The sequence below is a fragment of the Larus michahellis genome, chromosome 1, assembly GCF_964199755.1.
Source record: "Larus michahellis chromosome 1, bLarMic1.1, whole genome shotgun sequence".
NCBI classification, from domain to species: domain Eukaryota; kingdom Metazoa; phylum Chordata; class Aves; order Charadriiformes; family Laridae; genus Larus; species Larus michahellis.
In genome coordinates, this window is record NC_133896.1 from 130,084,502 (window position 1) to 130,156,590 (window position 72,089).

A 72,089-nucleotide genomic window follows, 5' to 3' on the forward strand; every position below is an offset into this window, starting at 1 on the left:
GTTTAAACTCAGTGTAGTTATGATAAGTGTTAATTGTGTACACTCATCTGTGGTGACATTGCAATAATTATGCAGTTTCATGTTGCAAAATTTTGCTAGCATTGTAGTGTTGCTTAGGGTTTAAAAAAAGCCAACAAACTGTCCTGTCAAAAGTCCACATAGCCACAGGTATATTAGGGGAAAAAGTTTGCTATTACATTGTATTTGTTAGGGGAAATTTTGGAAAATACCATGCTCTTTCCAGCGTAGTGTTGCATCACTGCATCTATGTTCAGATTTTTTGATGCACCTCAGGGGTAAATGTATAGGCAAATTGTTTTCTGGCCTTCTGGTAAGGAGATGGAACTCTCCCTTTACTAATGCTGTTAAAATGACTGTATGAGGTTGACTATACTTTGAGATGATCTTCACTTTTGACGTGATTTAAGTTGTATGCAAAACAACTGCAAATTGCTTTGACTTGTCAGTCTTAACTGTATGTTCACACTCAATTGTTTTGTTAAGTATTTTCTTGCTAAAGATTATATTTCACATAAATTTTACTCTGAATACAACATAATAAATACATAAAAATATTGAGAAATGTATATTTTTATGTTACAGATCTTTCACTTACACAATAAACAACCAACACCATGGGCATGTGCTGGTAGTTGCAAAAGCAGTGTCTGTTGAACTTGAGCTGTCTGCGAGGGAACTGATTTTAAATCCTGTTCCTGGCTACCTAGCAGGGACAGAATTTAGAACAACTGTCAGAGTATACAATCTCAGAAACTATCCTGCTGAGTTTACTTGGAAACCTATTATTACAGGTAGAAGAACTGCATTTTCTATACAGCCCGCCAAAGGTACATGCACACAAATTGTACTTGTATTGTGTATCTTAAATGTCAATAATGTTAAATAAGATAAACATTCAGTTGATGCTATAAACAGTATTTTTTAGATTTGAGTCAATATCAGCATATCCCAAAAGCAGTATGAGATCAGAGCGTTAATGACAGCACTCCCTGTGTAAGCCCTACCCTGAGAGTATACAGGGTCTAGTTTGTTGTTTCTATGTCTAGCCAGCAGTGCTTACGTAACCATTTTTCTCAGCATAGATTGCTGATATTTCAAAAGTGAGGAAGCTCTTTAATGGCAGTTAGCAATGTCAGCTCATCAGGATAGGAAATTTTCCAAAAGCCCTGTATGAATGAAGCTGCTAAGAAGTTGATGTAGACAGTCTGAATGACGCAAATGGCATTCAATCTGGGATTAGTTTCCACTTGCATTATGGATCAGTATTTGTTACAAGTATGTGAGACATTAGTTTTTACCTTCTTTACTTTGAAAGACAGTGTTCTGCAGGAGTATATTGGAGCTTCATTATTAAAGAACTAACTGCTAAGTGAATTGGCATTACACAGTTCAAACAAGATTTGGCTGGATCAGGAGCTTGGTATGCTCTGGTCCTTGAGAAGAGACATTTCTGCTGATACGGGTACAGACTCAAATGCAAGCAAGAAAATGTACATAATCTTTCCCAAAGTTGTTATTCTACAAGAAGAATAGTTTGTTCTTTTATTTTTTAAATGTTGATTATTTAAGTAATTTATGGCTAAAAAATACCAGTGAACTTTGAATGTGTTTTACTGTGGGGCACTACTAAACAGATTATGCAATTGTCATGAGAATTCAGAAACTAATTTTATTTAATTCGGCATACTGTGGAACACATTTGAAATGTAAGCTTAGTCTTTAGTAATTTCACTTTAATGTGCTTTATATCTAATAATACAATGTAATTTGATAATTGTACATGTGTATGCTATAACATGTATATTATGCACGTTTATTTAGGCTTTGTGGAAGCCTATAGAGATCTGGAGTGTGAAGTTGTTTGGCATCCGGGTTTTAACTCTCCAGAAGTGGGAGAATTCAATTTGTGTGTGCGTAAAGGAAACACAATTAAGTTGAAATGTTTTGCAAAGGTAACACTCATACAGCTGATTTAGAGAAATAAAATGCATGGTTTTTTTTAAACAAGAAATTTCTTAAATATATTTCTATTATCATGTATTCAGAAAGCTATTTTAATTTCATTTGGCTTCTATTTGACATGTTTAATAAAAGAATATTGCCCCAAAGACATGAGGAGAAGGTGAGACAAAGACAATTTGCTTTTTTCTTGCTTTCAGTTATGGCATTACAACTTGGTGTTCCTTATCTATTAAGTGGTAATTGTTCTTGGCTTGCTTAGTTTAGCCAAAGGTCAAGAGTTGGTATGATAGTTCTTTAGATGTATATTAAAGGGTAAAAATCAAGGCGTGTGTGTGAAGATGTGTTTCAGAGCTTCAGGGTAACAACAGGCTGTAATGTAACTTTGTATTGTTATTTGAACATGGTATTTGGTAATTTGAAAAGCAGTGTTCTGGGTAGTTGTCTGAACAGTGAAATTCAGCTTAGGTTAATCCTAACATTTGTTATCCTATGTTACATACCAGGGAGTGTGAATGAGACAGGGTTGTTTTTTTTTGTTTGGTTTGTTTGTTTTTTTTAAACTGTATTCTACTGGCTGCATGCTCTAGAACTTTCGTTTTGGGAACAAAGAAAACTTTTCCCTTCCTTTTGATGTGCCTGTTTTCTTTTTTATTTTTTTTTTTACCCAGTAGCATTTTTTCTTTTACTCAATTTCTTTTGAAGCATTGGAAATTGCCCTATGTAAACCAAGAGGTGTGTAAATTAGAATATTGGCTTTTTTTACTGCTGCTGTAGTATCTTGTCCTGATCACACATTTAGGATTAAAAAAATGGAGCTTGTGCTGTTAATTTTATTTTAATTAAAATATTTTTTTGTCTTGAAACTTGCACAGAAATATCTCTGGGGTTGTTCTGTTCACTTTGAATCTAGATAAGTTCAATACGTTGAGTAAATCTTGTCTCACCTTTTAAACTGTTTGTCTAGTTGAATACTTCTAATTTATGCATTTCCACAAATATATTAGCTCATTATGTAATGAAAAGAAAAATAGGCTCAATTATTTATTTGTACTTCGCAATATGTTATTTAGTTTGGTTTTTTCCTCTTCTTTTTCATAGCTTGGCATTACTAAAGTTCAGTTTATGGAACAAAGGATACCCTTCAATCATAGTCCAATGGGTTTATCTACTTGTAAGACAGCAATTCTTCAAAATATAGGATACAATCATGCGTACTTCCAAGTAAGCTAAAATTATTTTTAGCATATTCAGTTTCTTGAGGTGGGGAGGAAGAAGGGAGTTCATTTTATCAGATCACGTTACAGTTTTGTGTTCTCAGTTATTAGATACACACCTACTTAAGTTTTTGTCTCTTCTGAAGAAACAAGATTTATGTGAATAGGAATTCTGTCTCTCTGTCAAATTTGGATTGATGGACAGGTGGACTGACAGACAAGGAAGTTGGTAATAGTCTAAGAGATTCTGGAAGTCTTATGAGAACCAGTGGTGAGCGTAGAGTCCCATACTGGTATACCTTATTAAAAAGCAGTTAAAGCTTGGATATTTTTATGTTTTGAGAGACAGAGCAAACTGACTGGTCATCCTGTTCATACTGGCTGCCCAGTCATTGTATGCATAGACCCAGACCAGTCACAGCAAAAGTGATTACTTTGCTAGACTAACATCTGAGAGGAAGATAGGCTGTATTATGAATTGTATAAGAGATGAGATGGATGCCGGAGTGGGTAAAGACATAATACATGAATTAGTAGGAAAACTAACCTCATTAGTTCTCCTGATCACAGAATGATTTGCTGTATTTATTTAGTGAAGCAAAATAATTTTCATTAAAATCCTCAGAATATTTGTTATTACATTATTATGGTACTAAGAAACTTGATTGATTTATTTCGATTTGTACCATATTTCTCTGTTTATCAACTGAGCATTGTAATAATAAGTAATATTACTGCATTCTTGGAGGATGGGCCTGAAAGAATAAAATCAGCATAGTCAATAAGATAAACAAACATACCCAGCCTTTTAAGCCGCCACAATTACTCTTAAGCCAAGAGATAACTAGTTGGTCTTGGTCATTATCACTTGTGTAGCTATACTTTAAAAAGTTATCTGTATGGAGTGTGTTAGAAGAGAACCAATTCTATTTTGTGCTTACTAATTGTGGGTAAACCAAATATTTAGTCCTAGTATTATTACTGAACTTTTCAGTATTAGGATCCCGTGTCCTGTCTCCTTACTGTGAATGTCAAAAAAGAAGTGATAAATTTATCTGTCACTAAGAAAATGCTTTGTAGAATATTCTAGAAACTTGCTAAATAGCAAGTCTTATTTTTTTTAACTTCATGAAGACAACCTGAAAACCAGAATACGAAATTTCCAACTGGTGTGCAAAAATTATTTCATAGCAGAAACTGACATTTGTCATGCTTAGGAATGTGTTAGTTTATTTTGTTTACCTGTATTTTTGCCCCAAACTTCTAAGTCCAAGTTAGCATTATATGTTACGAAGGTTCTCCTTGTAAGAATAGAAAATCTTCATGATAGATACATTGGTATATTATAAAAAAAAAACAAACCCAAAAAAACCCCCCAAAAAACAAAACCACACCAAAAATCCCCCCCAAAAAACCCCAAACAAACAAAACCACACCAAAACAAAAAAACCACCACCTTTTATAGTATTATTAATGTTTCATGTTTGTGTTTGCAGGTTCTTGATTCAAACCCACTGCCTGGAATGATGATCACCCCTTCTGAAGGGGTGGTACCTGTGGGAGGCCATGCTGATCTCAAAATCTGTTTTACTCCGACTGCAAAAATGAGTTTTGACACAAGAGTGGAGGTATGCAAAACTGGAAGAATTTTGTCTTCTGGGTGTTATGTTGTGTGTTTACATGTGGACATACGTGTACGTTTGAGTATCTTTTTGGATTTGGTCTCCAGTGTTCTAATGTTTTTCGAGGGGGGAAAAAAAAAGGGTTTTTTCTTACAGCAGTTGATGGCTGCTATAACCTATTCTGTTATTTTGGTCTCAGTCCTGCTCTTGAGGAATCAAAAAGGGCTCTCACTTTGAGCTGATGCAAGTCATACCATTGGCAAGCTGTTGAAACTAACATGTAATTGTCTTCAGAAGATCACGTAGACCTATCTGCAGTTTTTATGATCTATGGAGTAGCAAGACTGGAATACTGCAGTGTCTTTAATTTCTTGACTTCTTTTTGTGGTCATCTCAGAGGTGGATATACTAGTAGATTTGATTTGATAATAGGAGTGCAATAAACACCCAATCCTATTTTTGTTTTATGCATGCCTCCTTCCTGAACTTGTCCATGGTCAGATAAGTGGGAATGGGAAAAAGGACGCCATCGTGGCACTGATCTTTTCTACCTTCTCACTCTAATCCTGGATTCTTTATCTTCTGTGTCTGCCTACATTACCCTTGCTAAACCTAGTATCCTTTTTTTTTTTTAACTTTCCCCCACTTCTAAAACAGATTTAGCATTGCTCAGAACAATAGTTATCTACATTGTACCAGCACCTCTGTCACACAACTTGTATTGTGCTATACTTTGCAATCCTCACAGCTGCTGAATAGATTTAACCCATACACTCAGCATTCTCCTGTTGGAGAAAACTGTTCATTCAGTGATACAGCCTCCTGCAACATTATTTTTGTCTGCAGGACAGGTCTTTCTTAAAACTTTGTTGGTTTGTTTTTGTTTTTTTTTTTCTTAATTGACATTGATGACTATCCCAGATACGATATGCCACAGAGGCATTATTGGTTCTTCTTTGAAGCCTCATCTCACTGGATTCTCTCTCTATATATGTTCTAGAAAATGCCTTCATTTTCTTTACCTCTTTGTATTTCCATAACAAAAATACATTATATTATAAGGACAGAGCTATTTTCATATCTTCATTATAAATTATGTTGAATGTCTGTCTCTGCTCTGTATCTGTGGGGTAGGTTGTTTGTGTTGTTTGGTTTTTTTTTTAACTTTTTTTCATGTACTTATGCCAGATTTGGTGAGATAGTTATGTTAAAATGACCTTGTCAGCAATCACACTGTCATTCATTCACTTAGGTAGCAGTGCGAAATTCAGGAGTACTAGTGCTTAGGATTGGTGGATTTGTAGAGATCCCTGAAATAAACATTGATGTGGTAAGTATCAAAAAATTGCAGCAACAGGTAAGATTGAGAGTGTTTTGTTGTATCTAGATGTCATCCCTACTTCATATTTTTCGTTTTTTCCTATACTAACTTCCTGAGAAAATTATCAAAGAGAAGAACTTAGGAAGAGAAATTAAAATCTAAATGTACATGTAACAGTTGCACTAAATGATCGCTGACAGCGTTAGCTTTTGAACTTGAAAATCTGAAAAAATAACATAAAAAGGGAACAGGATTACTTTAAGGTAGTTATAGGGGAAAAAATGCAATAAGGGAAAAGGAGTCCACTGATCTATTTACTGAATGGTGAAAACTTGCCTGATGGTGTAATTGGGCTTATATATTGAATTCTAAACTGTTGTGTTTTATGTCCTGGAAAGATTTTAAAGATAAGGGTTATGCAAGACAATTGATTAACCAAGACTGTTATTGTGTTATAAATTGTGAATCTTTGAACAATTTTATTTTTCACATTCAGTCTAATTATAAACTTGACTTCACCATGCTTTAACCCAATTTTGTTTCCTTTAAACTTACAGGAACTATTTGACTTCATTGGTGTTTATGTTGGTTCTACAAAATCAATTCCCTTTTTGCTACAGAACAAAGGACAAGCGTGTACCAGAGTGGAGTTTGATTTTTCTACGTATAAGGATTTTAAACTGAATGCTAATGACCATTCAGGTATTTACTTTTGCTATGTCAGATTTTTCATTAAAGAATGGATAATGCTAAGAGAAAATCTGTCACACTGTTTCTGGTATACAAATTTTCTGATTTAAGAAAATCTAAAGCAATTATTTTAAAACTGATGCTTAATATAAATTAAGAGGACACGTTTTGGTTTGCCTGTAAGATGTTGGGTTGTCTATAAATTTTTTTTCCTTTTTTTCCCTATAGTTGCTAAGGTATGTTTAAAAAAAAAAAAAAAAGGTTTGAATACCCTCTCACCAGTCAAAAGAAAGCCAAACAACTATACTAATTGCCCATTAATGGACTTTTAACTGTTGTTTTGACAATGTTTACCTTTCAGTTAATTCATCGTCAGTATAGGGGTCTGGGCTTCTCTTTTTCCTAATGGTACAGAGTGTCTGCAGGTTAATCACAGGACGTCTGTTCTGCATGATGCCCAGCTCAGAATGGCATTGGGGCAATATGTGGATTTAGACTGCTTCTCTTTGTTTCTTGATAGAACTAGTACAGATCCTTATTCTTCACTCGTTGTTGCTCATTCCTTTTCTACTTCAGTTCTGGCATCTCCTTTGCTGTTCCAATATCTAATAAAGATGTTGATGTCATGAGAGAGTTTTGCAGCTATGCTTATATGGCTGCTTGTCCCTGCGAGCTCTAGAAATCATGACTCTCTTTTGCAAGACAGTATTATTATATTTAGTTGTATCTTTATGTAGAACTATATGTGGATGACGAGAAAAAAACATTCTGACAAGAACAGAGGGATTTTCTTACCATGTGGTGGACCTCAAAGGGAAGGTGAGGGCTCCTAGTCAGTCATCTGAACTTGGAAGACAACTGTAAGACTGTCTACAACAGGCAACTAGCCAGCATGGGAATTGACTCATTGCATGTGATTTCTAGATCACAGTGTGTGCTTGACACAAATGTGACATCTAGTCAGGTCCAGTGCTGTTCAAATGATGAATACTGGATGAATACTGATCCTGGTGTTCTAGGATTAATACTTATCTCAGAGGAATGTTACCTTGTTTATTGGAACCCCATGCTTCTGCCAGTGCCTTTAAGTTGGGCATGAAATCTGAAAAATGACACAAGCCTTACTGGTAAACTTCTGTAGTGTAGGTGATGCCTAAAAATAATTTAGAAAAACAGTTTCACCCAACTATTTTTTCTTCCTGTGGTGTAAGTTTTCATTATTTAGTTAACTATTTTTTTTTGCCTAACACTTTTATGCAAAGGTAAATAACAGTAAGTTTTGTCTTTTTTTTTTTTTTCTGAAATATTGTGTTCTCCCAAATCAATAACTTCAATGAAAGTTGCTGGTGATTAATGCTTCTTAAAATTACCTCCAGAATCCTTCTGAGAAATTCAGTAATAATTTGTAACTTTGTGATAAATGTTTACCATACAGATATATGGATACCTTATGTTGGAAATCACTTTGAAGTACTGCAACTATTACAAAGTTGATATTTACTGTAATAACATCTGTAATTTGATTCTGAATTTTGTTTGACAGTGATTGACTGCTGTTCTTCAAAGCCTTATTTGTATTCGGTTAACTTAAAGGGAAGGTCAGCTTTGCAATGCTTCTTGTCCTTCACGCCAAAAGAGGTAGGTTTATGGGGCAGTGGTGATTATGCTAAATTAAAATCATGTTCTGTGATATTTCTGTGGTGAGAGAATATAGATGTTTAGATGCACATTTTAGTGTGTGCAATAGTTTTGTAATACTAGTCAAAGTCTTAAGAAAACAAATTGTGAAATAAGCTTTATATAACTTTTGCTGTTTTTCTTAAATGTTTGCGTATACAAAGAAAATGCACTTTTTCAATGAGTTAAAAATGGAAAAGGTATAAACTTAAATTGAAATGTCTTACCATGCATTCATTAAATCATTCAGCAAACTGGCAACCATTTTCTTTTTGCAGCTATTCATACTTTAACTCTCATATGACCGAGGGACAACAGAAGTAGTGGAGTTTCATGTGTCATAAAGATTGGCAAAGTTGCTTTCTGACTGAGCTATTCAAGGGAAATAAATTGAAGATGTGAGACTTTATGGGTTAGTTCTACATCAGGAAAATAACATTTTATTGGCAGTAGCTGTGAATAGAGAGTGCTATAGCAAATTAAATCCAAACCTATTAAACGATGCTTTAACAATGCAGAGTTTGGGGTTTCCACATATTTGGAGGACAATGAACTGAAATAAAACTTAGTCTTTGATATTATGAGTGAGCTTCAGAACAAGCAGCTGCGGGCCACTTCTACAGCACATAAACCTGTTGCATTAGCTGCATTTTTACCTTAAAAAAGTAAAGAAAATCAGAGACAATGCATCTTGGAAGAGTCAATGATGTTCTTTTTTCACTTCCCCTCCCTCTCCTTCCCAGCACTTCAGTTTTTGAATAAAAGGGAAAATCCTGTGTTCAAAGCATCATTCAAAAATTAGTTGCATATCACAGGTTGTGTCTGGTAACACTCTGGTTTTCTTCCTCTTTTTACTTTTAGCGTAGATTCTGCGTACTCATGGAAGCCATTGTGAAATAACTGTGTGTGAATTTATAGCACGTTCACTGCTCAGAGATTATTTTTCCTGACAGAACGCGAGCCAACAGATTAATAAAAAATGAGCTATTTCAAACCAAACTAATTTCCTCCTATGGCATAGCAGGCCTTGAGGTTAGAGTAGAAGCAGTAGATGTCATATATTTAAGTGTCTTGACACCGCCTGATGCAGCATTCCCATAGGCAAGGTAGTCAGATTTAGATTAGATATAGTGTTAGGAAAGTATGTAATTGCACGATGGTACATATGGAGTATCACCAGTGACCTATTGTTAAACTGGAGAGAAATTCAGTAAGGAGAAATTCTGACATTTTCATGTAGGCAGGAAGGGTCAATAATAGAAATGTGAGACTAAATAACGCTGTTGGAGTAACCTACGTGTATGGTACTGTACATCACAAGCTGAGTAAGAATTAAAAGTAAAGGCAGACACCATACTCATTTATATAAATAGGAATAACGTTAGTAAAGCAAGTAAAATAATTATTCTTGTCAGTGCTGATAACACTTCAGCTGGAACACTTTTCCCATTTGGGATGCCATGCTTAAAGAAAGAAGTGGGGACATTTCTCTTGGAAAGAAAGTCCAAAAGAAAGCAATGGAAATGATAGGTCTAGAAAGCACAAACTATAGGGTTTTCTGATGTCATCCTTTTTTAATTTTTCAAAGTCTGGGTCTAAGTGTTTTTCCAGTCTTAAGAATAATTTTTGGCAAACAGAACAACTTCTTTCAGAAGTAAGGGAATAAAGAACTTCAAAAAGGAAATTTTCCTGGGGCACCTTATACCTCATAACCAATTAATAAGTGCTGCTTTATTGAAATATCTTGAATTCATTTTCCCCTTCTGTCTATGTGCTCACAGTCTTTCTGTCTCCCTTTGCCCTCGATGGTGGGTAAGCTCATGGTACAGCCAGTGCTTCCCTTCTGCTCCAAGTGTATTACTGACTGCCTCTCAGGAGGCACCTTGCTTATCGCTAGGCAAGGCATGCCCAAATCCAACTTACAACCCAATGGTGGTCAAGTTAACGTCACTGAGAGCTGGCAGCAATAGCGCTGGCTAATGTTAAAAGAAGATAACTTTGAAAACTAAATGTGTTGCCCAGTATGGCATGACTAAAGGAAGCATCTGGAAGTATACGTACCCCCCAGGATGCTGTAGCTTTTCTTTAATATAACTCCTACAAAGTAGAATGCTAATAAAAAGTATAGTTCTGTTAATAAAGTGGTCCAAGTACCTGCATCTCTTATTGTGAACAGAAACTTTCGGTAGTTACCGATTCTTAGAACATCACTCATTGGATCCGAGTTCTTTATCATTCTACTTCATCTGCATTTCCCCCCTTTCTCACCAGACTTCTTCATTGCTTTCCTGACTTTCCAGTCTTGGAAAAACTCTCATCTTCTCTCTTTATTGGGCTTCTGCTGTTCAGGTTTCATGGTTGCAAGTGCTATCTCCTGCCTCTGCACTTGAACAGCTGTTTCTATGATCTCATCACTGTTATCTGGACAACTGCTCTTACACAGCTTACCTCCCAGCTGCTACAAACCCTCTGCATCCCATGAAGTCACATTCTTTTCTGTCCGCCTTCTGGTTCTACTAAAACTTCCTGCTGTTGTAGTCATTACTGACAATACTACCCTATAAACCAACAAAACACCACTATATTTATGTTATTGCTAAGACAGTAAATACTACAACTAAAAAATTAAAACAAACTAATTCAGAAGTGTTGATTTAAAAAAAAATCACAAAAGCGTGAAATTATTTTAATACGCTTTAAAATTTTATTAAAACTATTTGAATTATTAATGTAAGGTTTCAAGTAATTTAGTCATGACTGCAGTCTTGAATTCTCCTGCTAAAAATCAACTTGGCAATAGCTGTCCTTCTGCCTCAAAAAGCTTCAAATCAGCAAATGAATTGAATACGTAGGAACTCTGAATAGCTCCTACAATTCTCACTAAAACTTAGTATGTACAAATACATGTAACATCAAAAGATGCTTTGAGAGATGAAGTATATTGGCATGCTTATAAAATAATATCTAAAAAATTTTGAGATAATTCTTCCAATATTCTAAGTGATAAAATGAAGTTGATGCATTATAGATAAGGCCAGGATGCCTTCCTGTTATTCCAGCGTCTCAGAAGGTGTTAGAGGTGACGCGGTGTCTGCCTTGCTGGAGAGAGTTTAACCTTGGTGTTTGTTGGCTGTGAAAGTCAGAGCTGTAAGTGAAAGCAGATACAATAACATCTATAAATAAGTAAGCTGGCAAATACTTCTTAATATCATTTGTATACAGGCTGTATGCTGCTTTCTATTCTGTTTTGATATAATTTTATTTGAGAGACGCTTGAATTACATTTTAGGGTTTTTTTCAGTGTAGCGTAAGGAGGTTTAGCCAGCTGAAGGTCTGTTGGGCTAGGCAGGGTTCTAATTTTAGACCTGAATAGAAAAAAATGTTTCTTGTAATTAAACAAAAAATCCAACCAAGCAAAAAACCCCATAACTACCTGGCCAAATATCAGATGTAGCTCCCTTATCCCTATCCAGAGACAGAGCTAAGAATCAGTACTACTAATATTATTTACTTATTGATTGCTAGCAGTGATTGTTTTTTAACTGAGACTTAAATCATGCTGTCCAAGAAGCACAGAAGCATGGCTTTTCTGTCCATGGCTCTCTGTCTGCAAGCTACCTGTCCAGGTAACAGGTGCTCCTCAGAGCACCTCATTCCTTTGGTTTCGTGCCAGGGAAACGGCAGTGTGTGGTCACTTTAAATATTTGCTCATCTTTGTTCCTCAGCTGTCACTGTGGTTCTCTGAGCAGGATGATCTACCTGCTGGCAGCAGTGTCATACATGATCTGGTAAGGAAGGCAGGCAAAGCAAGGTGCAGGAGCGTACTGCTACAAAATGACTTTTCATTTTATTTTAGTTTATTTTTTATTTTTTTACCCTGCTGGAAAAGAACAGATTCCAGCATCTTGGAAAAAAGACAAAATACACAGCTGTGTAATAATGAAGCCTACTAGGGCCTTTGATTGAGATAAATAGAGCAAGTCACACCTGTCAGAGCTTATTGCTTAAGCTTTTTGTAGAGAAGTGACAGGTGGTTTGGGTGGGGTTTTTTTGACGTTTTTAATGATATAATATTTTTTTTTTTTTAAATGAAAGAACAGAATTCATTGCATTAGAAGTTAATTCTATGGAAAATGTGCAGCTGTGGAATTACAGGGTATTGGGGATGCATCATCTCTGACTGTATACACGGGAAAGATTTAGTTTTATTTCAGTGTTTTGAATGATGGCTTTGAACACTAGCTACATTATTCATTGTGGAAAGCTGCTTATCTGTGATATAAAGCATGTGAATTTAGGCTGCATGAAAGATTTCAGTATGTTTTAAGGAAAAGCTCATGTTAAACCTGAGGGGAAGTTGAGAATGTGTGTTGTATACAGTTGCAGGAAATAAACCCTTGGTTTTGCAGTTAGGTTTAAATTTGAATGAAACTGATTTTGGGTTTTTTTGATGTACATTACATTTTCTCTCCTTGTATCACTGCTGAGTCTGCATGTTGTTAGTGCTATAAATAAAGAAACTTTAAAATCAGCCATTACACAAAAATTCAATGACTCTTAACTCTTCAAGATATTTGAACAGTCTGCATATTATTATATGATAAACACAAGAGTATTATCCTTTACAAATTTTTTTAACTTAATTTTAAGTCACAAATTAGCTTACTGATTTACTTGCAATTCCCTGTGAAGTTGTTCTGGGAAAGTAAGTACTGTAATTTTAGGGACATGTCACATATGCTTTGTGCTAAATAAACTCTAGAATTCCTGGATTTAACAGCAAAATTTTTACTCAACCTTGAGAATATGTGCTGTATTACAACAATAATTAGAAAAATATATTTTATAAAGCATAAAATATATTAATACATTGGGGTGCTTAGTAAAGATAAAAATTAAGTAACTGCAATCAAAGTGTTTTTTGAAAATAACATAATTTTTTTTTTCCTGCTCTGATTCCCCCCATCAACCTGACAACTGTGTTTGAGTTTGTTTATTTTTTATGCATTAATTTTATATAAAAGACTGTTTTAATTGTCATGGGTGCTGGGGGTTGTTGCTTCCCCTTTTAGTTCTTTCAGTATACTGAGTATTTAGGCCTGAGGCAGGGAGTGATGCTGCTATGTTTGCTCTCCGATGTTGGGCTTAGACCTACCATGCACTTTTTGTATCAAACCTGTTTTGTAGATTCAAATGAGTTTCAATAGCAGAGCTTTTGTGATCAGACAGATTTCTTAAAATCAACAGCTTTTATATATTTAGCAATTCTAGCAAAAAAAGAGAAAGTGTTTTAAAATGCCCTCTACATAAAAGTTTGCAGGAGTATCAGTTTTATTTAAACACATTGTTATATTCCAGTGGTAGCCTACACAAGAATGTCTTTTTCTGGCATGTTTTGGGCGTGTTTCCTGTGAACACATAACAAAAAGGTCCTTTATCTCGTGTGACGAGCCTTTTTAAGGCTTCTTTTGAAGTATTTTAATTGCTAAGACTACCACTTTGTAGGTTATGCCTCCTTTCCAATTAACGTGCATAATTAGTGTAAATCAGGACAGGAAAAATATTTCTTATAATGACATAAACAATCTTGAATGTTTGTGAAAGAACTCTCTCTAGGCTGCTTGCTTCCTGCCCCTCCCTGTATTCTCTGGCTTATGAAATTAAATGCAGCTTCAGAAAAATATCTCGATAGATAAATAACTGCAATGTAGTCATAGATTATATAAAAAGCAACTGCAAGCCCAGTAATAGTACAAGTATTTTTTTAATATTGTAATTAATTTTTTTGAGTATATAATGTTACAAGAGACAATTTTCCATTATAGAGTTTTAGAAATTAAAAACAAATCATTTTTTTCTTAAAATAGATATAAAAAGAAAAATAATGATTCTACTTGCAAAGTGAAGTCCTAAAAGATGAAATTGGTTTAATTCTGTTTCAATAATGTGTGTTATGTGTGTATGAATTATAAAATGTTTTCTAGATATGTAGAATTTTAAAAGAATTTTTCATTTGAAGTACAGGTTAATTAATGTGCAGTTAATGAGGCAAAGATACATATGAATGAAACAAAAGGTCTATGATTTCTTTTTATATAAATACATTTCTGAGTTATGCTGGCTCTGAATTTGTTCCATTGTACTTAAAAGCAAATGCAGGCTTTCAGTGAACATCATGTCCTACATGTAGTTAATTGAGTACTTTGCACATATTTGGTTTTGTTTGACAGTTCTTAACAAATAAAACCCTTCTTGCATAGTAAGACTAAATCAAATTTTCCTGATGGTGGGGATGAAAAACAAATTTTGAATAGCTGCTTTTGGAGAGGGATAAAGGGATTCCACCTTTTGTTGTCTGACCTAAACATACTAAACATAACAGCATTGATGAAGGACAATTGCAGTGCTAGACTGTACTCTTTTGCATAGCCGATATAATGACACTAAAAAATTAGTGTCATTATATTGTTATGTATGTTGTACATGCTAGGGATGGAAAGGATTTTCTAGCTCACTTTTTTACTGCAATTGTTGGCAATAGTGTTTCAAATGTTAGAATTGCCCATGCAGGGAAGTACCTGCTGGCTATAGGGAGCTGCCAAGGCTGGGAGGAATCTCAGAACCTGAGATGTGCAGCGAGATGTGTAGTCATCTTCTCTCTGTTCTTCTTACAATGACCTACAATACTTGCGAGATAAATTGGTTATTTATGCGTCATTTTGCATATTACACTTCTGAAGATGTATGCTGGCTACACATACCCAATATAGCAAACTTCTCATACAGCTGGAGGATTATGTCTGTGTTGTGACTCTTGTGCGAGGTGCTTGATCTAGAGAGTCCTGTAAACTTGATTTTTATTTATTTTTTTTTTTTCCCCCTTTCTCTCTGGTATTGGTTCACTTTACAATTCGCCCTTACATATGTATTTTAACGGCTGTCAAGGTTACCAGATAACTCTCTATTCAGCTTTATTCTTTCAAGCTTCTCATATGTTTATGGAAAAAGTTTTAAAAGCTTTTTGTGGTAGATTTCACAGTCTTGAAATGCAATGCTCATTAGTTTCAACTGTAAGAAATGACAGTCAGTTGTTTCTTTAAAACTGTAAGGAGCCACTGTTATTAGTGACATGAAATCATGTGTTTCACACGTACTTTGAAGTGAAAAGAACTTCTTACACTATGACAAAAAGATGCCTTTCAGTCTAATTATGTGGTTTTATGCCACAAGAGTGTACTTTGAAGATGTAACTTGATGAAGTATTTTGTGGGTAATTTGAGGTACTAAAACCAGAAGGTTTTGTAAATCAAATCAGAAGACTTTTACTCAGTTTTTGTTTATGACACACCTCAAGCATTAATTACTAAAATATGTTAAATGGCATTCACCATGTTAATTTTCAAAAGCACAATTCTATGTCATCAAATCATTATCAGATTTGAAGTTTCAATATAAGTCAAGGGACAGTGGTGATCTTGCTAGAAAAACTTCCCCTCATCCTGTGCTTTCCTCTTGCTAAGCAAAAACACTCAAAATGTTCCACAGAGTTCAGTACATGTCTTGCTCACCAGAGGCTCATAATTGTGTGTTACAAACCCTGCTGGAAGCCCAAACGCTGTAAGGGCTGCTTACTTGCTTCTCATTATCTAAGCTTGGTGTTGCTTCTGTTACAGATGGAGATGTGTCTAATCTCCTTTCTGAGGATTAAATTTTTTTTTTCTTACCTGTCATTTATACCTTCTACTCACTACCACGTATATTGAAGTGAAGCATGATGCACTATTTTCTGCAGTTTTTGAAAGCTTTTAAATGATTCATAACTTCTTTTATATATCTGGTTTTACTGCAAATTTTAAGCAGTGCACAGATTTTATAGGCTAGAGTCCTTTCTGGAGATTTCATTGTTGTTCAAGGTGAAAGCAGAGTTATAAAATTTGAAGGACTCCAGTAGTGGTTTCAGTGTAGAAGTTTTGTTTTTTCTTCTGTCGGTCACTTTCGTTATGATTATCCATATCTTTTTGTCTGGAGAACGTACTGCTTAATGTGTTGACCCATGGAAAGACAGGGCGAAAGGCAAGAGATACCTCCTTGAAAATTCACTGCAAAATAAATTTGGCCTCTCAATCCTCCAAAAAGATGACTTTGTATAAAACATGCTATCTTTAAATTCTAAGCCAGGTTTACTTGGCGATGTGGTTGTAGAGAGAAAACTGGTGTCAAAATCACTGGAATTCAGACTCCTAGAATTCAGTGGGGTTCAATGACAAAGGTTTTAAGGGTTGTCTTTTTTTTTTTTTTTTTTTCCTTCTGAGAATTCTCAGGTTAACTCATGTTCTGCCTTGATCTTGGAGCCCATTTTGATTATGCTGGGTATACCATAATAGCTGACCTTTTCTCTTCAACGTTTGAGAAATTGAGAATTGAGGTAGCTTTGTTTCATCCTGTTTCCTCATGCTTATGCATTTGGGCCAACATTCCAATCTCTTTCCGCTCAGGAGAGCAGTTGGAAAGGACGACAACACAGTGATTTACCAGAAGCCTTATCTGTAGCTGTGCTGATAACCCTGATACTTTGGGGCATACAGTTTTTTCCTTGGTGGGGGAAAAAATGTCTGGTCATTGCTTACTTAAAGGATGGATACTACATGCTAATAAACAGCCATCCTATTAATATCACGATGAGGTCCTAAGTTAATTTCAGTAATTCTTCTGAAATAGTAATATCACTCAGATGGTTCAAGAAGTACCGACAATTTCTTTGGGAAAGCGATCCACAATTTTTTTTTTTTTTTTTTGTCCTTTAGGTGGCAGCATATGATTTCACTCTTCCAGTTAATACTCCTCGAGCTGACTTCCCATTGACACAGCCAAGCCCCGTACCTGCAACTTCTGTTGGATCTGTAAAGCGCATTGTTACTCCTCGGCTGCAGGCAGTGACTGTGGCTGTTCCATTCTGTAGAGTTAAAGCAGTTGGTAGGTAAACTAGGAACATAAGCAGGTGGTGGATACCGGTATCTAGTGATGTTTTTGCTTGTATTCTAATGGCAGAGAATTACTACTTAAATGAAATTTGTTTGAGAATTGTATAATTCATAAATGTCTTGGAAACTTGCAAAATTTTTATTTGTATTTTTAAATATGTGCTAAACTTTCTATACGTAATAATGATGTGCTGGGGATTTTATTTTTGTTTTATATAGCCATTTGCCTTATATAAAAATTAGTTTGACAAAACTCATTTTTGTTGCGACTCATTCATTACTATTTCTAGACCTTGTCATGCAGACCCCACTATTTACAGCAGTTCATCTGAAAACTCTAGAGAAGTAGTATGTCATTCATACTCTTTTTTTTTTTTTTTTTTTTTTTTTTTTTTTTTTTTTTCCCCGTGATCTTGCCCTGTCAAAACTAGGAGCTCTAGCTATATTTAAAATTCCTTTAAAATGCTTCTGACTGGTCCTGGATCCCATCTGAGAGAAATGGTGGTAATTTAGTCCATTTGCTTCTGTTTGCTTTTATATGCAGAACTGCATTTTTCTGGCCTGTCAGAGTTTGTTAATGGCCAAAGTTACAGCCCGTTTGCCTGAAGCAAGAAATTGTTATCTTAAATGATTCCTCTCTGCTTTTCTTAAGAATAATTTGTGGTTCTCTTTAGCCTTCTGTCTGATCCATATAGTTATATAGACCTACACATTGTGAATATTTGAAGCCACTAGCTTTTCTTATCTGTTTTTAATATGTAGTCCCTTTTAATTTGAGATGAGATTTAAGTCCCGAGTATCTTCCTGGAATGGTGTTTGTATAATGTTTAAATATCTTGGGAGCACTGAAGGAGGCTTGGCCAATTAAATGCATAATGTGTGGTAAAAGCAACTCCAATTTATTAGGTTTTATCTATGGTGTTTGTTGTTGTTTTTTTTTTTGTTGTTGTTTTTTTTTCTTTTTCTGTAAGGCTTTAACTTAAGTCTTACTTTTGCGATCTTTTAATATATAAAAGGAATCTGAGAGGCCTTCTTTAGATCCTGTGATGGAAGTAAATTCAAATTAAACATTTCTAAATATATTTGGTTTAAAAGCATGTAGAATAAAGATAAATGTACGTATGTATAGGAGATTATTAGAAAGCACGTCTCTAAGTAAAAAATCATGAATCAAAGTGACAAATTTATAGTACAGAAGTGATTTATGTACTCTGAAGAAAAAATAAATTGCTTATTTCCTTTTCCCCCTTTTTTTTTTTTTGAATAATGAATCGATAAAATCAGTAAGTCTCGCTAATAAATGACAGTCTTATCTAAATTTTATCACATTTTTCTACTTTTACCACATAGAATTTCTTCAAAGTACCAGGATAGGCCAACAACATTTAATCATACTATTAAATTGAATATATAGTACTTTCAATTCTAAGAAATAGAAGCCACACTTTATTTATTAAACTATTTAAATTTGGGTATTGGAATTACATTCTTACTGGGAATTTTGATGGGCTGGAAGGAGGGAGAGAAGTCTAAATAAATGTCTTGACCACTTAGTATTTCACATAATCATACAGATGCAGGCAACGAACCAAATTATTGTTAAAAAAGAACTTGATAATTTTATTACATTCTGACAACTTAAAAAATCATGTCTGTTATTGATTCATCATTTCCGATTATCAATTTAAAATCTAAAAGGGGGTAAGAAGCATTTTGCAAGTTCTAAGTTTTGATTTGACAAATAGGCCTAATTCTCACTACTGTGTGCTTTATGGCACGTTTATTTTCCACTTTTATAATTTTATTTTTTTCCCCTGTGACAGTTTTTATAGCTTACTGGGATTCACACTGGACAGGACAGTGCAGTTGGCACTTAATAGCTTATATGTGATTGTATTTAGGATTGATCACCCTAAGAAAAGAATCATAATAATCTCAGAGTAGTCATCCCAGTCCTTTAACTTCAGCGTAGTCAATATGTTTTCAATCCATTGTGAATCTTTTTTTTGGTATTTTGTAAAAAACAAAGTTTGTAGACTGTTTCAGCACCTGTGGAGGAAAGCACGTCTCTTACTTAAATACTTGTAAGACTTTTCCTTTGGAGTCTTCTTGTCCATATGTAAGAAAGCATTGAAAGAAGGGAAAAAAACCCACCCCAAAACAAAAGAGAAAAGTCAACTGGAAAAAACACAAAGCCCTACCTCAGCCATACACCAAGGAAGAGGACATATTATCAATGTAATGACCTCATGTGAGCTGATGAGCTGACTCCTTTTATTTATTTATTTATTTATTTATTTTAAATAATCAGTCTCACAATTTTTTTTGTAGGGTAGGTAATTTCCTTTCCTTCCTAGTCTTTCAGTTGTGCTGTGTTTTCCTTGTAGAGGCAGCTTCTATGAGAGGTGAGGACTCCATGGGTTCATAGTTGCATACTGGTGGAAGCATTCCAGCAGATTAAGTTCCTACTTCGAAACAATATTAATTTATAGAGTTTATAGGCCTGTGGTTTAGAGAAATATGGATAGTATTGTTGTTTACACAATGTGAGATATGTGATTAGGAAATCCTTTGGGTGTTTGGGGGGAGAAAAGAATTGATCAGCACGCTTCCTCACTGAGTGTGAAACAAACTTGCAAATTTTAATAAAAGAATACTGTATGCTTGCTAGGTTAATTGACACTGTTTAATCAAGAAGCACAATGAGACTGTGGGAACATATACCTTTGTTTTTCTAAATCTTCAGTTTGAACTTTGTGATGGTTTCATTGTTCCAGCTATATGAAATTAGGAGAAGTGCTGTGGTTTGTTTTTTGTTTTGTTGGTTTTTTTGGTTTTTTTTTAGATAAAATCTTTCAAGTCTTTTTTGATGATTACAGTCACAAATGTAAATGCATTCATCTGCTAAACAAAGATCATGTGGCTCTTGGTTTATAGCATCCTTATATGAAGGAGAGATGCTATAAGTCTGGTAGCTACAAAATTTAAATAATTTTAATGTGACTAAAGGGTCATAATAAGACAAAGTTAAGTCACAGTAATTATGCATATAGTATGGGAACAACAGAAAGAAAATACAGCTTTAAAACAAGGGGAGAAACATTTCTGCTAAATGTGCAGAAATGATTTTTTTTTTTTAAAGGGACATTGAGGAAATATTTGTGGAAATGATGCTGCATAAACATCTTAAATTATTTTTTCCAACAGTACTTAAATCACCACTGGAGTTCTCCTCAATGGAACTTAAATTTGCACGACATTCAAGTGGCATACATTTCAATATTGCTGATGAAAGACTGAATTCTCAGGTACGTGATCACAAGTGTTGTTATTCTTGGCTGTCTCTTTTAATTACTTAAAAATGACTGGGAAAAAGATACAGATTTGGAACTCAGAATTCAGTCATCTTCCAAATATATGGTTTAAATATTTAAAAGGTTCCCACTGTCATTTTGTTCAGTTTTTGATTTTTATGTTTGTCTTTTGATCACTAGAAATTTTTCCAAAACTCAAAATTGGGCTTGTCCTGAGTTTCTGATACATGAGAAAGCATGGGCACTGTGAGAAACTGACCATGAATTGTGTAAGAAATAGCTTACTTCCAAAGATTTTCTGCCTCTGCAGAAACTAGTCAGTGACAGTGCAGGAATGGAGCTGATGTGCCATGGTGGTCCATGCAGTTCAGTTGCTGTCCCAGTGTGTTGTATGGTGCCAACTGATCTGTGCCAACTGGCACTCTTCCAAAAAATTCCTGGTCATGAGCTAGGGCTTAATGGGAAAGAAGCACTAAATAGGATATTTGGTCATAGCTATTCTGTTTTGGAGCATAGAGAATTTGACTGGACGAATGCAAAACAGACCATAACAAAATTTATTGTTTCTAATTCCCAAAGGCTTGGTTTGGAAATTATAAAAAATTGGTTTTGGCGATGATGAAAGCACTTGAAACTTGTGCAAGTATTTTCAGAAAACAATGATAATACAAAGTCAAGGACTTTTCTTAGCTATGGATGTGTTAGAAGTTGAAAGAGTAACTCTGAGATAAAGGAATGGGTTTATTTATTTTTTTGTTTGCTTCTACTGTCATCTTATTGAATTGAAAGAATGGGTTTTGAAAACCTATTCTGAACGTCTTGCTTTTTCAACATATCCACTTGTAAGTCCAGGTGTCACAAGCCATGTGTGCAGTGCTTGCTGTGCTTAATTTGCATTAGGAAACAATCCTTGTTTCTGTTTGGCTAAGCACACCCACCACGATGTTTTGTTCTATTTACCTTGCGTAAATGAGATTTTTCCATTCTGGAAAAAAGTATTGCTCTTTATGAATGTGGTGAGTGACTGGAAACCATCGAGTCTGTGCTGATAGGCATATTTATCTTCTCATCTTGCAGATATAATAAACCGGGTTCTTCGTTGCTTTCTAGTGCTTTCTTGCTTTCACTCTGATCTGATTGTGAAAAGAATGCTTAGGATAGAGCAATGTGAAAAGTATCATGGTGTTTACTGCTTTCCCTCTTTCATCATATCCTCCTTTCTCTGTAAATATTTATAGAAGCTTGACCTGAAGAATACCTCAAGGCAACAGTTGACATGGAAGTTGAATTGTGATGATGCGGACAAAAGTACGGAAGGTGGTATTTTTAAATGTAGTCCACAGGCTGGACTTCTTGATCCAGGACAAAAAGTCAGTATTGATGTATTCTTCTGCCCTTGTAAGTAACTTTCTGAATTATTCTTCTACAGATTAACAAATATGCCATTTTCATAGATTTGTTTAAATGACTTTTTATGGTGATTCATAACTAGTGCTTGTTTTGATTAACTTCCAGTTAACATGACTAAATAATGACCTAAAATGCTAAAAGACAGGTTTGTTGTTCTGAGAAAATAAGACAGCTGCATCAGCTGGAATCACTTGATAGCATTATTTGAAAAAGTCTGGTTTCCACATATCATCATCATGAGCATTTAGATTGACTGACTTAGACACTAAAACTTTCCAAGTGTACTTGGAATGTGTGTGAATGTTTTTTTCTAAGTAGTCATAATTTAGATAAGTATTATCAAGGGGAAGAAAAGTTGTTTTGTAAGTTGGATCTGATGCTGAGTCAGCAATTGAGCATCCCTGTCCTAGAGAAAGATGTTGCTGCTATTCTTTATGATAGGATTGAAATCTATAACCTCAATTAAGCACTGGGAGCAATTTAATATAATTATAAATAAATAAATGAATAAAAGATATGAGTCTTGCGATGATTCTGTGTGATAAATTGAGAAGACTGTATTTAATGTTGCTCTGCAAACAGGTTGTGAGTATGTAAGAGCAGTATGTAACTACACATTTTTCTTGAAGTTGCTTGCTGTACTTCAAAACAATTTTTCCATTATGTTTTATGCCCTGTTGGTAGCTTTTGTCTTCAACTTATGGCTGAAGAAAAATCATATCAACTTGCGATTTTGCTTCATGAAGTGGAAAAGTAATAAATATATAATTATTTTTGCAGAATTATTTGAAAGTTGTTTGTTTTAAATCCTGTAATTTTTGTTTTGAGTAGCAAATTCTAACTTTTTGGAAGTAATATTTCTTTGTGCATATAATACCTGGAAAGTTTCCGACCCAACTATCTATAGGTGTAGTTTTTACACTTCCAAGCTGTCCATTTAGAAATATGTATTTAAATTACTCTTAAACTATATATTATTACAAATTAAACCGATCGAAGAAGGTTAAATCCCATTTACTATTGGAAGACAGCAAAAATATTCAGAGCATGTTTCTGGCTTTGATGCATCACTTTTTCCCTACAGTCCTCCAAAGTAAATTGCAAAAAACCTGTTTTTTGTCTCTGAACCACATGTTTATGGGACAGCCATAAAAATGTGATCAATGCAATAACATTTTTTTACTAGGTATGTTCTATTTTGTACTTTGTGTAATCGTAGAACCATAGAATAGTTTGGGTTGGAAGGGACCTTTAAAGGTCATCTAGTTCAATCCGCCTGCAGTGAGTAGGCACACCTTCAACTAGATCAGGTTGCTCAGAACCACGTCCAACCTAGCCTTGAATGTTTTCCAGGCATGGGGCATCTACCACCTCTCTGGGCAACCTATTCCAGTGTCGCACCACCCTCATTGTAAAAATACTTCTTCCTTATATCCAGTCTGAATCTTAACTCTTTTAGTTTCAAGCCATTACCCCTTGTCCTATTGCAACAGGCCCTGCTAAAAAGTTTGTCCCCATCTTTCTTATAAGCCCCCTTTAAGTATTGAAAGGCTTCAACGAGGTCTCCCTGGAGCCTTCTCTTCTCCAGGATGAACAACCCCAACTCTCTCAGCCTGTCTTCATAGGAGAGGTCCTGCAGCCCTCGGATCATTTTTGTGTCCCTCCTCTGGACCCGATCCAACAGGTCTATGTCTTTCCCATGTTCCTTGATTTTGGAACACAATGATGTGGTCTCATTATCATCTCATCTGTGCAGATCCTCAATCGGTTTTTAGTGATAAATTACATAGGGTTATCAAAATAAAATAGAGAGATGAAAATTTTTGTTAAAGAATTTGCTTTGGGAGCAATATGAAATAAAAGATCCAAGCATACCAGGTAAATTGAATGAAAATATTGTCACAGGGTGTGAGAAAATGTTAGAATTTAAAAATCGGAAGGGGTTAAACAATGGGAGCAGGATGACAAAAAGACTGGACAAAATGCATAGAGATATTGTAGGAGAAAAATCTGGAAGTTATCTCTGTTCGGATGTTCAGTTTTACAAAATTTTAGAAATATGGACTTGGAAGCTAAGTTTACTTACGAAGGATGTAAGGGGATCTACTCAAAGCACGTCTGGAGAGTGTGTCTAGACAGAAGAAAGGCCTTGGGTAAGCTTCTGAATTTTGAGAAACTGTTGAGATGCAACTCAGAGGAAAATTAGGTTAAAGAAGTCAAGGAACAGAAATATCTTATGACCCCAGGTCTTTGGAGTAAGAATGTAGAGGAAAGAGGAAGCGAAAAACAAACACTCATAACCTTTTGTTGTTCCTTGAGAAGCAATTAAAAAATACACATATAGTTTACTGTAACTATTTCTTTTAAACATTTTTTCTCCTCTCATAAATTTCTACTTTGTTTTCAATAGGATATCATATTTTTTCCTGCAGTATTTCAGATAATAAAGCCTACAAAATAGTGTTGTAACTTTGAGAAGGTATTCTAATAGATATTTTTGTAGGGTGTGCCTACGATTAGAATAAGATAATCGCTTGTGAAGAACACACGTAAACATTTTTGTCTGCTTTGAATGTGAGAAACGTATTCTTCTAATAGAAGATATAATAGCTGCATTTTGCATTAATTACATTAAGGTATATAGCTTGGAAAATAAAATTGCTCAGGGCAATATTGGACTTGGTAGATAAAAAGAATAAATCTGTATTTACAGTTGTCTGGTGACTCTTAGGGCCCAGATAAGCACAGAGTCTCATTTTCTCCTTCTTCTAAGTACCATTCTGTCATTTAAGACAGAGGAAATTTTAAAAAAAGATTCTAATACTGTTTTATGCAGCAGATGGAGAGGGATCATGTGATGATGAATAGGTGAAATGATCATCCCTATGACGGTTGTTCTATTAGGTGTTAACATCATGAGAATGTATTAAAATTGCTTGGGTATTGTAGAGTTAAGCAGAGAACAGCATGCAAATAAAAGCCAGTATTTTGAATTACAGAATGGATTGTATGTGCAAATGCAGATGTGTATATACATAAATATGACTGACAAATAATTTTAATTTGAAATTATTAGTATTTTTGCTGTGTTCCCATATCTTTTATTTACAGAAAATCGTAAATACTGTAAAAATCAATTGCCTTTAATTTGATGTTCTAAGTATTTTCCCATGATTTATAGCCTACTTGTGCTACACATTCACTGAATATAATTACTCTTTCTTGTAAGAGAATGTTAGATACATCAAAACCCACACAGGAGACCTGGTTCATGGATATGGTGTGCTAATCACCTTCATAGGTTTCTACTGTAGAGTTGTAGTATGTGGGGGTGAACAAAACTTAAAATGAACTTTGAGTGTGCATTAGAGTAATTTGTTTAAATATGCCCCAATATTTATAACAATGAGAGTGCAAAATGCTATTGTAAACTAAAGTGATAAATTTAATCCAAGAGTTTATATAATGTATGGTAATATGATGCTACCTGTTAAAGTATACTAAACTTAATAGAGATTCTTAAGAACTGGAAGTGTATTAATACGGTCCTCTTCCGCTGTACTATAGTATAATGCATTAACAGTATATGAAAAATTTCACTACATCTTATTGTGATATGAAAAAACGTATCTGCAGCATAGTAACTTACAATAAATCTGTGCATTGGAATCCCATGTGGAAAAATACTCACAAATGCATTTGTGAGTTACCAGGAGTTCAGTGCCCCTGGAAGATGTGATGATTGTGTAATGGGCACAGATGACCGTTATGACCTCCGTCTTCCATGGCCTTTTTTCTGCAACAGTAAAATATTAAATAACTACGCCCTTTAACAGTTTCTATGGAGAAATTATGTTTACTTTTGATTTTTTTTTCTTTGGTTTTTTTTTTGTAGGGCTTACCTTTAAGTTTTAACTACCTGTGACTTTCTACTTTGAAGTCTGTATTTCAGTGTATGCAAATTCTTCTTTGGCACTCATTTATGCTGAAGGTGTATGTATGCATTAAGGCATGAATTGTCAGAAAGTCCAAGACAGCTAAACTAAAAATGTTTATTTGGGAGAAAAGTGTGGGAACTGAGTACCAATCTAATACAAATTTAAGAGGTCGAGAAGAGCAGATGGTGATTTTACTTTCTTTCCACCTGCTCTCAAAAGATCAAAAACCATACTATTATACAGTTAAGATTTTGGGGGTGGGGCAGAGAGAAGGAAAAATTAGATTTGTGCTCCTAGAGAGGAACAAGGAATATGGACATCCTTAAAGAGGTGGCCATTTAAACTGGCTTTTGCTGCTAGTTTAAAGTGCAACTGAAGCAGGTAGAGTGGAAGGTGAGAGGGGACTTGAATATTTCTCCTCCAGAAGTGTGTGAGCAGTGTCGGGAGGAGAACTTGCATATATACAAAACTGACTTTCAGCAGAAATGTAAACTGTTTATGTTTCTATTAACAAGGAATCTGCATGAAGTACAGTTCCAGGATAGCATGCTAGAGAGTTGGGCAATCTGAACTGGATGGTCTTTCTAGTGCACATTTGACAGAAAATAAAGCAGATAATGAATAAGGAGATTGTAGCGAGGTGGATGTCGGTCTCTTCTCCCACGTAACAAGTGATAGGTCAAGAGGAAATAGCCTCAGGCTGTGCCAGGAGAGGTTTAGATTGGATATTAGGAAAAATTTCTTCACCGAGATGGTTGTCAAGCATTGGAACAGGCTGCCCGGGGAGGTGGTTGAGTCACCATCCCTGGAGGTGTTTAAAAGGCATGTAGGTGTGGCACTTAGGGACATGGTTTAGTAGTGGACTTGGCAAGGCTAGGTTAATGGTTGGACTCAATAATCTTAAGGGTCTTTTCCAACCTAAATGATTCTATGATATGTACTTTGAGAAGTTTTGCTCCTTTTTTCAGTGTTTTTTCTAAGGTAAGGCAAGGAATGTTTATTTCCCCTAATAAATATATCTAGAAAAGACAAAGGGGAAATATCCCATGTAATTCTACAGATATTTTTTAACTATTGGAAAACTTAGATTAGCAGATCTGTAAATACCATCAAATCTCCCTCATGAAAATTTTCACATCTGCGGCACTACTTGGTGTTTGCCCTATAGAAATTAATGGTAGTAATCAGAATGGTAGCAGCAGCACAAGCTTTGACAATGGTCATGAAAGGTGCGATTAATAGAAGAAAATCATGATTTCAGCTGTTAGTTCATGACATAATTCTCATTAGTTTCAAAGTAATTTATTTAACATGAAATATCCTGAAAACATTGGTTGAGGCATTACAAACTAATGAACAAAACTTAATGGAATCGTTCACTTTTTTGTCTTTCTGTCTGTTTAAAATGAGGACAGTATCGCAACATCCTGGTGTTTCTGACATAAGCAATAAATTATTGGCTTGCATATTATGCAGAATTTTGATGTTAGTAAATGTGTGGGGCCATACACAGAATGACCAGTGATGCAGAATAAGCACTGTCTGTTCTGCCTTCTGAGTGAGTCAGGGATTCTGTGGCAAACAGATGTGATCGTGTCATTAATGGATTTGTTAGAACTGATGTGCAGTATGGATGAAAAGTTTGTATGAGGAAAGCTTAGTGCTATTCTTTCCTAACTTTTGAAGATTTAACTTTGGAGCTATGGTTTATATGAATATAAGAATATATGAATATTTTAAAATGTGAATTAGTGAAAACTGCATATTCTTTGGTAATGACATGCGCTCCTCTAGATTTCTTCCTTCATGGCGTTCCGTTCCTGTGGTGTTTATTGGTTATGGCCTTTCACTTTCCTTTATCGTATGTCATACATATGTATGAAGATATGATACCAGAAATATTGTTTAGTTAGAGCACAGCTGTAGGACAGTACACTGTCTAGCTCGTGTATGGGAGTAACTTATATAGAACACCTTTTCTTACAAGCATGTCAAAAATATCCTGTTTGGCTCTTCATACATCTCCATGACCTTTTCTGATGCTCTCTCACCTTTTCCCTCGTAAAAGGGCTAAGTGCCAGAAAAAGGTGTGTTCTCGCTGTATCAAAACCCAGAAGCACAAGCTTCTTAGCCTTCTCAGCAGTGTTGCCTCCTAAAGTTGATTTCCATTTAACAGGGAATTAGCCGGATGTTGCAAATGCTGCAGCAAGATCCCCTGTCGCCTGTTTTTTACTTTGCCAGTTTCATGTTTTCTGGTCTGAAACTAAGGGATCCCCAGGCCATGCTCTGGTGAGCTAACAGGAGCTTCTGTGAAGCTCCGCTGTTATCATCTCCATGACGAAATTGGCTTTTATGAGGAGGGAATAAGACAAAATATTTTGAAGATCCCAAGTTTTCTTCTTTGTGTATGGCACAAAGAACAATGGTAGCTCTTTCTCAGGCTGTGAAAATAATTATCTGAGCTAATCTCAGAAGAGCTTGTCACGTGTATTTTATTTGCAGTGACACATATGTGCTCATACAGACACATAAAATACAAAATTATTTGTTTGTCTGTCTCTTTCCTTGTTAAATACTAGGTGAGGATGTTTCCATACTTATTAATCTGATGACAGAGGGGAATCAAAGGGAAAGGTATTTTTTCTTGAAAATGAAAAGATTAAAGTCTTTGGGTTTCTTACAACGTGTCATACAAATTTGTTTCTAAGTACAAGAGGTGTCCGTTATTTGGCCCACAAAATTGTTTTGGTAGCTCTTCAGCAGGTGGGAATGACTGAAAATTTGGTAAATGGCATTGCATGGTTTGGAACACCATTTTGATAGTGTAACGGTTGCAGAAGGAAGCACCTTGCTCCCTGTATCAGTGAAAGAAAATGTGCTTTTTTTCCATCCTAAAGAAAACTGCCTTGCAGCATTTAGCAAGATGGCGTGAGAAGGGGCAAAACACAAGGAAATGGGAGATGCTGTCAGTGGAGGGCAGAACCTGTCCTGCTGACTTGGCAACAGTATAGGTTTTAGAGTCAGCTGTTAAAATGTAGTGATTGCCATCTTGAAAGGCACCAACTTTTTCTTGTGTGGGCAGTCAGATTCTTCTGACATTTATTCTTTTATAAAATTAATGTTCTCTGTATTAATTAGTGTAATTTATGACATGACTGCAATAAAATTCTGAGAAGCATTACATTGATGTTATATGTAAAAGAATATTAACGCAGTAAATGAAGAACACAAAATTTGAAAATTTTCTGACAAATTAAAAAAAGTATGGATTTCTGGTTTGCTGCAGGCAAGTGTTTTAAGCTTTTTTTTAATAAAGAATTCTTCTGATATAACACTTACTGTATGTTAAGCTACATTTTGAGTAAGAAAGCAATACCGACAACTTTTGGTTTGGTTTGGTTTGTTTAAAAAAAACCAAAACAAACAAAAAAAACCCCCCAAAAAACCCCCCAAAAAACAAAACCAAAAACCCCAAAACTAAACCAAAACCTCTTACTATAACTCTTCGTTCTGTGTATTTATGGTGTTATAATCTTGTGGCTTTTTTCTTTCTTTTCTTTTTTTTTTTTTTTCTTTTTTTCCATTTCTAACAGCTTGTCCTGGGACATACATGTCTGAAATGTCAGTGTGTCTAAATGATAATCCATCACATTACAAAGTAACCCTGTCTGGCATTGTGAAGTCACCAAAAATAAATTTTGATCCTCCATTTTTAATGCTGATGCCAGTTCCTCTGGATGTGAAAACTGAAACAACCATCAATATCATTCCACAAGACTTTTTAAGGTAAAGATCTCAAAATAAATTTATTACAGAAATCCTAAATAATTCTTCTTGGTTTTGTTCTCTTCCAAAAAAGTGAATTAATTTTAGTTTGTGATCAGATACAATTTTTCTGTTGTTTCATTTTCTCTACTCCACAGGATATAAAGCACTGTTTGAATTCTAGCTGTTGTTTGGGCAATTGGTGGGGTGTTTTTTTTTTGTTTTGTTTTCCTAAGCAAGATTTTAGTACTAAAGAGGACAGCACAAATGTTTTAATCCTGTCACTTATTATAATAAATATCCCATATATTTTTCATCTGTTCTGTGGATCACCCACTTTATCATGTTGTTTTAATTTATAAGAGACCCTTTTTGTAATCTTCATATTATGTAGCATAATCCAGCACCAGTTTGATGGTAATCCTAATGTATGTACATGGGTGTCAAAATATGCTTTTCTGGTCTCTAAGATACAAATTTTCTATTTGTAATTAGTAAAGAGCAGTAATATTAGTTTGTTATGCTTGTGTTGGTATCGTTTCAGTACTAGAAGAATTGGAGCAAAACCTCTTCAAGTTGCCATAAATTAATGAAATTGACTTTACCTTCAAATTATTATTGTCTTATCTCATTTGAGTTGTAGTAATTCATCAAGTGATTTGTATATTGTCAGTAAAACAGTGGTTGGAACGGAAAAGATTCCATATGGGCCTGTCATTCTTATTTCAGAATTGGAACCTAAAATTACGTAACTGAGAAAGCATCTTAAGTATCTTCACGAATTTCCCCTTAATATTTCTATTGTAAATCTTGCTTTACCTTGTTGTGCAATGATGCAGTTTAGTCAATATTAATGAAAACTTTAAGTTCAGGAAACCTAAAGTAAGGAACTAATATTTATGCCCTTTGTAGCACAGTTAGTAGAAATTGCTCTTCATTTGGATGTTGAACTACTGTGGGTCAGTATAAAGTGTTTGGATGCATATGTTGAAAACAAACTGGCATCTAAATGCTAAAGAAATGAGGAGTTAGTTAAAGGAGCTACCTAAAGGAGTTAGTTTCCCTGGATTTATACTTCAAAACCGAAGTTATTCTTTTGTATTTAACTGTGAACAGCAGTTTTGTAAATGTGTGAATCTGTGAATCAACTTTATTACTGTCATCCTGTGAGCACAAACACCACTATTTTTTTTTAACACAGGAAATCACAGATTCAAGTTGAACTTCCAGAGCTTGAACTTGAAGATGGTGACAGGATCTACCCCTTTTCTATACAGTTCCCAGAAGGAAAAAATATCGTTATTTCATCAGATGGCACAAATAAGGAACTAATTTGTCATATCAGCTTCAGATCATCTAGGCCAGTGTCATTTTTAGGGAATATGTTCTTCATCGATGAAGAAGCAAACAGGTAATGTGTGCAACTCAAATTCATTTGGAGGCAGGGTCCAAACTGACAAAAAGCAGACACAGAACTCGTAATAGTTGGGTAAAGGCACGCAAGAATCATTCTGAAAAAAATGAAAATGAAACATAGAAATGTATTTCTCTTTTTCAACTGAATTACAACTTGAAAATGTGAAATTCAGCTTTGGTCTCTAAGGTAAGATTCATCTAAGTGAACATCTTAAGGTCTTGTATCTCATTCATGTCTACTGGTAATTCTTAGATCTGCTTCAGTCTTCTCAGTTTGCTTTGGAGAGACATGGTCTTGATTCAGCGAATCCCAGTGTTTTCTGTTACAAAATATTTTGCTGTACTATGTGGAACTGTGCAAGAATACTCATTTTTATTTTTTTTATTATTTTTCAATTTTTTGTGAATGTTTGTGGTGTATTCATGTGGCGTGTATATATATATATGTGGTTTATGCATTCCTTGAGCCTTTGAGCTTCAGAGTAAAGGTAGGGAGACTTCTCAAGGGGGAATTACACTGGAAGTCAGAATTTCGTTTTGCTAGAAACCATCAAAGAACATGTCCCAGTCTTATTTAAGTTTTTCCTTCTGTAGTTTTGTGTTCTTTGGTTTTATCCTTTTTAGAGCAGGATTATCTATTATGAGTTTGTGTACCTGAGCTGGGGCACTTCCTGATCTCTAGTTCTTCCTGCAGTATCTGCAGTACTGTTGGTCAGTTAGCTTGTTAGGAATCTGGAGGCTACTGTCCATACCAAAGATCAATATGGAATCCTTCAGATGGAAGAGCATGAGTAGATTTCATTTTCTTTTGTTTTGTTTTGGTTTTTTTTTGTGTGTGATGTGTTTGGGGTGGGTTCGTTGGTTTGTTTGTTTTTATACTTGTGTTGATTTTGGATTTTTTAGTGGTTTTTTTTTTTTTTTTTTTGGCTACTGAGAAGGAAAGCTGCATGTGTGTGTTCCGAGACAGGAATTGGGAGCTATTAAGGGATTAATATATTAATGCTTCTGCTTTTTAAATTTTCAAGGGGCAGGGCAGTATCTTTGAGCAGTTCTATAGGGAAACAGTTGATTCATGAATAAAACGGGGGCCAAATCCTGATCTCAGTGAAGGCGTTCTTCAGGGTATAAGATAAAAAGGAATCATTTTAACAGCCAGGTGACACAAGACTGCGTGGATGGATGTTGCTTATCTATGTCAGTGCAATTTAATATTTGCAGATTCTAATCTATATATATATACACCCAAATATATATGTAGGGGGTTTTTTTTGGTGTGTGTAATGCTAGGAATTTATAAAGGTATGCTAGGGATATGTTTTCAGCTTCATATATACTGCCTGTATGAAAAGTGTAGGGGATACTGTCTTTTCTCATGTACTTCTGATATATGAGACACAGGACTGGATAGCAAAGTATGGAAAACTGTTAGTGTCTTCTTCCTTCCTCTGTGCTGGGCTCTTTAGTGTCTACTGCACTGCCAGAGAGGGACTTTTTGGACAGCAGCAGAAGCAGGCACTATCAGAGAGAAGGGATAAGGGACAGATGTGCTTTACGTTGTTATTAATTTATTTATTTATTTCCTCAAATGCAATCCTGTGTATTACATCAGAAAGCATTTGAAGTTTTCAAAAGTACTGAAATTATTTGGTAATATAACCTCTACGTCTGAAAAATACTCAGGCATTTACATGGTCTAATTCCTGTTAGACCTAAATTCCTTCAGGACAGAACACCTAGGGTTTGACAGCAATTTTTATGCAGTGTTCGTACCAAAATTCATCTCTTTAAAAAACTGTTCTGTGATGAAGACATATGCAAACATGAAATTCATACATCTTGATTTTAAGGTAATCGACTGCTTTTTAAGTAACTTTAATGGTGAAAAGCAATGCAGAAGGCCTCCCCTCCTCCTAGTAAATGGAGATGAAATCTGGTGTTAAATCTGCAAAAATAACTGTTTTCATCATTTGTCCCTTTTGTTCATCTCTCCTCTTGGTAGGGTGAATGGGTGTATGCTTGAGGAGGAAATATAGGTACCATTATAATTAGAAATCATTCCCTCTGTTAATATTTTCAGTAAAGCAACTATTTTGAGGGCTAAATATGTCCACACTGCAGCTTAAAATGGGCTTTTTCCTAAGCATAAAACTAAATTTTATATTATTTTGATGCAAGGGTTATGGACCTTTCAGTTATTGCTGCTCACATTGGATTAATATCTTGTATTTTTCTGTATAGATTGTCATCCAGGAATCTGTTTCTTATTAATTTTATTTCATTCTAAGATTTAATCGTTGTGTGGGATGTGATTCATAAATGTGTGCTAAAGCTTGCTGTAATTATGAGAAAAGCATAATTTAAGCTTATGAAGAGGTCTGAAATATAGCTGCTGAGCAGGCACAATATTTAGTTTTAATAACTGGTTTTTATATGATGCACTAGCAGCTTTTCAAACCTTGTTATAGAGAAATAATACTTTCTGCTGTGTAATAAACTTTTTTCTATATTTGCCATTAAAATGAAATAAAGTTACCATCCTCAATTTAAAGGCAAATACAATGCATTTTGGAAAAAAAGATACAAATAAAAGTCTTCACCTTAAGGCATCCCAGCTCACAAAGGCAAAAAAAATCATGCTCAGGAATGTCAAATCATTTAAAAATTGCTGCCGTATTTTAAAACTAATAACGTTGGTTTGCAAACGCATATGTGATTTCCTGTCAGGGAGTTGCATGTGTGCATGGGCTGAATACAACTCAATGAAATAGCACACCATCCAAAACAGGGATTCTGTGTACGCTATTAGGCAGTGTAGTAATATTATTCATATTGGCTTGTGGAAGAAATTGTTTTTATCATAACCAGAAAGAATTCTATCTTCAATTGGAAAAGTCTAAGTGCATGCCCGATTCTCTAATCCTGAGCATATAGTTATTATTTTAATAAAGTCTATGATGATTTATCCAGACTTGCGTTTCGTTACTACTGCTAATATTGTGAAGTGCTTTGATATTCCCCTCTATAGTAATCTGTAGCTGCAATTTCTTGTTCTCTGTCTATCTACCCTCATTGTTCCCAGCCCCCCATGGGAGACCTCTGCAATGTGTTCAAACTTCAAACCCAATTCAACTAATTATCTGAGCATTTGAGCAGTTTGTTTCAAACTGTGTAACTAATGAATTTAAACTGCTTTGTTAATTTGAATCTTTTAGGAAGACAAGATTTTGGGGCCCTCTAGATCTTTAATAATAAAACAATGAAACCTATAACCTTTTATAAGACCTATAAAAGCTAACTGGTCTTGAATAGGTTCCTGGTTTATTTAATAGGCCGTGAAATCTCACAGTATCAGCTGCTGAAGATGTATTAATTTGTCAGGTATTCTCTCTTTATATTTCCATTTTCAAAGTAATAATATGTATTTCAAAATGATTTGAACTAAAATTTTGATCTTCAACTCATATTCTGTGTTCTGGGATGGAATTAAAATTAGCAAGTTAGAAAGTTATTTTCATATGGTGGTAAAATATCATGTCCTGTATTTACCTACTTAGAAGAGGAACCTTAACTTCTAGACAAAATTAATTCTAGGCATATTTCAAAGCATGAGTATTGACGAGACAAGTACTCTGTTTTGGTCATTTTTTACTTCGGCTCTGGGGTATTTTGCTTCTCTAAATTCATTGATTTAGTAAGATTGATTCTCATGGTCCATATTAAGTCCATCTAAATAATAACACTTTTTTTTCTTTAAATCAGAGTGAACATTGGGTAGAGGACAGATACTGTTGAATTTGGCTGCTTTACAGAAAACAGTTGAAAGACTATAGGCAATCATGTTTTATAGCAAAACCATGTTATATGTAGCTGTAAAAGAAAACTGAAGAGATACATGATTGGCATTTATGCAAGTAATTTACTGTGTGCACAGATTTAATTTAATGCATGATAAGAAAATGCATTAATATTTATTTAATGACTGCCTTAAATGAGAATTTGCATTTCATTTATAATGTTATTTTAAATCTCTATTCGTCCTTTTTGCTCCTTTGACTCCAAAGCAGAATGACATTTCCTTGTGTAGGGCTGATAGGAATACAGAAGTAAACGATAACATAAAATCCAAGGAAGTCTTGAGCAAGTATTTAATAAATGGGAAGAAATATTTAGCTATGACACTTATTTCATTCAACTTGAAAAACTAAACAAAAAGAAGCCTTGGTGAACATGGCATGTTTATATATTTGTCCTCTAATTGTTATTATATGTTTTAATTTGCTGATTAGATAAATAATTTAGCAGGAAATAAAGTCTTCTGCCATCCTGACCGAAATGACATTTAGCATATTCTTACTAAAAAATAAGTAGTAAACAACAGCAAAAAATCCTCTCTCTTCTGTCGTCCCCCCTTCACCCCCCCTTCCCCCACTTCCCACATGCGGTGGGTTGATAAATTGCTGTGATCATTGATGACACAAGTGTGCTGAGGTCCTTGCCTCCCATGTTTTATAGTTCTCCATTTTCTTTTTCTCTCCCACTGGGAAGCTGGAGAAACTCATGCAATTTCTGATGTTATTCACGTTGTTTCTGGCTGGACCCTCAGGAAGAGAAGATATCAGGGATCTTAGCGTCTAATAACAACATGATGCAACTGAGACACAGTCACTGAAAGATACCCAGTTATGAATAAATTCCAGTTTTTTGATAGTCCATGAGATCTGAGTGTCTCACAGAGTGAAAACGTACGTTCCCTTTTGCTGTTGGGAAACGTGCTTAAACCATGCAGCTCTTTAGTAGGTACTGCCGGCAGACGTCAAAAGCATGTCTTCTGCTGGCATGCCTTATAGAATACGAGCTGTCAATGTCTTTCAATATCATTTAAATTTGGAGAGAACAGGGAGCTAGAAAACGTTGGAGTTCTTGATATTTGCGTGCTGCTTTGCTGCATTCATCTGACCTAATAATATATTGGCATTTTACTTCAGATAGTTGGGAATGGTTTTGAAAACCAGGATGGTCCAAACCCGTTAATCACTCTTGTTTTTTTCTGTGCTTGTGGCTTTCTACCATTTTATGATGGTCCCTGCCAGCTGAAGCGTCTGCTATTCAGGAATTAAGAACTGATATTGCTGCTACTACAAAAAATGTGGCTACTTTCCCAGCTATAAGTCTTGTATATCATGTGAAACCCTGTGTCTGTCACTATTCATTATTGTATTATTCTGATTGTTGCAGAAGCCTGAGCACCTGCTACACAGGAAAAGAGCTCCTAGGTGTGGGGAACTGCTTATTTGTGAATAGAAATGGCAGAGCTTGCATGGATCATCTTTTCCTCTTGCTTCCAGTTCTGTCATCTCTGGATGTGTTCAAAGATTTTTAGGGGGGAGGAAGGAGGGCAGGTATTTATTTATTTATTTTTACTTTACAGCTTCTTGTTCTCTGCTAGGTTATTCCTCCTTCTTAAAGATCTGTAAAACGCCTCGTCATGTCAAGTTTCCTTTTGACACTATTCAATTCTGCAAGCAGTCTGTTTTGTTCCCTAAACTAGCAGTGAGAGCTTCACTTAAATATTTTCTTAATTTACCCAAGCAATGTTGCTACAGAAATTTTTTAGTTATATCCTAAAGGCTTTGGATTCTTTCTCTTTAGAAATTGTTAATGATATTCTGCATCTGTTAATGAGTACTGTTGAAGAAAGGTTATTTAGCTGTGCCAGTATTTCTAGAGCATCTGGGGTACACCGATACAAAATTAATCATTTGTTTCTACTTAGAAAATGTCTGAAATGCTGTAGAGCAAAAGAAAAAGGATAAATATATTTCGATTCAGCTTCTTTTGTCTTTCCACAAACATTAAAGCAAACAAACCAAAAAAATCACTGTTAAGAGAAGTGAATGAACTGCTTTTATATAGGATGTTGGATGGTATTTTTTTTGTCATCAGAGAGCTTTAGTTTTTGGTGATCAGCGGGTTTCAAATGTTGGTAAACACAATATACTTAATGACCATTCTCCTGTTCAGTGTTCTTTGGAAATATGCATTAGAGAATAAACACTGAAATAGCAGTGGCAATGATGGTTCATGTAGGTAACAAACTTTTTTACTTGCTTTATTAAGCATTATAAAACTGAATGCACTGAATAATTTAACACAGTAACTTCACATTTGCTAGCAATACAGGTTCCTTTCATTCTAATAGAATAGCATAGACTTCTATATTATTTAGCAAAAATAAATACAAAAATACAAAAAAAACCCCAAAATAAATACATTGCACAAGACTTCTAGCTTTGTAACATCACTTCATGAATGGTGTTATAAATAAAGGTCAGTGGTACAAGATGATTTTAAGCACATGCAAAATGTACATGTCTCTGTAATCTGTTTGCCATATTTCTATGGAAATACGCATGCTTTTCTGTCTGGTGCCCTGTATCTCAATGCCTGAAATGTGTATGGTAAATATTTAGCTCCTAGCACTCTTGTTTTTTCTGCCATGTGTCCTTACGAAGGGAGTGTCATCTTTTGAAACTCAGATGATTTTTTTTTTTTTTTTAGCTACTGACTCATTCTTCTTGACGTTTCCTTTCAAATCCCAGTTTTGCAAAAATACCATGTGAAAACACTCAATTATAATTGAGTGGACATGTGGCCAATAATTGAGTCAATATTTATTATCCCTAAATGGCTGAGGTTGGAAAGAACCTCTGGAGATGATCTAGTTCCCTCTTCAAATCCCCTCCTCTGTTGTCCACTTGTTTTTTGAATATCTCCAAAGATGGACATTCCACAGCACTCTCTGGGCAGACTCTTCCAGTGTTTCACCACTCTCATGGTGAATAATTCATTTTTTTTATGACTAGATAGAACTTCCTGTATTTCAATTTGTACCCATTGCCTTTTGTTCTCTCACTGAGCGTCACTGAAAAGACTTTGGCTCCATCTTCTTTATTCCCTCCCATCAGATATTTGTACACGTAGATAAGATCCCCCTGAGTCTTCTCTTCTGCAGGCTGAACTCTGAGTCTCTCCCCATGTAACAGGTTTTTCAGTCCCTTCTTCAACCTTATGGCTCTTTTCTGGCCAAAATCTGCTCTTCTGAATGACAGGGTTGTAATAATACAGGCTTTTTGCCTTGTTTCCTCCTTTTGGAATCCTGAACTCCACCATCTCATGGTTACTGCAGCCATAGTAGACCCCTGGTTACAGGAGCGAAATCCTTGCTGTCCATATCAGCTGCAGAATCAGTTCTTGACTTGCAGGATCCATCCACTAATTCTCAAGATTTCTTCCTTCACGACCATAATTGAGAGAAGACCACCTGTGCCCCATTTCCTTGATCATTGTCCCCCAGGCTGTGCAGTAATGCCTGATATGTTCCAGATCTCCCTATCAACTTCACTGGTGCCCATGTGGAAGAGTAGCAGGGCCAAGGGTTGGACAATCTGCATCGGTCTGTCAACAGCGTCCTGGATCAAAGTCCCAGACAAGCACCAAACGTCCCTAGATGAAGGGTCAGGTTGGCAAATGACGTTCTCTGTTCTATGTAGCAGGGATTTACTTATGACTACCACTTACAGATTTCTGGTGTTGCTTCAGAGCTTGTGCTCAGCCAGCACAGGTACTTCATTGTCCAATTTTTCATCTTATGAACACTCTGAAGCTTCTAAATTTCTTAGTTAAGAATATATTTGCATTGTGTTTGCTATGGGCTGGGTGTATTGATTTCTCTTGTTATAATACCACAGTAGGCAAGGAGGCATAGCCTTGTTGGGTTGTTAGCAGTGTGGAGCAGGGCAGAGCTTCTCTTGCAGCAGGACTGTGAGGTCTGAGGCATTTGTTTGTACCTATATGTTCTCTAGTGATGGCTTTTTTCTATATTCTAGATTGTGCAGTAGTACCTTTGCTTTGAGTAGTATCACTCATTGAATTTGGGTAATTGGTTAAGATGTACTGCAGTTGTCCTCAAGAACACTTTTCTGTGTTTCATTACTGTGCAGATCAAATCATGAATGAAGATTTTTCATATGCCCAAATCTCAAATCAGCGTTAAGGATGGAGATGGCTGAGGTGCTCATCTCAAACCGAGAAATCAGAAAGTAACTGAATCCAGTAATACAGACATCTGAGCAACTTTCATATTGCTTGAGCTATGTCTTTCATTAAGCTTTGTACAGCTTTCTTCCACCCCTGCCCCCAATTTTGTTGTCTGAAGTTAACCTAACGTATGCCTGCAGAGTATTGAGAATTGTTATCACCGTAAAGTCACGAGTTGGAAGCTGGCAACCTTTTTTGTGTTGTAGTTATTTATCCTGTGTGTCTTTAAATGGCTTGGTAAAGGTAGAAAAAGATATTATTTTTTGACATCTGGTTTGGGCATGTACAAATGTACGTTTTATACATACAGGTAGATGTAGATATACCTGTCATAGCCATCTGTCCTGCTGCTGAGATTTTTGCTGAATAAAAGCAGAAAACATGAAGTTAGCTAAAAGAAGTACTATGCTACAAGGTGGAACTGGCCAAGGCCCTTGCCCTGCTCCCAACCAAGTTTCAGTAGGATTGAGATGTCCTAAGAACAAACCAAAATAATGCAGAGCTGGATTATTGATTTAAACAACTATTAGCTGTGAATTGGTATCCAAATGCGAATATTTACAAATGGAGGAAGATTGCTGTGGATTTTGTTGGAGCCTTCCTCGATTTAATAAAATTTCTCTGAAAGCAATAGCTAAGAATGTCGTGTTTCGAGAGGGGAGTATGAAAGAGGAAAGAAAAAGCTACTTTCTGGTACTTTTAAAACACTTATGTTTTCCTTGATTATGTTATTCTATAACAATGCAGTAGAAGCTAATTATGGCATATTATAAATTAATCTGAAAGGTCTTGTGATATCTTTTAATATTTGTCTAACTTTACATTAAATAGGAATTTATTCTTCAATAAGTAATTTAGAGAAAAATAGAAAACACTTGGTTTTATTCTGTGCAAGGTATATTTTCAATGTGTGTAGTACTCAATATACTAAAGAAAGATGGATATCAGCGTGCTGTTTCAATTATTAAACTACATTTTTCTTTGTATTTTTGACAGCTTAGTCAAAATAGTTAATTAATATTAATGTTAGTTAATAGGTTAACGTGGAGTAAAAAGTCAGCTATGTAATAACGTAGAAGTAAGCTCAGTTGAATTACCTGTCAGTTGCAATGAGCTAAGAACATACATACAGATGGCTAACAGGTATCAGTTGATGGCAATAATTTGCCTGTTGACTGCACCCCAAGAGATTGAGGTGAAGTATGAAAAAAGGGTTAAAAGGTGGATTGCTACACTTTAATATGGCTGCTACAGACAGTACAGACACTCTAGTGAAACACTGGAGCATGTACATCAATTTCTATTATATTCTAGCAATTGCAGTCAATATCTCATTGGTTTTAAATTGCGTCTATTTATTTTGAGACTTCTGTAAAGTCTTGTAGAATAAACATTAAATCAAAATAGAAGTTGCTTTTCAAGAAAACTTCCCCTGTGAAAAGTTATAGGATATATTTAGCAAGTTAGCAGTCGTCTTCAGGATATTCATAAAAGTCAGCTGTAATTTTAATTGTTTTTTCTTTTCAGAGAGACGGAGTTCATTTATTTCATGAAATCTCTGCTAACTCTTGGACTTTCAGATTAATGATACATCCATGCTCATAGTAAAACTATGAAGTAAAAATACTATACTAAACTTCAGCATTTTGTCATGTTCAGTCCCATCAGTGTATTCTCCTATTGAACCAGAAGAGAAAAGAAGTTATCTGGACACCTTCATTCTGTCTTTTATTCTTGTGCTGAAGTATCTTGATTACCATGGCTAAGTAGAAAACTATCATTTTTGTGTTTTGTCTTGGACAGGTTCTCAATTCAAGTTGCTGCGACAGCAGAGAATTGCCTTCTTACTTTATACCCGTATTTGGCATTTCACCTCTCTGATCAACAAATTATCTTGAGAAGCAGTAAGCAGTCAACACTCTACCTCTTAGAGTTATATCCAGTAGTATTATCGATATTTTCAGTGTGATAACAGGGACGTTATAATCAAGATAGCATTTCTCCTCATCAGTTACAAGGGGATACCGCAATGAAATTTTAAAACAGTTTAATAGCTTCTGTTTCCGTGTTGAAAACGAGGAAAATTTATATAAATGATTGGGTAATGTTTATTGAAAAATAGAGGACAAGCCTAAATCTTATGGAATGTTTTATGCCGTTTTTAAAGTATGTGTAGAGAAAATAGACCAAACAATAGAGAATAAATGAACATAATTAAAATTATATTGATAGAGAGTGATCATCAGCAGTTCCTAGGACAATAGTTATATATGTTTTGAAGAAAGCCATATGACGTTATGATAAAATGTGATCATTATTTGCCTGTTGGGAATAGTTTTCAGGTTTTTTTAATTACTGTCCTTGAAGGCTGGAAAGCATAGCCGTGTATTAAGGCCTAATAAAAGCCTGCAATTAGAGACTAGAAGAAATATTTTTATCTGCACTGTGTCTCTGCCTGCCTCTCTATATCTACATCTCTGCCTGTGTCGTCATCTCTCCCCCACCTTCCCCAACCCCTGTCTCTGCCTGCCTCCTGCCCCCTTCTCCCTTTCTGCCTGCCTCAGTGATCTGTAATCTCTTTATGTGTAGCTGTGCTTATAGGAAGAGTTTGGAATCACTATAATTCAGGTTGGAAAGAATCTCTGGGGGTCATCCAGCCCAACCTCCTGCTCAAAGCACGTTCGAGTATGGGGTGAATTATTGTATTTTTTGTAGTTGTTGTGATCTGATGTATTTTGATGAAATGGACAAGTTTTTCAGGTAAGCAAGTCGTTAGGTCTGAAATAGATTTAGCTTTGAAGACTGTAAATTCTAAGACTGCATTAACTAAATAAGAATGTTACTCGGACTATCTAAGAGAAAAGAGAGATGGTACTTCTGAAGTTGAAAGAGGGATTAGCAAGACGACGGGTAATGATTTATTTTTTTTTTCCTATAGAAGGTAGGTATAGGTACCATATAATTCATGGATTGTAGCACAATTAAATGAAGATAAGAAAAGGGGGAAAAGTATTATCTCTTGTAAATGTGTGATGATTTTTTTTATCAATAGATCTTTTTTTGCAAGCTTGTCTTTTGAAGATGCTTGTAGGTTTTCTTTGAGGATTAAGGCAAAAATTGAGTCATGATTTTATAAGAACTGATCTCCCGTTATAGTGGGATATTTCTGTCCTGTATTCATTTGGGTTTTTTAGACTATCAGTTTGTATCTGTTTTGAAGTAAGTCATTAACACTAAATTTCTTGAGTCTATTTGATGTGCTTTTGTATAGACTATTTTGGTGTGGAATGCCGTTTAATGTGACCAAACCATACCTATACAATACAGTGGCTTTGAAAGCTATTCAGGAAGGCTTTGCTTCCACAGGTCTGACAACATGCTCTTGTGTTATTTGCTCCAAACCATACAAACAACGGTGACAGCAATCAAAAATTAAAGATAATCATACAGATTTATTCCTTCTCTTACTGTTTACTTCTGCGTGTTTACTTCTGTAGAAACTACACTGTGTTCCTCCTCTTCTGTCGTTCTTGAGACTGACATCAGACATAGCTAGCATAGGGTCCTCTAATCCTATCATAGGCCAACATGTGAATCTAAGAATAAATGTTCTAACAGTACTAATGGATTGATAAAACACGCTTTGAGTTTGGTTTGTAAAAATACGTGTTTTTGAGTCAAAACGAGCTTGAAAATGGTATTCTGAGACTCATTACGGAGCTGGCATCAAAAATTCCTTAAGAATATTTTGTTCATGACTTAGAATTCCTGAATCAGCACTGTTCTGATGGGTGCTTTTCAGCCAGTGTGAAGACCCGTCCTGCACAACATATAGTTAATCGAAAAGAATATGCAGGTAATTTTTTTTGTCCCCGGTCTAATGACCGAAGTGAGATTTTCATCATGAGTCAAATGAGAACTGTTACTTGATTAATTGAAACATGAAATAGAAAAATATAGAAGCAGATATCCGTTTATAAACTTTTAAAGCACAGACAATAAAATATGTTTTCTCAACTACAGCTTGTAATCTTGTTTTATAGACAGTAAGGAATCCAGTAGTGGAGAAGTTGTTCTGCATCCGTGTTGTACTCCACAATCACATTCCCATAGTATTTCCTCAAGTTCCTTTGGTGCAACCGCTGACTCAACCACTGACTCAACCTATGAAGATTCTCAATCAGGTATAGTGCAGATGGTCACTTTAAACATTTTTTTGAGCTCTTACAACTGCTTTTAGCTTACTACTTTAAAGAGTTATGTTTCACATTTGTAAGCTTTGCCTGAAATGCTTCTGCACATATAATCAATGATTACTGGGGAGGTTGTCCGCTCCTATGACACCATGGGAAACCTGGCCTAGAGTATAGAAGCAGAAAACGCTCTGCTTCCTTTTAGCAGACTAAGTGGAAGTGAAATCAGTCAAACTAGAGGGGAAAAAAACCCCAAACAAACAAACCCAAAAAAAAGAAAAAAAAAAAAAACCCAACCAAAAAAACCCATAATCAACGTCTCTTTTGCAATAACGTGTCCAGGGAGGAGCGAGCAGAAAAATAACTACTGAACAAAGCTAAGGGATTAGTTGCTAAGAAGAGTATTTCTTCTATAGTCATGAACTAACCAACCATATACACTCTAAATATGCTATATTCTGCAAAGGTCTAGTTGTATGCTCAAATTAGACTTTGACATTTTTCTTGCATTTATGAAGTACTGTATAGAAACAACCATTGTCAGTGAGGTGCGGTGGGTTGACCCTCTGGCTGGATGCCAGATGCCCACCGAAGCTGCTCTATCGTTCCCCTCCTAAGCTGGACAGGGGAGGGAAAATATAACTAAAGGTTTCATGGGTTGAAATAAGGACAGGAAGAAATCACTCAGCAGTTATCGTCACAGGCAAAATGGACACGATTTGGGGAAAATCAATTTAATTTATTACCAAACAAATCAGAGGAGGATAATGAGAAATAAAAAATAAATCTTAAAGCACCTCCCACCCACCCCTCCCTTCTTCCTGGGCTCAACTTTACTCCTGAATTCTCTACCACCTCCCCCTGTGCTGTGCAGAGGGGCAGGGAACAGGGATCGTGGCCAGTTCATCACATGTTGTCTCTGCTATTCCTTCCTCCTTGCTCTCTTCCCCTGCTCCAGCATGGGGTCCCACCCATGGGAGATGTTCCTCCACAAACTTTTCCAACATGAGTCTTTCCCATGGGCTACAGGTCTTTGTGAATTTCTGCAGCTTAGGTCCCCCACTGGGTCACAAGTCCTGCCAGCACACCTGCTGCATGCAGTGTGGGCTGTTCTCTCCATGGGTCCACAGATTCTGCCAGGAGCCTGTTGCAGTGTGGGCTCTCCACAGAGTCACAGCCTCCTTTGGGCGCATCCGCTTTCTCTGGAGTGGGGTCCTCCACAAGCTGCATGTGGATATCTGCTCCACTGTTAACCTCCATGGGCTGCAGGGGGACAGCCTGCCTCACCACGGGCTGCAGGAGAATCTCTGGCATCTGGAGCACCTTCTCCTCCTCCTTCACTGACCTTGGCGTCTGCAGAATTGTTGCTCTCACATATTCTGACTCTTCTCTTCTGGCTGCCATTGCACAGTTGTTTATTTTCCCTTCTTAAATATGTTATCACAGAGGCGCTGCCACTGTCATTGACTGGCTTGGCCTCGGTCAGCAGCAAGCTCATCTTGGAGCCAGTTGGCATTAGCTCTCTCAGACATAGGGAAGCTTTTAGCAGCTTCTCACAGAAGCCACCCCTGTTGCCGCCCCGCCTACCAAAACCTTGTTGGGCAAACCTGATACAGGGGCTTAATTAAAGTGCTGTTGCGTATGAACTAAGAGTAATAGATCTTCTGTAAGGTTGTCAGGTGAGTTGTATCTGAGGCTGTTGACACCTCTCTTCTTTCAGCTGCTAGTTTTCTAACTAGGAATTTAGAACAGCAGAAGTTACTGCTGTTGTTTCATCACTGTTAGGATTCCACTCTTGCAGATCTGCTGATGTCTGTGCGATCATTCTCTAAGGTATTGCCAAGACAAATAGGAGGTAGTTAAACAGATTAAATAGTAGCTCTTTACCAACATGATTCATTTTCAATGGAGTGATGTAAGAAGAGTTCAAAAGAGCAACTCAGTTTCAGATCTGAAAAGGCAATAACGTCTGGTGAAGGTGGCAGTGACAAGATGAGGAAAGCAATCTTGTCAGCTGGCAGGATTGCACAATCTCAGATCTGACTGCGTGATGATCTTACAAAGGAAGATTCTCTTTCTTTGTATTGTATTGTTTTTTCTTCTTAAATCCTAACAAGATTTTTTTTTATTCACTGTCCAAGGTATTAGTTTTAATTTTTCATCATTTCTAGAAACATTAAAACTGGTGGTATTAAAATACACCTTCAAGGATGGAATCATCTAAGTTATTTATTTGTGCTACGAGGAAAACTGTTCTGTTGTTATCTTCTATGTAATAATATTGTTGTTGATGTTGTTAACAACAAGTAGTTTTGACCAGGTCAGAATTTAGGAGAGAGAAGGCCTAACGGAGGGAAGTCCAAAGGCTTATAGATTGGGATATAGCCTTAGTTGTACCTATACAATACCTGATAAACTGAACACAAGTCAGTTATTGAGCCATGCTATGTGACTGCGGTGGGGAACTAGCATTGACTAGCTGGTAAAGCTAAACATACTGGAATTGTATATAAGTCTTCTTATTTAAGAACATTGACTGTGGTTTTGTAAGCTATGCCTGAATTTATTTTCTTCTGATTGGGTGATATTTTTTTCTTTAAGTGAAATTAGATTCCAATAATATAATTTTTTCTATTCCCATGTACGTGTCACTTAAATTGTTTACTCCTGAAATAAGTTGATCATTTGTTGTCTGACAGTTTTCTATTTTCTGAAAGCAATTGTTTGTTAAAAAAAAGTACTGGTTTTGTACTAGACAAAAATAGTGAAATAAGAAATCTTTCTGGATTTTTTTTTTGTGTGTGTATCATTCAGAGTCAGATACTACTTTTGAAAGTGAGAGTGATGAAGAGAACAGCGGTGAGAGCGAAACTGACAGTCAAAGTGATGGGAGAGAAAACAAATTTGAATTGTCATTTTTTCCTGATGAAGATAAAGAGGAGTACATCTTCTTTCAGAAAACCCTAACTGCTATTAAGAATTGGTTCACTCTCTTTGGTTGGTCTAAGGGACAAAATCCTATTTCAGTACCATATTCACTGAGACGGTAATTCATATCTGCTTAGAGCTAACTTATGTCTGCCTAATAAAATGTTAACATATATACTAAATTGTTTTGGATATGATTGAGGAATATAATCACACTCTAATGTAGAGTTGTATATTAAAGTTGTAGTATCTATGTGCTGTTTATATGAAAATATCATTCAGGTGTTATTTTTAATTTTCTAAAATATATTTCCAGCTATGGTGCTCTGATATATCATAATGCAGTGTATGTTAAATATGCAGTTCAAACTATATATTACCCTCTTAACTGAAATTGATTCTCCTTCCAGAATGAACACAGTTCTAGCAATTGTCCCTTCTTTGGTGTCATAAATAAGAGTTTTGTCAATATGTCTCTTTCCCCCCACACACTCTGAGATCAAGAAACAGATGGGAAAGCAAATTTCATAATCACAGTCTTGCAAACACTCTGTAAATATAAGATCAGTCTTAAGATCAACTAAGTGATGCCACTATCTAGCTTGCTATTAAATAATGAAGAGGCAAGTCTCCTGGGACACAAAGGCATAGGCATTTATAAACATGATAGAAATCAAAGTTATGTTTGGCAGAAAGCAGTGACAAACACAAAGTTATTTATGAAATATTCCACATACACTTATTAAATATTCCACATAGTTTGAAGTTGTTACATTATTATGAAAGTTCTGTAAAAAGGAAGAAGTGCTATATTTTTCAACCTTCTTGCTGATGTTTTTACTTCTTGGTTCATTAAATATATATAATGTTAGCTTGTTTTGTGCTTTTAAAAGAATAATACCAGAGGCTTTTTTCTATCTTAGTGATGTGTGTAAAGTCCAGATGACCTCTTCTCAAGAAACAGGTTTTAAACACAACCTTGGCAAAGATACTAAGACTGTTTATGACATGGTATTCCATCTGAGTGGACAGTTGTTACCAGGTGTTACATCGAGCAAGTCATTGCCCCTTGATCCAGTTGAACGAATATTACAGCTGCACTGGCAGCATTCTACATTGCTTGCTTTCCTTAAGTAAGTACATGTCTGATAAAATATGCATCTTTTCTTTCCACTTTTTTTATTAGCATAGTTCAAACGTAGTTCCAACTGAACAACATAGCATAGGTTTAGGGTTTCCTTTGCACTCTGTCTTTTGTGTTCTAAGATTTATGTATTATAAGTGGAAGTGTTCAAGGCCGGGCTGGATGGGGCTTTAAGCAGCCTGATCTAGTTGGGGAGGTGTCCCTGCCCATGGCAGGAGGATTGGAACTAGGTGATTTTTATGGTCTCTTCCAACCCAAACCATTCTGTGATTCTGTGAATCTGTGATAAATTTTAATTATTTTTTACCAAGGTAAAATTGGTAAAATTTTTAAAAAAAAACCCCAAACTCTGCAGTTTACGTTAATTGAGGTGTCCTTTGGTAGGGTTATATCCAGCACAGGAATTCCACAGGAACTCTGGTCCCTTAATTGTGAAAGAAGATGACTCTCAACCTCATTCCTTAGATAGACTCAGTAGATAGTTGAATCAGGTTTGTCATTAATGATCTTAGCATTCCACTGACGTTCTTTGTCCTGTAATTACTGGCTTTATCAAAAATTTTATAGACTGACTTTGTAATCTATTAGTCTTTCATATCAATAATATGCCAAGACATGGAAGCAGTGCTCCTGCTGATGAACAGATTCAGCTATTAGGTATTTTCATTGATAATCTTATCTTGCCACATAATAGGGAACAACTGTCAAAGATGGTGCAAATCAAAAAAGGTTAATAGATTCTTCTTCATCCCTCTTGGCTGTTGCTGCTGTGAAATAGCGAAGAAAATTAACTTCAGAGAAAGTCTAGTGCCATGAGATTCTTAGAGATCATCAGAAGTCCTGAAATACAGCATCTCTGCCTCTTTTTAGCACCCTCATCTGGTGTTTAAGAGGCTGGAAAGCTATTTAAAAAACTGTCAATTACATACTACGTTACATGTTCTAAATAAAAGCTTTTCATGTGAGAATAACAGTGGTATAGCTGTATCTGAACTCATAATAACGCCAAGGCATGCTGCTGCTTACGTAACAGAAGGGCCAGTAGCTGCAGTGACATACCAGCAGACCTTAAGGTCTGAAAGCACAATGATACTCGGTGTAGTTTCATCTACAGGTATCTTTTCCAGGATATCTATCAACAGAAGTATTCCAAAGAATGATCAATTACAACTTTTAATAAGTTTATGGAAACAAGAAACCATGCTGTTTATCTACCATTATCTCAAACACCTCTTTCTGTTCTCTTATAGAATTGTACTTTCAATAATTCCATCTTCCTGGATGCACTGAGTTGCCTCTTTAGATCCCATAAGCTTTCTCAATGCACTGAATCAAAAGCCTGATGGAAGATGGTAAAAGTGCTGCGCACAACTTGTTTGATTTAGCTATTTTAAAAAAACCCCAAGCAACCAAGTCTATAGACACAGTGAAAATCAAGGGCTTTGAGATAAAGCATTTACAATGTTAATGGGGAAGTGAAAGCAAAAGTTTCCTCTGTATCCAACAATACTGGACCTTTATTTGCAACTTTCATCCATGTAATTTCTTTTTTAAAAGAGGCAGAATAGTATTCTTCTGTACATCATAGATAATATAGTGGCAGATGATTTTGAGGAGCCATTGCAGCAGTGGGCAGAACAATATCTTTGCCTTTCTTCTCTAGCGAAGAACAATGTTTACAGATTGCTTTTTTTTTTTCACGACTTCGACATCCATTCTGATACTAAATAAAGGAATCGATGGATATATCCCATTATATTTTCCCATCCTATTTTAAAGGCCAGAGTCATTATGCAATGGACTGCTGAAGAATGTCTTGCCATCCTAATAACCAAAAACTCTCACTAGTGCCACCTTGCTGATTCTTCCTCTGGAGGAGTGTTGTGTCCTTCCAGAGAGCAATTGAGTATATGGTGATACGAAGCTGAATGGTTGCCTAAGTAGGTTCAAGAGACTTCCATATTTGTCTAATCAGACCGTTGTTTCTCTGAGGTCAGAGTGTCAAAAAACTTCTTTGGTTCCGACCTAAGGAAAATCCTTTCTGTTGCCACTGCCTTATGTCTAGTGTTAAGCTAATACTCTGCACAACTCCTAGGAGAGCAGTCAAGAATAATTTCAAGACATGCTTCCTCTTTTGAACCCTGTTGCCCTTGTTAACAGTTAAGTTTCATTAATCCTTGTATAGGCAGCTTGATTGATTACACTTGGTTCCTATCAAGAGAGACACAAGTGTCTATCTACTTTTGAAGGCTGGAGCTGATGTGCCTTTCAGAGCATTTCACCCTTCAGTATAGGATTTTACAGCCCTAATTCAAATTCATATAGACATTGACTTTGGTCTTTCAGGACTGATGATATTTCTTCTGTCTAGCTTCAAATATGTTAATACCTCTTTTCTAACTCATTGTTTGATGGATGAGGTCAGTACGAAAGCACCAAAATAACATCACTTCTCATTGGATGACAGTGATACCTACCATCAGTCATCATCCAAGTTTGAGCATGCCACCCAATGTCTTTGAGTGTACCAGAAAGCCTTGTTGGTCATTGTCAGCTCTGGAAAACACTTCTTTTCCTCACCCTGATTGTCTTACACCCTGATTGTGTCAGGTGGCTTGGGCAAACAAGGTAAATTTTTAGCACTTTTTGAATTTGGATAGAGTGGTGTGTAAGCGGTGAAGCTAGGCATATACATTTATTCATAACATTGAAAATGAACACCACAAGTGGAAATATTTCCTCAAGACAGAGATGAAGAAACTTAAGCACACCATTAATCTACTTACACTAATGTTGTACCAGAAAGGTATTCCAATATACCTTATTTTTTTAATATTCTGGCAGTTTCTTGCAAGGAGGCAGTCAGGTTTCTGGGTTTCTGTCCTTTTGCATACCTTATGCTTGAAACTAACCCTAAAAAAGTCTATCCAGGAGCTTTGATCAAAATATCAATTCACAGAATTTTCCTTGAAGAATTTTCATGGAAAACTTTTTGAGCATGCCTGGATAGGGTCAAAATTCTCTCCTGGTGGAGCCTGATGGCTCCTATGTCATATTCACATTGAGATTTTCAATGGAATGTAGGCATCTTGAAACTAGCATATATGATGTTAGTTGCCTACTTTAAAATGATAAGTATTAGGGTAAGTGGATCCCACAACCCCTTTTGCTAAGCATAACAGCAATTGGAAAGAAATACTTAAGCGTTTCGAAGGTGGTTTCTTGGGCAACTTGGAAAGCTATTTAATAGCTAAATTCTAATAAAATCCTTCAGTCTTACTGAGTTTTGTCTGTTAACTCACTGATATATTCAGAACAGAATTGGAGTAACAGCCAATTGGTCAAGGCTAAGTTCAGTGCCTCTGTATGCAGATACATTGATGGCTGATGATTGATGAGATCTGATGATTGGAAATGAAGTAGTAATCCGTAAGAATCCTAGCAAAATGATACAGGTTGCCATAGAAAAGTGGTTCTAGTTGCACTCTTGTGCTTATCTGTATTTGATGCTAGATGACGCTTAGCATTACAACATCTTTTTAGTTTCTGCCTCTTCTAGTTTGCGTGAATCCTATTAGATTTCATCATTGTTCCTGATTTATGGATATTCTTATCCTACTTGTGCATTTTAGGATCACCTAGAGTATTTTTGTTTCTTAACAAGTTGTTATTTAAGGGTATTCATAGTACAAAAATGTCTGATATCTGCACTGCTGGCACAACTGTGTGTAATGATGGTAAGACACCTAGAGCCAGCCTAGATATGAGTAATTCATCTGTGATCTGCTGTCCCTGCATGTTCATTGTGATTTGTGGGAAGTGCAAATTCTCTCCTGAAGAAGCATAGGAGAGCACTCTAAGAATAGAAGCATGCAGTCCTCAGCTTTCTTCCCTCAACCACAACTTTCTGGCCAGCCTGGTTGAAATAAAGCATATTAATCTTTCAAACTTTCCACTTGCTAATGTGGAGATGTTGTTCGCTGTTTCAAGCAACATTTCAAGTATCAGTTTTATTTTCCTTCCCTTAATAGATTTCCCTGGTACATTACCACAGCAGTAAAGGAAAAGTTTGGGTATTGTACAGTACTACTAACTAATTTGTTGCAAGCACATTTTCTTATCTGAAATATATCCTAAAACTAGGATAGTCTTTCTGACCTAAAAGTCAGGAAACTTTTCTTCTCCCCTGAGAAAAACAAACTTCAGTATTCTTCATTATTTTCCCCTTTTTCCAGCAACGTTTGTTTAAACTATGTCATTTGAGTTAAAGAACACTCTTTCTTCACTTGGAAGTTAGCTTTTTTGGTATTCAGTCTAATAAAGTTGCCTTTTGTAATTGCAATTGCTTTTCCTATTGCATTTATTAGTCACTTGAGAACAGATTGGCAGGTCAATTTAACAATTAACAGAGATTTGAAATACCTTTGCTTGCACTCGTAAAACTTCCAGTGTCAGACCTGCAGACACATAAAGCATCATCAATTTTTAATTCTACTAATGTTATATAACACTGGTACTTTGGCTTTCACATGGAAATGGGTGTTCTGTGTTTTGATGCTTTGTGCTATAGTAAGCTCTTTATGGAAGAGCAGTTCTCATAAAGAAGCCAATCTGTATGGAGTTGTCTGTGCTTTTAGCATTTAGTTGTAGGCATAGGAAGTGAACAAGAACTTCATGAACAGAAGCTCTCTAAAGCAATTACTAGAACTGGATCATCAGTCCAAAGTGTACTCAGAACTCAGAAGAGCTTACAGAGTGGTTGAGCAAGTTGAAAAAATTGGACTGCTCTTAAAAAAGAATTATCTTACCTACCTATTAACTTTTCCTGCTTTACGATTTCAGAAGCCAAGGAGCATATCTTCCTCATGTTATGCCAGAATTTCTGCTTGAACCTGATGATTATAAGAAATGGATTAAAGTACAAACTGCTCTGAAGGTAGGTTTGGGTTTTGGTTTTTTTATGTTTGTTTGTTTCATTTCATTTTTTGTTCTCTTTTTAATAAAGACCACGTGCGTAGTGTCAATCTTTGAAGACTAATGGAAGTCCCCTGTGGACCGTGAGTAGTCCCACTGTGGTGACTAGATTGCATGAATCTAAGCACATGCATGAGATTGAACAGAAATGTAAGCTGACACTAACATTTACACCCTCCTCCCCTGGTTTTTCTCTTCAGTTCCTTCCGATACTGCTGATCCCTGGGATTAATTTCCAACAGATATGTTTTCTCAAACTAGAATAAATTTTACTGCTTTCTACTGATTTTATATTTTTTTAAAAAATACCCTTTGTGTTGCCTCTCTATCCTGTTGTTGCTTTCAACTCCTGTCAATTCTGTATTGTACTTCTTATTCCTGCAGTAACAGCGAACTGTAAATGGTTCTAATGCTGATCACTGTTGTACTATAGTGGACGTTCTCAGTCATTTATGCTATTGATTCGTTATTGTCCTCTCGTGAATTTCCTATGGAAACTGCTGAAATGCATATTGAAAATAAATCCCATTTCTTTACCTGAAGGGTCATACGGATGAGTTGGGAAAAGCGGATGGGAAAAACTCAGATATACTTAGCGACAAGCATCTAGTCATTCTGGAGGACAGCATATTTGAGACAATGAGCAAACGAGCTTGGACAGATGTGCTACTGCAGATATACAAGGTAAATTATAGATACATTTACTAGTTAAATTCTGAAGAACTGATGGCAAAAACCTTTGTTTTGAAAAAGATCTGTGGTATATTCGAGTTTTTTTTCCAAACAGATCTTTAAAACTAAATACTTTTAAGTATTTTATTTCTCTCTAACAGTGAGTGTTCTTACTCTAAATGAGTAAATACCTAATGGGAGGGTGTAAAAGAAGGCAGTGCCAGGCTCTTCTCTGTAGTGATCAGTGACATAGTGAGAGGCAGTAGGCACAAACTGAAAAACAGGAAATTCTGTTTAAACATAAGAAACTTTGTTACTGTGAGGGTGGCTGCACGCTGGAACAGCTTGTCCAGAGGGGTTTGTGGAGTGTCCATTCTTGCAGATGTTCCAATCCCAACTGAACGTGATCTTGGCAACCCACTCTAGCTGATCTTGCTTTGAGCAGGAGGTTTGGGCTAGAAAATCTCCAGAGGGGATTGTGTGATTATTTACTGAAAAAACATAGTAAAGAATGACAAAAATTACATTAAAGAAAGTATGTAACAAAGATGTAGAGTTGATCTAGAATAAAGCAAGAAAAACAGCTGAGAGAGGAACAAACAACAAACTGTACGTAAACCTGGGCTGAAGGCAGGGACATATGGGAACATGGATGTGGAAAAATGCAGTCATAGTGACCAGAAAGCAAGTCGCTTTGTTATTCTTTCAATTTGCTGAAATATTCATAGCTACATGACAAACTAGCACAGAGCAGAAAAACTCCCAAATTAATAGTACGTGTGTGCTGTTTTGGTTTAGTTTGGATTTTTTTTTTTTTCCTGATGAGATGAAACTCTAAAAAATAGGTAATTTGAAATGGCTTGATTCCAGCAGGTATTATATTGGGTTTGCATGGCAAGGTTTTGGTAGTGGGGGCGGCTACAGGGGTGGCTTCTGTGAGAAGCTGGTAGAAGCTTCCCTTACGTCCAATAGAGCCGATGCCCACTGGTGCCAAAACAGGACCCACTGTTGGCCAAGGCCAAGCCCATCAGCAACAGTGGTAGCACCTGTGATAACATGTTTAAGAAGGGGAAAAAACTGCTGCGCAAGAGCAGCTGGAGAGAGAAGTAAGAATATGTGAGATCAACAGCTCTGCAGACACTAAGACCAGTGAAGAAGGAGGGGGAGGAGGTGCTCCAGGCACTGGGCCAGAGATTCCCCTGCAGGCCTTTTTGAAGACCATGGTGAGGCAGGCTGTCCCCCTGCAGCCCATGGAGGTCCCCATGCTGGAACAGGTGGAGGTTGTCACCCCATGGAGAGTCTGCGTCGGAACAGGCTCCTGACAGGACCTGTGGACAGAGGAGTCCACGCTGGAGCAGGTTTGCTGGCAGGACCTGTGAGCCCACAGGGGACCCATGCTGGATCAGTCTGTTGCTGAAGGACTGCGCCCTATGGAAATGACTCATGTTGGAGAAGTTTGCGGAGGACTGTCTCCCGTGGGCGGGACCTCATGCTGGAGCAGGGGAAAAGAGCAAGGAGGAAGGAACAGCACAGACAATGTGCGATGAACTGACTGCAACCCCATTCCCTGTCCCCCTGCACCCTCTTGGGGGAAGGAGGTACAGAAAATTGGCAGTGAAGCTGAGTCTGGGAAGAAGGGAGGAGTTGGGGGGAAAGTGTTTTAAGATTGTTCTTATTTCTCATTATCCTACTCCGATTTAGGTTGGCAATTAATTTAATTAATTTCCCCAAGTAGCGTCTGTTGCCCATGATGGTAATTGGTGAGTGATCTCCCTGTTCTTATCTTGACCCATCATGAGCCTTTTGTCATATTTTTGTCACACTGTCCAGTTGAGGAGGGGGAGTGATAGAGCGTCGTTGGTAGGCACCTGGCAGCTAGCCAAGGTCAACCCACCACAAGTGTATTGGAAAATATACTTTGAACATTCACACGTGTACTGTCAAAGAGTTTCAGCTATTAAAATAGTTATAAGTTTTGTTTTAATAAGATATTATTGATGTCTAGGTAAAAGAGAAGTTAACTTCAGTTTTGATCAAATTATTAGTAATTGCAATTTGGAACAATAAAATTTCTAGTACTTCTTACAGTAATAGTTTACACATCTTCAAACCAAAAATAAAAAATGAATTTTTGATTTGATCATTTCTGTAGTGTATCATTAACTTTATCTTTTGTATTACAAAAGGCATCTGATGAGATTTTGATTAAACTTAATAAATCAAACCAATGAAGAAATAATATTTGTTTACCACATGCAAATAAATCTTGCGATTTATTTAGTATGATTAGGTAATATGAAAACATTACCTAATTAATTGAAGCGAAATACATTCTTGGCATATTTTCTCAACATTATCAGAGATTGGCTAGACTGTTAGCAACAGCCAAACCCACTTAATGTATGTTCTATTCCTGTATCCAGATCATTTATACAAACTTTAAAGACCACTGGCCCTAAAATTGAGCCCTGGGGAACCCGTTGGTGACTGGCTGCCAGCCCGATGTAACCCCACTGACTATAATTCTTTGAGCCTGACCCATCAGCCAATCGTTCCCCCATCATATTATGGACTTGTCTAGCTGTATGCTGGACACTTTGTCCAGAAGAATACTGTAACAGACAGCATCAAAATCTTTGCTAAAATCTAAACTCACCAGATCTACTGACTTCCCTTGGTCAACTAAATGGGTGACCTTGTCAGAAAAGGAAAATAAGTTGGCTAAGCAGGACTTTCCCCGCGTGAACCCGTGCTGGCTATGACCAATGACTGCACTCTCTCTCAAGCGTTTTTCCAACAACTCCCAGAATTACCTTCTCCGTAATTTTACCAGACACTGAATTGAGACTGACAGACCTGTAATTACAGGTCTTTCTTCTTATCCTTCTTCAAAATTGGGACGACATTTGCGAGCTTCCAGTCGACTGGGACCTTTCCAGACTCCCAAGACCATTTGGAAGCTGCAGTTTGCATTTTGTTTAAGGAAGCAATGGAATTCCCTAAAACCTCAGCAAATCTGTTCTCTTTTGTGTTATACATTTATGCTAATGTGTAATCTCTTAAACCTTTTCTAAATCAGAAAATCTTTTGAGTTTGAAGTAGTTTTTTTTTATCGCACCACTTGAAATTGTGGAATTGTCCTTTTTACAGTTCCTGCTTAAAAACACTTTTTCTAATTTCAGGTGTTTGTTCTTACACGTGTTTCTTCACATAATATCACTGATCAGTTGAGCCTGGAAAGCGTGCAGAAAATGCCAAGAATAAAATCAGAACCTTTATCCAGTAATATATATTCTCCCTATGAACGAACTATCCTCACCTGGTTGAATAAACATTATGAGAAGAATCGAAAAATTGTGTGGAAAGATTGTCAAAAAGGTGAAATAATTCTTTCACTATACTCTTCCTTCTAATACGCCCTTTTGTGGACTTTTAAAATTGATATTCGTAGAGATATTGTGACAACTTGACATTGAAGGTATTTTTTTGGGGAGAAGTTATTGCCTACCAATACGTGTATTTTTTTCCCTGTGTTTCTGTGTTCCAAGATCAGCATTTTTTGACTATAAGTGTTCATTAAATACTTTGTGTTCTGCATGTTCTTATAGATTCTAACTAGCCATAAAGGGTGAAGTGTGGTGAACCTTCTCGCTTCTTTCCATTAATGATCTCAGGAAGGAAGTGCTAACAGTAATCACTTTCTCTTCATTTTCCTGTCTGTAGTCACATGCCGTTGGTATAGTATTTGTGATTATAGTGGTGTGTTTGAGAGCTAGCTTTTCAGAATAATTTTTGTATTGCCTTTACTCTAATGTCATTTAGGAAGGCAACAGGGACCAAGGTTCCAGATTATAAATCTTGCCCTACTTGCAAGGTCAGTTTGACGCCTCATGATTGTTTGGGTAAGGTTAGACAAAATGACCTTCCATTTAAGACTGACCTACGCAGTTCTGGTATTCAAATCTGATAAACTGTTCAACCAGTAGTAATTATTACTCTTATTTTCTTGTATGATTTCTCCCTTTTGCCTTTTGGCCCTAACTTCAGTGTGTCTTTCAGCGTTAATTTTGGATGGGTACTTAACACCGAGAAAGGGCAGTCTGATGATGAACAGGGAAGAACTCCAGAAGAATGGCTCATAAGCCACATATGTAAAAGATTGTCTAGTGTCATTTTTGCCTTGAGTGATTTCTGACCGCTCTGAATTATGGATAATCTATTTGCATATAATCTTCCATAAGTCTTATTTGGACATATTCTCTACCTTGCATGCGCTTTGAATATTCCATTGCTTTTCTCATTTTATCTGTATTGAAGCAAATTATACTAGGTATTCTCAAATGTGTTGAACAATTCTAAGATTGAAAGGTCAGTCTGTACCCCTTGCATCCAATAGAAATAGATTTCTAGCTGTCAGCTCATAGTTTTGGTCTGATCTTATGATTAACTCAGGGAGCTTCCCTAGCTAAAGTAACATACCCTAAAGTAAGTAGGTGTATTTGCAACGTGTTATTTTCTTATTATCTGTGTCTAGTGCCTGCTTTAGTGGAACTGTTACAGTCACAAGCAGACTGCTCTGCTGGGTCTTATCTTAGTCCTGTATGTATAGATGATAACTTGCAGAGAAAATGGCTAGCTACCTGGCCAGTGTTGTGGCTCACCATAAATGCTGTATGCATACATTCCTCTTTATTGTAGACTCTAGTAACACCTAGATGTTGAGTCATGGCTAGCCTTGTTCTAGCCTGTGGAAACTCTGTGGGGGGAATATGAATGTCAAAATGCATCTTATTAAACATTAAACTTGTACTTGAGTTATAATATCTAAATATGAGTGGAGTGAATCTGAACCATAAAGCATAGATGTAGTGGACACTACTGGGCAAAAAACCACAGATGTCTCCGTCCAAGTGGAATTTCTACTGATGATGCATTTTAAGGAGACAGTTATTGAAAGTGTTGTTTTAGTTGCCTAATAGTATGTAAAAAATTAGAATATTAAAATGAGTTTGGGTTTTTTAATGAGTTGTCACATATTTATCAGCAATTGTACGGTAGGTTTTTTACAATTATTTAGTTCTAAAGGCTCCCCAAAATTGGCACCTAAGAACAACAGTTTAATTACAATATTGGCATTCTCAGAAAAGAATATTAAATTCTGTTAAATCATGCTAATGGGACACATAATTCAGTAGGTTAATATATTCATTTGTGCAGACCTGGTTTCAGATTTGGCTCTGGGTCACATGTGAAGATGAATTTTGTGGTTACTGACAGGGGACGTTTATCTGCATTACAGTTCTCTCTTACGATTTCACTTAATTATACTTTTCTGCTTTCAGAGAAGTGCAAGATTGGAACGAGAAGGCATATTATATATGCTTCCTGTGTGTGTGAAGTTACAGATATTGCCTGGCTATATTGACTTGCATATAGCTTTTTTTGTTTCATGAGGTCTATATTCCAGAGAATTCTATAGTCTATGTTTGCTAGAGGACAACAGAAATAGTTTGGTGTATGCACATGAGCATGCCCTTTTCTTTTGCTTCTATTTCCATTTCTCTCACAAAGCTATGTACAAGAGCATTCCTAAAGTTACAATAATTTAAAAAAAAAAAGAGAAAATTTTGACAAATGATGAAATTCATGGTTTTAATCTTATACCTCTGCATAATAAAAGTTCTTAACTGTGTGATCTTATACTGTTCCTGTCCCAATATCTCTTTGAATCCTTTCTTTTGGCCTTCATTTTCCTCTTACTTTTTTGCTTTTACTTCCTCAAAATGAATTGGTGTCTGCTACCATGCTGTTCTTTCTGCTAAATGGGACAGAGAGGATCTGATGATCAAGTAAAAGATGTGTCTACTCTGATGATCTTGGATGTGAGGGTGATCTGGCTGCGTCATCTGTCACCCCGTTGATTGCCAGGGTTGATTTGTCTGATCTGGCTGGCTAGGTGCGTGTCCCCTTCCTCCCTCACCGCTCCATGTGTGTCCCTCCCAAAGCTGCGCGCTTTAAGAGGACTACTTTCCCGTTCATCGGTCAAGGGTATACGGTAGCTGCGTTCCCCAGTTAGAACCTCCAGACAAGCTCAAATCTGTGATTTTAATCATGTTAGCCTTAAATTAAGCATTTAAACAGGCTTTTTTTTCAGAGGAACAGTTAAAAGTGTCATAAGGGAAAACATCAGTCAAAGTATAATAAATGTTCAAATGACCTAACTGAAAGTCCCAAATATCCTCAATTTTGTATGAGTTTTTGTTATTATTGTTTGCTTAATATCACTAATTTTAAGAGAAGGATTAGTTCTTTTATTCTTGCTACAGTCCAGATCAAAAGCAATTACCAGTCTTTGCTTAACATTTATGCACCTGCATATTATCATCCAAACGCTTTCCTTTGAATAAAGAATTAGCCCTGACTAGCAGTATTTCTTGACCATGGAGCTGCTTTCAGATGAAACTAGTCTGTTGGGTGATCCATTCCTTCTAAATAAATGAAGAACTATCCAGGCCACATTTCTCAGTCTTTCCTTTGATACTTAAGCTACTTAAAATGAAATGTGGTAGTGAGCCAAGCCTAAGCTACTGTTGTGCAGAAAGGTTTTAAATATACATTTTTCTCACTTCCATCTAAAGTTGAAGATAACTGTCATTCATTAGGAGTCTCCTCTTGCAAAAATTAAGGTCTCAATAGCTTAGAGAGAACATTAGCAAGGAGTTTACTATTTCCGCATCTTCTGCCCTTACTGCTACTAAAAGATATATATGTTCTAAAAGCAGCTTGGCATATGTTTTGGGAGGGCAGACTTGTAATATGTCTTACTGACCATAAAACGGAAAGCAATGTTGCTACTTGAGACCAAATGCTATAAAACTGCAAAATGCAACTTTGCCTTAATTATACACGAAATACAAGATTCAGTGCCCACTTAAGGCATTATATGGGCAACAGTAATGATAGGGGAGGAAGCGTAAATTACTTGAGTGTAATAAATTTTCAGTTTACCTTCTACCGTTCCTTATCTTCACATTTCTTTTCAACATATCTCTCTGAAAGACTACTAATAGTATGAGAAAATTTGGGAAAAACCCTTAAAAAGTTGCTAGAGTACTGGGATGCCATGATTCAAAACCTGTACTTCCTAAACAGAAGAAAATTATGCAAATTAGTGAATTAAATTGCCACCTGAGAAGTTATATGTCTCTTCCTTATTAATTATGATTCTTGCCATGGTGGAAAAGGTAAATTATGTTTTGGGAAATAAGGGATTTTCTTGAATGTATCCCAGGAAGATCTTGAAGAGAGTAGATAATTTTATATTTAATATAAAATTATTACAGAATACGATAGCCAGTAAATGGAATGATATCTGAATAATCAACCTAAGTCTGAGATGTAAGAGCTGTCTTCAGAGCAGACACATCTTCATTTTACTGGAAAATCTGCTTAGAATGGAAATTCTAATGGAAAGAGAAGTGCTAATCCAGTTCCAGTGTAGGCTTGTCTGACAATGTTAGGCATAGTAGCATCTCTCAAGATTTTTACTCTTAAGTAGGAAAGTTTTCATTTTGATACATTTTATTCACTTCACTGTAAGTGAGGTGGGGGGTTTTTTGGATTTTTTTTTTCTTTTTTTAAAAATTTTGATATCAATTTAGAATGGCATCTGCAGTAATAAGGTTAAGGAAGGTGAGATTTTAGTGTGAGATGACGTGTCTTTGCTAAACTGTATGAGAATTTAGTAGAATTCTTGTTTCTTTTAAAACTGATTCTCTAGAACTTTTACTTAAGGTTGTTTCTAGTATAGCAATTAAAAAGCACACACTTCTTTCCCTTGTTTTAATAAATTTTTTCTTTTTCTCCCCTCTCCTCTCTCGTCTCCTCAGTTTTTAGGAAGGGTACTTATGGAGTCCATTAATTCTTGCTTCTCGATTTGATAGTTCTTAGAGACAATTGAGAAACAAGAACTAAAGGATATTTTTTATCTTTGAAGGGTAGAAGGGAAGACTCTTATGTAATTTCATATAAGATTTCTTTCAGTTAAAATCACTGCAAAGCAGTCTTTTCCCAAAGAACGAATCTTACTTTTTGCACACGATGAGAAGCTGAATTAAAGAAGGGGAAGTGACTATCTAATGAACTGCCATCATGAGTATCGTAAGTCTGCCTTTCAACAAAATATTATGAGAGAACATTGTTCTTGAGTGATAAGCCCTAGAAATTATTTCCTGAAATATAAATTAGCAAAGTTCTTAACCATTTTTCTGTGTTGTATTTCATGATTTGCACAGCAGAACACAAGAACGAAACATAATATGTAAATATGAAGTCCAATAAGTAGCCTTTTCTGTCCTGCTTGCTTCTCTTAGTCAACCCGAATACTCCATGTTGCATCATATCTTGTTCCTTATAGCTGAAAAACCCACAAGATCATATCAGGATTTTGTTTGATAGAAAAGAGAAAAAGAATTATTTTCCCAAGTTTTAAGTTCATATGCAGTGGAGAAATAAGCAAAACACCATGTTTAATTTACCTCTTTAGATTTTGGAGTAGTATAAAAATATTTGTTTTGTACAGTTTTATGGTTTTGTACTGGCTGGCATTATTCAGCTTCATGGAAATAAAAGTATTAAGAAGGATAGTCCTTGGAGCCCTATATTGAAAAGATTTGAAGTGTTGATATTTGGAAAACTGTTAAAAAGATCTTTCAGGGGGAAAAAAAAAAAAGGCCTAGCTCTTAGGGATGCATATATTTTTGTATATATTTGTGTGTATACATATATGCATACCTATATATGTTTATGTAGACATTTATGCTTATATATAAAAATGTATATGTATATATACATATATGCTGACCCTCAGAAGCCTAAATAACCTAAATAGGAATAATCAGATAAATATTTAGGAAGAAATTTTATTTTCTTACTTGCAATACACTTTGAGATGCCTGGACAGTTAATCTACTTTCAACTGAACAAGGAACTTCGCGGTGTTTGTATGTTAATTGGAATAAATAAGCTTTCTGGTTATTTGTGTAATTAATGCTACTTCTGCAGTGTGTACCAAATATGTAGACTGAGTATGGTATAACTGTGGATTTAGTAATACAACTTCAGATATTTTGTGAGGAGAAAACATATTTCGGACTATTAAGATCAAAAAAGGTTCAGTTAATTCATTGTAAGTATCAAACAATGAATTTCATTGAGAACAGTATGTAACTTTTTTTATTTTGACTAAATAAGATGATGTGGGGTTTATCGTATTAATTCTGAAGCCAGCATAGAAGCCAGCTATGCTGTAATGAAGTGCTGTGATTTATTGCATTTTAAATTAGTGATCTATAGGTGAAAAGCTATGATAAAAATAATAGTGTTGAAGGTGACATTTTAATATAGAAGCTTTTAGTAACATTCAGTGATTTTAAAACTAGTTCTCTTTACAAATGGAAGTTTTCTGTTGAAAAGGAACAAAATGGAGAGTGATATAAGGTAACACTATTCTTATGTGATGCGTAAAGACCTAAGGAATTTGTTAATTTAAGATATTATTTGGGGTAAGAATCAGTGAAAATAAAACAGAACTGCATAGATAATGAAAGATGATTGAAAATTTTATTAGAAGCAGAAAGGTAAATGTTCGTACCTCAGGGTAAAAGCCTTCTGCAACAGATGGGATAAATGAGACATATCCCCAGTGTATCCGTTTTTCTGTCATTGCCCCATGCGGTAGTGTTTGAACTTTTCTGCTTAGAATTATTATGAATCGTCAGTGGTATTAAATCAACCTGTCCCTGTTATTTCAGGAGTTCTTAAAAAAATAGTTACCAGTTTTGATGAACGAGGGTTGTAGCGTCCTGCCTGAAGTAGGTGCTGTAATATGCCTACGAGTCTCTAATAAAAGACTTCTCGTTTACCATGTTAAGATAAACGTAGTCTCACGTGGTGTATATGCTGAAGGTAGATACATTATCATTCTGTTAATCCTAAATACGTTTTAGGAAAAACATAATTGCCTTTTTCATAAAATATTTAAAGACGTATTTCCTCTCATCTTTCTGAGGCTCTTTATTGTATACCAGTACCATCATTTTCAACCTTGTCCTGGTTCTAATGTCAGCACTTACAGAAAAGATTATTGCTACATATTTCTTTGGTCGATGTTTCTATTATTCAGTACCAGATTTAAGCTAGTGAAACAGGACTATAGGCATTATTATAGCTATAGATTATTTCCACCCCCAGAGTTTTTCAGATCCCAGAATGGAAAGTAGTTATATAATATTATAAACTATTATTACTACAGTAAGTTACATTAAAAAGGACGTACTGTGATAGTTTAAAGGTCTATCTAGCTCAGTATTCTCCCTCCAATAGAAGATGCTTAGAGATGAGTAACAGTGCAAACATTATAGCAATACTTTATACGTACTCTGAGACTTACTGATTTGAAATTCAAGAGTACTTGAGATGAAGGTTGTACTTCTGTAAGGCTGTACTAGATGTTTATTCTGTGAATTTGTTTAATTGTATTTTGAACCTGTGCAAACTTCTAGCATCCCACCATTCTGAAGCAGTAAGTAGGTTTAAAATCTATATTGTATGTAATACGTTTTGGTTTGAGCTTGCTGCTTTATACTGTAGTTTGGTATTTCCTTTACCAACAACTTTGTGTATTCCACTGAGCTATTGAAGAATAATGTCTGGTTCTCATTCTCAATGTCACGCCTACTTATACAGACTGCTGTCATATCACCACTCAATTGTTACTTTTCCATTGTAGTTCCATATTAATTTCTTGTAAAGCGCCATTTCAGGCCTTTGATCATTAAAAGTCATCAGTTTCAAGATTTTTATGTGAATGTATTAGTTTTATTTGGAAAGTCTTTTAAAAAATTAGCCTAACCCCACATATTTTTTCCCTCTGTTTTTTAGTAACTCAGAATTTGAAAAAGTTGCCTGTGGCTATATAACAGAAGATTTATCATTTGTGAAGACATCTATTGTGCCTCCCTAGATATATACCAGTTGATTTTGCAACTGATAGCAAGAATTTAACTTTTCTATTGCTTGTGAAAACAGCAGAAAAGCTTCACAAGAAATGCATTAAAGATTTATTGCTATTCTTACTTTTTTATATAAAATAAATTTTCAATTTAGTAGATTAAACCAAATCTGATCCTCTAAGAGTTTTAATGCTTGGTGTAAGACCACGGTCGTCTTATCCAGATAATACCAATACATCATACTTCTGTGTTACAACCTTTTTTCCCTTTCTATTGGAAATTTTAAGATTAATGGTCATTTCATGGTCATTTTTTTCCAGAATTAAAGTAATGTGGTGTGTGTGGTGGAAGAGTTGTTTAAGTGTATTGTTTTTTTGGGGAGAGCTAAATAATGTTCTACCAGAAAGAAGATCATGATTTTGGCTTGCCAACTGTTTTCTACTGTTTTTTTTTTGTGGAACTGGCACCAAAGAGTACCTTCGTGTATCTATTTAGAATAAGATTGGATATTGTTTTTTCCTGGTTTTCAGAAAAGGGATCAACGGCTTTAAAAATTTCATTTTCAGTGTTAGCGGTGGGGATGTGTTAGCTATTTTGAAACAGTGAAATGTTTGACTTCATAACCATTGGGAACAATGGCTTCAGAGATTGCTGGGAACTCTTGATCCAATTAGCCATCTTTCTGGTGTGTTGCTTTGAATAAAAGCACTAGCACCTATCTTCAAAGAGATACTTTGTTATGAAAAAAAAAGAAAAGAAAAATATTTTTGTGAATATTTCTCTTTAAAATGTTTCTCTTGAAACAGGTCTTTTTCAACGGTTGGTGAGGGATGGAAGAGTGTGTTATGAGAGGCATAAAGGGTGACTTCAAAACATTTGAGGAACTGGAATAAAAGGGTATAGTGGAAAGCAAATTTTTCATTTCTAGTGTTTTGCAGCACGAAGCAGGTATAAGTTTTAGTAAGTCAGTGAGATAAAGCATGCTGATGGATCAGTAATAAAAGGGAAACTTGAAAAAACTCCACAGTAAAGCACAGAAGGTAGGAAAGGGAGAAAGGGAAATAATCTGTTTCGTGTTCTCGTGTGCAAAGACTAAACTGACTATATCTGTAGCGTATTGGGCAGGGTTTTGCATAAACTGCTATAAAAATCTCTGAAAAAGGAGATCTGTGGTCCGTTTTAGGCAATATCTGCCATTACTTCCCACCCATTTCCATTTGAAAAATTTTCCTATTACCTAACCTAACCCAAAATTTCCCCTGCTAGAGTTTAAGTCCATTCTTTATCTTTTAAAATGTGGTGTGAAGTGGATCTTCTTTGCTTTTCTAGTAACTTTATACAGATTCACAAATTATGTTCTGCTTCAGTTACTCCCTCTCCGCTCTCCTGGCAAAACAGTTCTATTCTCTCAGTCTTTCTGTGTACTCAGCTCACTTGTTTTCTGGTAAACTCTCTTAATCGATCCATGTCTTTCTTGAAGCTTGGTGCCAATTACTAGATTTTATACCAGGCGAGACTTCACTAGAACTGAATGGATCAGTTAGAAAGGATCAGACTACCTGCTCTAGGATGCAACTCTCCTATTTATGCATCCTAGCAAAGTATTTGCTTTTTCTGCAACAGTGTGAGTACTTGTTATCTCCAGAGTTGTTCCTGCAGAATTTCCGTCTATCCAATTTTCCATCTAGTACTTGTGTAATGAATTATTCTTAATTAAGTGTAGTACACTGCAGGCATCAATATTGAATTTCATCCCATTTGTTTCAAATCATTATCCTGATTTTTCAAGAGCTTAAATTATAGTCCTTTTCTCACAAGTACTTGCAACCCATTCTTTTTCCCAGAGTCAGTTCTTTAACTTGCTTGATATTATATCCATATTGGACTAAGGTAGTTTTATGCTATTTTCCAAATTGCAAATGGAAATATCGAATAGTGTACCATCCAGGTCTTTACAGTTTGATTTGTGGACAGCTGGTAGTTAGACGTACTGTTTTTCAGTGAGTTTTGTACTCCACCTAACAGTACCTTTTTCCTAGTCTACCTTTTCCTTGCTTCCTTATGGGAGAGAATGTGACCAAAATCTTACCGAAGTTAAAATGTCTAGTATTTCTCCTTTATCCACAGTATCTTGTATCTGTCAAATAGACAAAATTTAATCTAGTGGATTTTATGGTGACTGTTGTTGCCAACGAATAGGTTGCAATTTTCATGTGGAGTTGTTATAGATATTTCTTTGATTATTTGGAGAATAGTTTTCATATCCTGCAAAAAATCTTGAGGCTTCATATCTAGTGATACAAGCGTAAAACCATTTATTTTTGTTTTAAAGAAAACTAAGATTTTGGCAAAAAAGCACTGCAAAAACCTTGTAGCCTTGCATGCTATTGATTGATCAGGGGAAGACCAAATCCAACCCAAAGAGTCACATCAAAGATAGTTTGCTCTTTTCTTTCTAGAGGGGAAAACATCTAAATCTGAAAAGATTCCCACATAAATTTTGGTTTTGACAAATGTGATTTTACTACATTCAGGATGAATTACGAGTGAGACTGTGTATTAAGTATCTGATGTAAAACGTGTTTCAGTGACTTAAAGGCCATAAAATTTTTAAAACCTCAATGTATATGGACTTTTAAAATAAAATAAAATTAAATTAAAATATGGAAATGAATAATTAGAATGCCATGGCAAAACTTTGCTTCTTCTATCTAGAAATGCTTCATAAAAAAAGGAAGCAGTATGTCTTCAAGATTTGGTTTAACCCGTTACAAGAAAGATGAGGACGATGCTGTTATGCTTGGTTACTGAATGCATGTCACATAATGCCATTACAAGTGAAAAATAAAGTTTCCTATTAAAAATACATAAATGAATGCAGGAATTAAGTTTGTCTCAAATCACTGAATTGAGTACGATCATTATTTCCTTCAATGTTGAGTGGGATCAACAACTGAAAAAAAAATTATTCTAATTTTAGGTTTCTTACAGAGGCCTCTTGCCTTTTAGCTTTCCGTTACCATAATAAATGTCTTAGTACACTACCTAAAAGGGACTGCACATCCACTGCAAATTAATCCTGATTGATTATTTTCTTTTCTGAAGTATTTTTACTTATTATCATTGATGAGACAGAGTAAACGACAGCCTGCGATGGATCAGGATAGTGAGGTTTATTGAAGAACCAGCAAGGTCAGAGCTCTTCTCCTATTTGTTAATTTCACACACTCAGTTGCTCCACACAGTGCTATGTTCACAAGGTCCCAAATTTCTTCCCTGGCAGGGGGGTTGCTACTGGTCTGAGAAGATCAGGCAAAAGCTATGTCAATTCATGCTGTGCCACTGCTCATAGTTACCAGTTTCGGGTGTCACTCTCCAAAGTCACAGGGCATCTGCTGGCATTGGTCTCTATGCATCTCTCTGATGTTCAGTATTTTCTCCTACTTCCAAGCACTTTCCTCCAGTTAGGAATTTCTTCACCTTCTTTCCAGTCCCCTGTTGTTTCTTCAAGACTGCTGCTTCTTTTTGGGAATGCTTATCTTGGCGTCTTCTTTCCATAACTCCAAGCCCCCAGTTTTCCCAACCTAAATAGTCTGTGTGCAGAAGCACAACTTGTGATCAACCTAATTGGTGCTTCTGTCTCATGCCTCTTCATTAATGGGAGGATTCAGAACCTGACACTTTAGTCTAGGTGTTATCAAAATTTGCAGCCAGCCCTTATGATTGCAGCTGGCAAGTAGCAGGAATTCAATTTTGGACAATTTCCTCCCACAACTAGACAGACAGGGAGTTGTCAGGCAGAGTTGTCTGCTGCCTGTTAGCATTCACATTTTAGGCAATTTTTGGCATACCACACCTATCAGTCAAGTTTTCATCATGACATTGGCTGAGAATCTTTATCTTAAAGATCCATTAATATTTTTTATTTAATTTTTTTGCAAGAAGTACCAATACAAATGAAATTTAAAACATTTATATGCTTAGAGGAAAATGAGATATCCTGAGTAAAACTTCTGATTTCCATTGTTTATTTCTACTAAAATGGAGTAATTGTATTTAAAAACTTAATTGTTGTACAGTAGTTAGCTGGGAGATTTTCTGTTAGATTTGATGTAATTAGGAAAAAATACATTATGTGTTCTGACTAATTTATTCACAAGCTTTTGAGTAAAGTAGGTTGATTGATAGTAGAAGGATTAACTAGAAAACAACAAAAAGTACTTATAAAAGTATTTAATTAGTCAAAATAGGAAAATATGCCACTTCGTGTTTTTTTTCTTCATGTTCGGACTTACATAGGCTATAAAGCTATAGTTCAATAAATGTTTTTTAAACAATAGTGCTACCATGTTTCAGTTCGACAGGCATTTATGTGGCATGGGCTAAACCAGATTGGTGTGATCCAGATTAAAAAGTAAAGAAATATTTTGCCCTTTTCTTTTTAAGCCAGCTCTGTTCCCACACCCACTTTGCTACCACACAGACAATTCTACCAGCATGAAAGAAAGGATTAGTGGAGATAAAGGAAAGTACACAGGTACTAGGGACAATTGGTATTGCTTACGTGCACTCAAATAATATTCCCATCAGAAGCCTAAAGGTAGATAACGGTACACTTGAAGTAAGATTTAAAGTTAAAATAGGACAAACAATAAAGTTTACTTTTTGGTCTGGTTTAATGAGTTTCCATCACCAGGGGGAGCAAATCAATTTAGATAACTAACCAGAAGAAAAATTCAATAGTGGACCTAATTTAAAATTAAAGCAGAAGTAGTTCATCTTAAAAAGTTAAAAAAGTGGAAATGGTGATTTATTAAAAATACCTATATTGTGTGCTGAGAGTGAATCTGAGTTCTATTAATAAAAAAAAAGACGGAGAAAGTTTATTGAATTTTATAGGTCCCAACTATGATCAATAATGTGATGGATTTATATTAGAAAGACTAACTTTTTAGGAAGGAAGGAAGCTTTTTAAAATGTATTTTGCTATTTTTAAAGTATTTGTTTTTTCAGTGACTACCTGAAATATTTTTGAAATAACTGCAAGCAATTTACCAAGGAGTTGGGATGAAATTGATGTCTCCTACTGTAGACATATGTAAAATGGAGGTCTGAACTTAGTTAAAATTAATACTGTCCCAATTTAGACGTTGAGGTCCATATTTACTTTGTTCTGTTCCTGTCCTAGGTTACAGAGAGATATTATATATCCAGTCAGACTTCATCTTTGGTACTCTGCCCTCTAGAATTTTCAAGGACCCTTAAACTTCGAGTTTGCTGCTTGAAAAAAAGTTGTTTCAGTTAAACAATAGGAAAAAAAATAATTGTGACACAGTGATTTTTTTTCTTTATAAATTTATAACTTAAAAGAAATTAAACTTTCATTCTTATCCTCTTTGATATTTTTTTAATTGGACATACATTTAATGAATATTTAGAATAACATGTAGATTTATTTAATTTTTCTGTTTATATTAAATAATGACAATAAAAGAAACATCATTTGAAGTCTAAATTACATTAAAACTTTCTTCAGAAAAGGAGATTTTTTAGACAGTAATTTGAAATAACATTTTTTTTAGGATGTTTTAGAAGAAACTTGCTGTTTTTTATAAAAGGGAGGAGAGAGTTTGTCTCTCTTTTTAAGCCAGTTCTTTTATTTAAACTTTAATAATGAAAATGGAACAAAATAACCCTTTAGGGCCTTCCAGAAGAAAATAGATGGTTTAAGAACAGTGTAGTTATTAATATAATTAATATATGATAGAACATATTTTATATAACGATTCATTTACAGTAAGTTTTCAATTTGTCTTCTGATATGATGAATAGGTTTTTAGGGGGAGAGAAGAGGAAGATGTTGGCCAAAGTTATACCTGGTTAGATCCAGGATCTTACTGCTGTGAAAGCCATCTCGTTGAATGTAATTGGATGTATAAGCAGAGGATGGTGGGAAGAGACTGAATAGCGTGATGAGGCAGAGCATTGCCGATAGAGGTGTGGGCAGCAGCAGCCATTGGCTTTCAAACTCACTGACATGCTGATACATTTTTTTTTCCTCTTGAAATAATGTTTGAAGTCACTTTTCAGCATGAATAGGAAAAAATAAGGGATTTTGGACCAAGCCTAAACATCACCACACTGAAGAACTGGCAAACTAAAATCATTACCAATGTCACAGAGTTAAGTTCGGATGAACTTAAATGCCTTTATTGGTAAGACTGGCAGCATCTGCTTATATTCTTTTTAACTAGAGCTATGTGAATATGCTGAAGTACCTTCAGTTGATGTGAAGTGATAGACATTTAAGTATTCTATAAATGAACAAAAGAATTATGAAATACAGATTTTGCTTAGAGTATGGCACAGGCGTTTGTTGTAGGTTGAATTAATTTGTTTAAGTGTAATTAGTTATTAATATTCTAATGACTTTCCCACTGAATTTTTGATACATTTTTTTCTACTGCAGCAGTTAAAGAAATAATCTCTAGCGCCCTGCTTGAAAGTGTTTTGTAGGAGCAGTGTTAAATCTCTAGTGCTTACTAAGTTAGACCGAAAGACATCTTTATTCCCACATCATTTTACATGAGCATGAAATTAAAAAAAAGAACCCTGAACTGACCACTCCTAAAAGCAACAGGTTGTAAGGTTGTTTTAGGTATATAGTATCTTTCTTGATAGCATGCCGAGTCCTTCTGAGGCTCTTTATTTGGTGCTCATCCCACAAAGAAAGATCTTTTCCTACAGAGTATGTTTTTTTGTTGTTTTTTTTTTTTTCTTAATGTCTGCTTTCTTTATGTGTCATGTCATAAGAAGTCCTGTACAGAATTGTCTTCTAAATAATTCTTTTTGACCTTGTACTTCAAATGCAGTTTTGGATCACTAATGGAAGACTTGATTCCTCTGTTGTTTTTTTTCCCTTTCAAAATCAGCAAAAGATAATCCTGAAGCTGTACCAAGTACTTCCTCACAAAGTATTTGGTAATGAAAAATACTTTTGTTTTTGTTATTTGCTGGAAAGGGTACTTTTTTTTTTATATATATATATATATAATTTTTGATTAAATCATTTTGCGGAGCTTCTCTCCGATTAGTATAAATATACCAAACCATTGATATGTTGTAGGGATCTTAACTGGAAGATCATTGTACATAAAGGAGCTGAGTGATCCACATCACAGTGAACTCGAGTAGGTGCAGGCCTGTGCTGCGCCGTGCGTATCTCTTGGCTACAGGATAAACCTACCCAGCTATTTGTAACAGAGGACCCTGTAGGCAGCTCCCACTTGGTACCAGTGATTACACCATATCTTAAACTGCAGCACCAAGTTCTCACATGAACATCCTTTTTATCTGATGATAGAAATGATTGGCAGAACTGTTTTATTTTAACAAAATCCTATAAGAGCTAACCCTCCCACAGACTGCCTCTGTACGGTGTGCTGCATCCTGACTGGAGGTCAGTTCCAATACTGCCTAACTTGGGGTTCCCAGCGTCTGAAGCGAAGTAAAGTTGTTTATAATAACCTCTTTTTCCCTATAGCATTATTCCAATAATTGGTGGTGATACTTTATGGAGTGTCTTTCCTAGTGGGATCGTAATGAACCAGCACCCCCTGGCGCAAAGCACATGCACATCAACATTTTACTTCTGGATATTCATGAACAATCTTTGATAATTCTGTAAGAATTTCACTCTTCTATGACACATAAAGTCACATTTTGATAAAATTCTCAT